This window comes from Cygnus atratus, chromosome 3 (genome assembly GCF_013377495.2).
Source record: "Cygnus atratus isolate AKBS03 ecotype Queensland, Australia chromosome 3, CAtr_DNAZoo_HiC_assembly, whole genome shotgun sequence".
NCBI classification, from domain to species: Eukaryota; Metazoa; Chordata; class Aves; order Anseriformes; family Anatidae; genus Cygnus; species Cygnus atratus.
The window spans coordinates 33,102,640-33,174,728 of NC_066364.1; the positions used below are offsets into that span (position 1 = coordinate 33,102,640).

Sequence of the window (72,089 nt, forward strand, 5' to 3'; positions counted from 1 at the left end):
TAAAAGCAAATAAGCCTGTAAAAAACTGTTCCCATAGCATTTCTTTTCTAGACCCAGGCTGTACTGAAGATAGTTTGCTCCAATTTGTCAAACTGGATGTTGAAGGTCTAGAGGGGAGGATGTATGAGGAGCAGCTGAAGACATTTGAATTGTTCAGCCTGGAGAAGAGGAGGCTGAGGGGAGACCCCATCTCAGTCTACGGCTTCCTCATGAGGGGGAGAAGAGAGGCAGGTGCTGAGCTCTTCTCTCTGGTGACCAGTGATAAGACCTTAGGGAACAGCTTGAAGCTAAACACAGGGAAGGTTCAGACTGGATATTGGGAAAAGGTTCTTCACCTAGAGGGTGGACAAGCACTGGGACAGGCTCCCCAGGCAAGTAGTCACAGCACCGAGCCTGCTGGAGTTCAAGAAACATTTGGACAACGTTCTCAGACATGTGATCTGATTTTTTGTGTGGTTCTTTGGGGACCCAGGAGTTGGACTCGATGATCCTTGCAGGTCCCTTCCAACTTGGATATTCTATGATTCTATGAAATCACGGCTGGTTCTTGAACAGCTTGTTATGAGTCTCCACATGCCCTATTCCCCTTTGCTCCTGCCACTTTTCCAGAACTAAGCCAAACATGCTTGGTTTAGCAAATAGCCTCAGTCTCTTCTCTTGCTTCTCAGACTTGGCATCACTTCCATCCTTCTGGTGGGATTCCCAGTCTCTGTTTTTTTTTTGTTCCCTGAAATTCTACTTAGCCCATTTAGGGTCACGGGCAGCCAGAACTGTCCTCAGGGTCTATGATACTCTGGCAATCACTTTTTTTTTGTTTTTAACTGTTCACTATCCATTGCATTGTCATTTTCTGCTCAGTTTTGCTGTTGCTTGATATTTTTCTTTAAAATTTGCAAGATCTACCTGGGATAACTGTTGTGGTGGGGCTGAGGCTTTCACAGTTACAGAGCCATTGATAAGAGCATGCATATAATAAAGCATTTATAAATGAACAGCTAGAGACTACTGAGCCAATAAGCAAACAGATCTTCACAGCAGGGAACCAATGTGCATTATGGATATGAATGAAAGGAATGAAAATCATGCCAAAGAGTTTTGAGAGGAATCTAGGTCTAGGCAGATCCCCTCATTCCCCCTTTTTTAAAAGCTCGCTGCCGTCCTAGAGTTCAAAGATAACTAGGCTGCACATTTTTTAGTTTGCTAGTAGGAACTTAACCCATCTATAAAACTAGGCTGAATAGCAAACACATATATTCCATACAGATGAAAACATGATCCAAGCAAGTGGAGGCTCTTCAGCCCTGTTCCAATATCTGGAAAGTTTAAACTGCAAGTCTGCAAGAGAAGGACAATTTCAGACATGGAAATATGTAGAAAACAGAGCAAAATACAGCTGGGGTTCATCACAGCTAGAGCATTACAGACTTAACTTGGTAGCCTTCCGAGATGAAATAAGAAATTTATGCGTTGTAAATGCATTGGATCTAATTAGTACTTCAGGAAAATATTTTATATCCTGTCTTAGGTAGATTATCTACTAAGCTGGAGAAAACTGTGATTGTTACAGCACTTATAAAACTTTGGATTAAGTAAATTAAGTCTCACCTATTTTGTTTTAAAAGTCACTTGAGAAAAAATTAAATAAATTTGAGAACTTTTGCATAAATCTTTGTTCATAAGTTCATAATAAAATCACAGCTAGGAGAGGACCAATAATGACCAGATGACTCAGTCTATATTGGTTTCCTATACTTTTGCCTTTCATTCTTCTTAAATGGATTTACTGAAGAAAGGAAGAGAGAAAAAGGTTCCTACTGCTTGTGTCCCCTTGTTTTAAACTGAAGGCATTTGGCACATTGCTTCCTCCATTCCAACTCGGTCAGAAACCTTTATTTAGAGTTAGCAGGTACTCTTTTATGAGTTTGTGAAATTTCTGTGTTCTCCATTAGTCACTCATGCATACCTTCTATATTTCTGCTTATTCTTTGATATTGCATGGAGCTATCATTTAACTTCTCATGCTTTCCCTTCAAGCAAAAATTTTTATTCATAATTTGCCTTCTCTAAATTAATGTCATTACTTTATGTTTGTTCCTTCATCCCATATTTGCCCACTGAAGGCCCTTTCTGTTGAGGAAAACGCAAACTTGTTTTAATGATGAACAACTGTAAAGAATAAACTGATTTGTTATTATTATTATTATTATTGTTACCAAACCTGAAATTGCACATACTTTAGCCATTATATAAAACAAAGAAGAAGACTTTGGGTCTTTTATGTTTAAAAGATAGATAAATATTAAATGTGACTTAAATTATATGAGCAAAGATATACTACACTCATCCAACCAAATAATTATTTCATTTAATATAGGCAAGACACTGGAGACAATAGTGGATTAGGTGATAAACTATGTGCTGGATGGTGGTTATGACTGAATTCTAACTTGATATTGTCATTAGTGACCTTAGTAAATAAAAAAGTTGATTGTAAAATCTTTGTAGATATACTCAGAAAGAGAGAAATTGCAATACATATAGGAGGAACTTAATGGTTTTGAGTATCAAAAGGTGTGATGTAAGAATGATGAAAGCAAATTAATTTCCATAAATGATCAGATTAACTATACCTGGAGGATTTGAAGTAGATAGTGTATCTTCCTCTGCAATGGACTAGAGCAGTTTAACTGGAAGATTATGAACAGCTCTGGTCTCACACATTCAAAGAAAAGCCTAGAAATCAGATATCAGTAGATTGGGTTCTTAAATGATTTAACAGATACAAAGTACAGAGCAAGCAGAGACAAATTTGTGGTCCTTTAACAGATCAAATGAAGGTTCGGAAGAGAAGTGACAGTTTTTATAAAGATTGGTGTAATAATCAGGGTGAACACCAACGACAGGGTAAGGAGAAGGGGAAGAGATTAAATCTATTGGTACACACTAGTCATTAATCATTTTAGGGACACTTCTCAGAAAGCTCTGTTCTGATCCAGAAGAATGAGGTTTTGGAATAACGTCCAGTATGCCGGGGCACAGAATTTAACCTTAAGATGGAGCGTTTTATATTGCTAAACTGACCTTAAGATAAAGCCTAGTATATTGCTAAACAAGAGTTATGACTCACTTGCATGTTATAATTACAGAGTAGTGGATATAACTACCTGGGAGATCTCTTATAGTCCCAAATTTCAAATACCTACATTTATACCAAAACCTCAAGGATTATTCCACAACACAACTGCTTAAACATTCTGTATTGGCACTGCAATTGTTATTTGAAAAAATGTAAGCAAAACAATTATTTTGATGACTTGAATTATAAAATGTTTTCTGAATGAAGTATTTTTTTTTTTAACTCTCTAAAAATATCAGATTCAGTAATAGGTAACCTCTTGATTTTATTGGTTTTAGGCAATATAATTAAGATAGTATTCCAGAAATATGGAAATACTTTGATAATGTTATCTGAAATAAAATCTGTGTGAGCAACGAAAAATTACATTACAATATTCTCACATCATTTCCAGCCCAATTTCCAGTTTGATTTCTCTTCAATTTTTAGCATCAAACAGATTTCCTTTTGTTCCTTTGTCATCAGAGATGCAACTGTGAGAATCCCAGAAGTTGGCTTCTGTCAGTGTGGAGTGTTTTTCAAGTATTATAAGAAGTAGATGCTGTTAGTTTATGAGATAAAAGCTTTTCTACACAACCACAGAAAGGCAATGGCAAGATCAGAAGCTCAAATAATATCCTGCTGAGCTGCTCCCAGGCCCATTACAGAAGTCATCAGGAGGGGTTTGGGAAGGAGACCCAAATTAAGAATTCAGAAGAAGGGACACCCTGTTCAGGCCCCTCCCAGGGCTATCTAAGGAGAACATCAGCCCCGATGTCCCCATGTGACACCTATCCCAAGGAGTCAACACTAGAGCAGCTTTTGAATTGCAAGGTTGCTACTGTATGGTACTAGTCATGGAATATAGGGGAAGAGCATTTAAGGATTACACAGGACTTATTATGGGGTGTTCTGGGAGGAACCAAGGGTGGGGAAAGGGGCGGATTTAGATGATTTGGAGAGGAATTTGTGTGGGAAAACAAAGGAGTATGGGAAAAATATATGAAACTATATGTGAAGATTATGAAAGTATATGAAAATGAAAGTATATGAACTCAGCTTAAAGTAACTATTAATGTCAAAAGTGCTGAAAAGCTTTAAATGCGTTGTGTATATCCATTCTATATAGTTAGACTTTGAGTCTAACAACTGAATCTAACAACTGATTTTAAAGAGACTGCAAAGGTGTGCATTGCTTATGGATGTCCCCATTTTCCATTGACAATTTATAGTTTTGAATTTCATTAAAATCACTTTTGTATTTCTTATGTACCTGCAGATACATTTATGTGTTCTTTCATAATGCAGTGAGTATGCTTCAAAATAATAAAACAATGGAATCTACGAGAATGGAAGAAATCCAGATTATTTTGAAAGAAACTGCGATTCAGACATAAGCTAACTTTTGGGAAAATATGAGTGTAATATATTAGAAGGAGTGAAGATGGGTCAAAAAAGACTGCTCACAGATGTGAAATATGTCAGCACGGGGATGAAAAACTGGAAAAATATTCATGCAGTGAAAGTTATTAGTGAAAACAAAAAGTCAGAGGAATTATGTCCAAGACATTTTAATAAGAAACAATCTTCTGCTCATGATGGTATCCCTTGTTCTGTATGTGATCTTTTTGTCCCAAAAAGTACAGTGAGGAATAATTCCAGATTCTGGAAATGATTGTCTTGAAACCAAGTTCTTGTCTTATACTGACATAAATGTCCACCACATAGAGTACAAAGTTGAAAGCTGGTCAATTTTCTTTAAAAAGTTCATCTGAAAAGATGAAAAATTTGAGATTTCTGGCTTGTGTGTCTCAGCTGTATGTGTTACAGCATTTGTGTTTAAGTTTCCTATTTACCCACTTTCTAAATTTCCTTCAGATCTGTCTTGATCTTACTTCCATTAAGAGGCTTAGAGTTAACAATTTGAGTATATCAACATTTGCTGGAACAGCATGCATATATTGCAAACTTGATGAGAAAATGTCTCGTCTGGTTTATGAGAAGAAAAACAACAACAACAACAAGCCAAAATCATTCCACAGAGTTAATTTACCTTTGTGTGTGATCCAATGAAAATTATGAAAGTTAGCAAGAAAATATTATAACCTCCTCTTTCATCTATAATATTATTTGATTGCTGAGAAAAGCAAAACCTCATCATTTGAAAGAACAATAGCATGTCTTTCTAAGGAAGATCAGGCTAATTTCTGTACTACCTCTTATGGAACATTTAATGAAGCAATTTCAGAAATGTTATAATATCGAATGCTTTTTTTAAGAAAAAAAAGGAAGGAAAAACATGAGAAAAAATACAATGGGATGCTTCTGCTTAAAGATCTTTTTGCAGTGAGTTAATAGTCACTGGAATGTCCTTAACCACTGTTGCAGATTATGGTGATTTTTACATAAAATTGTTGCCACATATCTGCTTGAAACTTCTGATAATTTTAGTAGGATTGGATGAGCTATAAACAATGCACAAGACCAAAAATATTATCTAAGATTTTTATTGTTTTCAGTATTCATCTGTTCATGTCATAGATCTTTACATAAAATATTCAGCATAATTTAACTCTTTATTAAAGGTCAGCTAAGTCTTTCAGGAAGCAGATCCTTCCAGCTCCTTGCTTTTTCTGATTCCAGCTTTTTCTGATTTTTGATTCCAAATATATATATATATATCTATTTGGCTACTGAGCCTTTTAGAGAGCACATGTGCATAACTTTCAGATTCTTTGAAATGATAGAATCATAGAATATCTTGGTTTGGAAGGGACCTCAAAGATCATCTAGTTCCAGCCACCAAGGGGTTGGAATCATAGGCTTAAGATGGCATAACATCTTAACGTCATCAAAAACTCCTTTGCAATAGTTGCATTCAAATAGTTGGGTCTTTACTGACAGCAAACACCATGAAAGTCATGATTAAATTATCAGTGCACGTAATGCTGTAGCTGCCTCTCTAATAAGAAAAATGATAAGTAATGACAAAAAGATACTTTAGAGTGTACATAAAACTCTTTGCATTGTACAGGATCAGAGCAGTAAAATAAGAAAGAGCCTCGCAAAGCTGCAGTGGGCTCTCAGGCTTCACAGAGATGTTGGGAGCAGCCCAAGTGTGGGCAGTGTGAAGTAAGATTACAAATTAGGGAGGAGGCAATGCAGCACACTGCTGAGTTAGAGGCTGTTGGCATGAATGAATGATTGTAGGAAAGGAGAAATATATGAAGGGCCAAAGGGAGAGAGTGAGTGATTTCCATAAGGTTAGTTAGTTGAGAAAAGACTTGGATAATTTAATGTCTGCATGTTGATATTTATCCAAGCTAAACTAAAAGGCGGCACTTTCTGTAGTCAGCCCTTCTCAAGTTCAAATCCCTTTCTGCACTTAGACAGCTCCATGGCAACAAAGTGTGATTTCACAGAAAAAAGAAAAAAAAAAAAAAAAAAAAAGATGATGGCTTCAGGTGAGAATAAGCAGAATTTGTAGTTTTAAGGCAATGGTCTTTGATGATTAATGATGTAGGAAAGTCTAGATTTAAAAACAGCCACTCAGCAACACTTTTCTCAAAGTTAGCATTTCAAATTTTTCAGGAGGTATCTTTCAACAATATTAAATAGAAACTAGATTCTTTGTACAATGCTTTCTTGTTCTTAAAGTTGCTGATTAAAGATAAATCATCTATATTTCCCTACTTTTCCTGAGTGAATATCAGATTTTTCTTTGCACATTTTCTCCTTCTGTAGCTCATTCCATGGAACAGTTGAAACTGAACTACTCACAACTTCATTTTCATAAGAAGGAAAGTAAAAAGGATGATCTTTTCATGCTTATGTTATTTGGCACTCTTTTTTTTTTTTTTTTTTATTTCTTTTGGCTCCTAAAATTACCAAGAAGTAGTATTTTAAATTTTATTTTATTTTTTTCAAAGGACTCATGGGGGGACTTTCAGGTTTATGTTGTCCACTTCTCTGCTTCTTTACCTGTCCCTCACTTTCTCTTCTACTCTGTTTTTCTTTTTTTAGGGGAAGAAGACTTTCTCATGATCTCCTATCTCATACACCAATAGGTATATGTCTTCTTCTCTTTTTCCCAGGCCTAAGAGATGCAGCATCAAGACCACCGGATTTAGAAACTGTTGGCGGCCACTAAAGAGAACTGATTGTACTTATGGATTGCTTCTGATTTGGAAGAGAAAGTGAATGCTTGGATGCTTTACTCCAGTTCATACCTCACCCAGATTTCTGCTTTATGTCCAAATAATGTTTGGGTCCTAGGAAGAGCTGTATAAAACAAAGGTGCCAGTCCAGGTTTTAAGCAGTGAAGTGGCACTTAAAATTAAAGCTTTTGAGTACAGTGTGTGAAATTCTGGCCAAATGGGGGAATCTCTGAAATTGTGACTCTGATTGAAAGATCTTTACATATACCTAGGTATTCACCTCCACTTGCTGCCACACAAAATCTTCGGATGGATATTTTCAGGCACACAACTAGAATAACATCTATTCTCATATTATCCATTCTTTTGCAGCACTGCCTCAGCTACTTTCTCTTTTCCCACCTCGTTTTCACCTTTTAACCTAAATATCTGCTCCCACAGCTCCAATCTCATTTTCTTGTTTCTGTGAGCCATGCAAATAAATCCATCTGACGTGCATAATGTATTGATTGTTTCATGAACGTATTCTTGTAAGCATATCTGAACCTTGTGCTTTACGAATTTGTGAGTCTGTACTGTCTGTACTGTGCCAAAACAACATCATATTGTACATTATGTATAGCAACGAGCATTGATATGTGCGTACTTTTTTTTTCTTTTTTTTTTTTTTTCTTTTCCCTGTAGCAGGTGCACTTGAGGAGAACAGTAAATCTCTGACAGCCCTTAGCCTGGAACACATACACATTTATTTTGCCTACAGAAAACAGCAGTGCAACATCCAAGCCACCAGAAATTGGAGCTGAATATAAATATATTAAATGGCCATGATACTTTCATAATGTAATTTAACCTCTCTGAGGAATTTAAGTATTTTTTCTTTCTGCAATTCTGAGAGAAGATATGTTGTGCATATGAAAGCATTCATTTTCATTTGAGGATAAAGGATGCACTTTTCTTGCTAAAAGGAACATAAAATTTGCCTGTGAGATTATAAAAATAAGAATGAAAAAAAAAAACAAACAACAACAACATTGAAATGTCCTCTAGAAAATTTCAGAGAATTCTGTCTTCAGATTTTAACTGCAATCCCTATAAAAATAATTAGTGTTCTACACTAAACTTCTCATGAGGCTCAAGGATCTGCACTCTTTCTTTATTATTCCTCAATAAAAACTTCAATGTGGAGTGTTTTTTTTTTTGTTTGTTTATTTGTTTTTTAACTTGTTTTGGGCCAACCCTTTTATGGGCAGGGATCCTCTGCCTTCAAAATTTGCAGCATATGCAGGTCTAACATTGTGTGAAATGTGTTCAGAATGCTGGTATAGATGAGTCAGATGACTGATGAAAACAAAATCAAAGTTTTCCATCCCAGTTTCAACTATTACATCCACAATTGGTTCTTCTTTCAGAAATGAAATAATGAAGAATCAGAACAACAAGAGCAAAAAAAAATACCGAAGTGACCCTCTCCCTTGTATCTAGAAGCTCTGTGCTGCCTTTTGCTGGTATTTTTCCCTTTTTTACAGAAGCCAGTAGAAATGAACCATTGAAGTTCAATACAGTGAGAAACTAAAGACTTAACAGTAGATTTGCAGAGTTTTTCATATTTCCACAGTTATCCTCAACCAAACACAGAGGATACATTTATACATAACCTTGCCTTCTGCTTATCTGCTCAAAGTACTTGTTTTCTGTCCACCTTCAAATTCAGGCAAATTTCTGTTTGTTCTACTCTTCAGCACATAGTTAAATGAACTAGTGATATAGTTTTAGACAAGGAGTTTTGTCCTGGACCAGGGTCTTTCAAACTGGGGCTGAGAGCTGGCCCCCAAATCAGAGTTTAGCATATCACAGCTGGAACAGTGATGAAGCACCAGCTAATCAGGATGAAGTAGAAAGAAATATGTTGTCATGAACTTCCTAAAAATCAAGTAAACAAAGGGAAAAACAGAAACATTTAAATATTCTTGAAAGTGAAATTCAAGAACAATAACAGCAATAATCCAGACTGAAACTCTGGCAACTTGAACCTGACTGTGTCGGTTTACTCGGTTCTATTTTCCCAGGCTTTCATTTCCTTTTGTTGTTTGCTTTTGGTTTCCCTCCCACATCAACTCTTTGCTTTGTTCATTTCAGAATAATCCTATTTTTGGTAACACAAATTTGCTTTTAATATAAACCATTTTCAGATAAGGTTGTTGCCTTGTAAAACCATAAATCAAGATTTTTATGCATACAGATTTGAAAATCTCCTGTTACATAATGTAACAAAATGTTACATTACATTTTGTGTTTCTTTTACCACATAAGGAGTAAAAGAACAAATGCATGCAAATATAAGGCGGAAGAAAAACAGAGGCCGAGGGCATAGATATTTTTCCCTTCTGAATGTTCTGTACATTTGCAACTTAGAAATAATAAAATTTGCCACCAATTTCATGGGCAGGGCAGTCTAAATGGTGATTTGTGTAAAACCTGTAGCCTCCCAGGTTCCCTAAAAATCTTGCCTTAAAGTGAGAGCAGTATCTGCATATTGCCTATGCCTGCAATTAAGAATCAGTTCTGTAGTCAATAAAATTCACTATGCACTGACTGGTAAGTTATGCCATATTATTTATAATAGCAGTAGAACTCAAGTCAGGTTTTCTTTTACTCCAGATCTGGAGCTTAGCACAATGGGTCTTAATTTTTCAACCTACAGTTCTATATTAGGCTGGCAATGCATAGCTAACTCAAACTGTCTCTAGAACAGCTTTTGTTTTCTGAATACACTGGTGAAAATCTAGACTAGTTGCAGTAACCGTAGTCGAGTTCCTCATATTATCATCAGAGGGCTGGAACACCTCTCCTATGAAGAAAGGCTGAGAGGGTTGGAGTTGTTCAGCCTGAAGAGAATTCTCCAGGGAAACATTATTGGGCCTTTCAATATATAAAAAGGGCCAGGCCTATAAGAAGGATGGAGAAAGATTTTTTATCAGGACCTGTAGTGACAGGACAAGGGGAAATGGCTGTAAACTGAAAGACAGAAAATTTAGGTTGGACATAAGGAAGAAAATTTTCATATTATAATTCTACATGTAATTCTATGACATATAGAGAATTTGTGTTTTCTGCAGCACAGACATTGGTGTATATCTTATAGTTGATAATATTAAAAGAGTTTAGGGTAAACCCTGAATAACAGAACACTAAATATGCAGAATTTCAGAATTTTACAGCATAAATATGATACTTGTGAATAAAATGGAATTCACAGTATGTTCACCATGAAGCCCAAGAGCACTCTATGCTGTACACATTGATGCTCTCTGAATGTTGTTGTGCTTTGTTCAAGAAAGGTCTGTTTTCAGCTGAGAGGAAATAGAAAGTCACTTATGCTGAATTGCTGTGGTCCTGATGTGATCTAAAGTTTAATACCCTCTCAGACCACATAACTGTTGCTTGTAGGAAGTGAAACTTGTGGTAAAAAAAATGACAAGTTAATGTGTTTTTCTGCTGAAGTCGCAAGTAGAAATGACTTCAATGATCTCATCGTAGTCCCGGGTGGACATTTGTCTCCATCAGAAACAATTCTGGATTGGCTTGTTTTGAAAATTCTGTGAAGACAACAACCAAGGCAGAACAGCAGGCATTTAGTGATTGAGACATTCTTTTGATTAAAATTTGTGACGGCATAGTATAAAACACAATTTTTCCAAAGAAAGACAGAAAGAACTTTTAAAATAAGTTAATCTCATTGTTTCTCTTTGTCACACGTACACATATTTAATTTAAATCCATGTGATACATACTGTCTGCTGGTTTAAATTAATGAAAGTCAGTTAGCATAGAACAATTTAGCTTCACTGAGATCTGTAAAGCTGCACTAAGAGTATACCAGCTGACAGTGTGGGCAACAATATGAGTTGGTCTTAGAAAAAAATGACATCTTTGTAATAAAGACAGTGAAATACATTACCATTAATACCATTTCTCATTAAAGATCCAGTCTTGTGCAACCTGAGCCTGTGGGACTCTTGCCAATATTTTTAGTGGATCTGACATTAAATTTTGTGTGGTAGGTGGTCAGGCAACTCTCCAGCTGAAATCCCTGTGCCTGGCTGTGCAGCATGAGGGGGGTCTGCTGGGTGAGACCTGTGCTTCTACTGTTCTTGCTGCATGGCTTACCAGTCGAGTTTCTGCATCCCCTTTCATTGTTCCCCATAATCCTGTCTGCAATGAAGACAGCAGCCCTGGAAGAAAATGGTTAGATTTTTATTTATTTATTTATTTATTTATTATCAAAAAGATTTTTTGATACAAAAACCTAGTGTTAGGTGTCTTCTCCATATTGTACCAAAGCCAAATTCAAACCTTGGCAGTATGCAATACTTACAACGCTGTAAATTTAGTGGAAGCATGTATATATACACACACTTACTGAGGGCACAGCTTAAAACCCTGGCACTTTTTTTTCCCATCCAACAGAGAAAGTCATGAGAGCAATCAAATGGCTGTCAAAGCAGATGTCATACTGAAACACATCTTCTGTATTCAACTATCAACTGTAAATGTCTCCATTGATCATATTACATTCAAGACTACAATCACAAAGGAAAATGCATCTCTGAATTATTGCTGTTTAATTTTTACCTGGAACAGTTTTCTTATATTAACACAACACCATAGAAATATCCCAAATGGCACACCAACCAGTAAAGTTCCAACATGCATTTACTTCCAGAATGCTACAACTAAGCTATATAAATAATATATTTTTTTCCCTAAACCCTCATACTGTTGGGGATGATAAATGGCATGTGTGCTACACATGCAAATCTTAAATGCCTAATTTAAAATCAAGTAATGGCCTTGTTTCCTTTCGGCAAAGGAAAAGCTCTGGGATAGAGAGGAAAAGGCTTCACATTGCTGCTACTACTATTACTACTGCTGCTGCTGCTGCTACCACTACTACTTCTACTACTGCTACTACTATTAATAGTATTATACACAAGGATATTTCTGCAATAGCAATTATCATGCCCATCTTAAATAGTACTGGCTGTAATGTGACCCAAGTACAGTGAGAAGACCTGTGTGTGAATATAGTGAGGAATTTACTTTTGACAACCATGACGAGACATTGTTAGAAAGTGCTTGTGAACCCAAACCTCATGACAGGCAAAAGGAAAGAACAGGGATAAATGCTAATAGCATATAAGAATATGGATATAAGAATAGGGACTTTCTATTTTTCATTTTAGCTTGTGATCTCAGTTTGTGATCTCAGTTTATATTTAAATCTATATCCTAGTTTGAGTCAATTATAGTATGTAATTTAGAGCTGAAGAGTTACCATATGAGGGGAGACATGAAAGTAGGATTAGACAGTTTGTTAGCTGACATGGCTTGAGTGAAAACATTAGCAGCTAAGGTATAAAACATCAAAATATATAAGCATTAGAATGCTTAGAGATAAATCTGCCTGAGGATTTAGTTAGAGAACTCTTCAAAATAGAACATCTCAAATGTTCAATATCGATCTTGTTTTTATTAAACAATTTGGATTCTATGATAAAAAAGTATCAGTATGTGTTTGCTGGAATGGTACTCTTAAGAATGTGAAATTTATATCCTCTTGTTATTACATGTGATATTTCACATAGTAACTTTAGTCACATTTATGTGACCATGCAGAATATTACCCTAATTAAACCAGAGATACTTAACTGTCTCTTCTTTATATTACTGTTTGTAAAATAAATCAGATTCAGATCTTTGTTAAACCTGCTGCTAATACCTGAGTCTTTGAAGTCAGCTTGAGTTTGACTCAGTAACCCATAGTCAGCCACAGGTAGGGAGGTGACTATGGTGTATTTACAGGTAAAATATGTCAAAGAACCTTCTCCCTGGGTTGAGTTTCCTGGATGTTGAATGCTTTGTGCCCAGATAGATCACACAGCTTCAGGCTAGCCTAGGAGGCATCAAGACATGTTCTACCAAGATAGGCAAGCATGGAAGGATTTTCCAAAAGATCTGGAGAAAGGATTAAAAAATTGCTTGTAAAATTCTGGTAGATGTGAGGAGCATCTTTCAGCAACTCCCATTGCTGAACTGACTGTCTGTGCATGTTCAACAAAAGGAAATTGCCAGGTAGTTCCAAATTTCCAATAACAAAATGTCATCTTTTCTGGCTTCAGATTTGATGAGTGGTTCTTCCATGAACTAAACCCTGGATTGTCTTGTTATAGTTGGTGATGCATTTGTTTGTACATGTTGTTCCTTTTGTTTGTTTGTTTGTTTGTTTCAAGCAGCAAATTGTTACTGTATTTCTTTCCATATGGAGCTGAATTTCAGTGCTGGTGAAATAATCACAATGCAGCCACCATCTAAATCTGCAGCATTCACAGTGCCCCTTGCATACCCTGATTCAGTCAGTTACAATTGCATCCAGCACCTCAATAGTTTGCAATGTGCTTTGGAGCCAGAGGAATAGCAACATATGAATATATGTACTCATCATATCATTTCTAAACTAGTGTGAGGGAATATAAATTCAAATAAAAATATTTTTTTTAGGCTGAACACAAAAGGAATTTAAGCTTGACTAAAAAAGGTAGAGGTTTAATTATATTTTCAGAAATCTAACTCATTCTATTTTAAAGTTCAACCAGTTTAAATATTGCAGTATGAAACCAACCATCAAAAATAGATGAATTGATAATGATTGATTTTCTGTGCTTTTATAGTAACTCACAGACACATGAATCATTGCTCTTTGCTCATGTTACAAGCATACAACTTGGTAATCATTACATACAGGCCTCAGAGGCTGATTAACACTTCCATGGAACTTAATCTCTTCTGCAGAAAGCAAGCTGTTAGAGTCAATTACTTTGAGTCTGTAGAAACTCTATTTTCTTTTTAAAATCTGGGTGTAAAGTTTAAGACTCCTTACTAATATACTAATCTGAACTGCTCAGAAATCTTTCCATTGTTGAGCAGAAGGTGTGACTATAGAACTACACTGTAGTCTATACAACATAGTATTACACTATGGTCACAAAACATCAAAATAGACTTAAAAGAGTACATTATGCTGCTCCTGGAGTGGGGCAGAAATCTTCAAATGACACTTTTTTTTTTTTAATCAAAACCAAAACAAAACAAAACAACAACAACAACAAAAAACTAAGAGAAACCATATTTTTTTGCAGAAATGCATCTGTTATATGACAAAACCAACAACAGTTACAATGGTTGACTTCAGGCCCTAGATGGAATATCTGGTAAAAGAGTCCACCTGAAAATAAACACTGTGTGTAAGACCAAAGAGCCAGGTAGAGGGTTCTTTGCTCATTTAATCAAGTAGGGTGATCTAATCTCCAAAATTTTGCCTCAAACCAGACAGAGCAGAGACCTATCTGGGGCTGCAGATAACCTTACATGAGTCCTCCACCCACTGTGGAGCTCACTATAACCATCTAACAAGTGAACTCTCTGACTCTTTTTGTCTTGTGAAACTTGGCTTCATCCTGATAGGAGAGAAAAAAAATGAAAGGACCTGGAAATTTTTCACCAAATGACATCCTGTTTTCTGAATAGTTGTGGTGCTTCCCTGAATGTCTTAATCACATTTTGGTTTACAGGGAGATCACAAAATCACAGAACTTTTGGCCTGAACAGATCTCAGGAGTTTGTCCTGTCTACTTACTGCCTTAGACAACATCAACTGAGTCTTTGTTGTTTCTGACAGATGTTGGAAATGTTCCTAAACATTTCTGCTGCTTGGAGAGTCCACAGCCTCCACAGGATTTTTCCTCACACTTTTAACCTCCTTTTCCATGTTGTAGCTTAAGAACATTATTTCTTTTCCTGTGACTAGCCAACAAACATATTTAAAAGAATTTAGGTTGTTTCTTTCATGTTAATATTCCTGGCATAAAAAGTAGCCCATCAACTTTTCTCTACCAGCTAAATCCTGGTTTGGGGCATGTATTAGGTCTTGCATTGGAGTAAAGCCATTTCTGATTCGTAACAGACAGATGCACTGTTACACTTTTTCTCTCTTGACTCTGGTGTGCATAACTTTGTCCCAATACCTTTTTAAGCTTCTGTCCTATACTTACCTGAAGGAATTTGCTACCTGTCACCCCAGTCCTAATTTAAAATATTCCTCATTGCATTGGAAGTGTGCAAAGCTGCTCTTACTTGTCTTCTTTTCGGGGAGTCCATCCTCTCTCAGTAGTTCACAGAATATCATCCATGCTTACAAAAAGCAAAGCTCTGCTGCTGTCATTATTACACAGCCATATTTATCCCTGTTTTTTATCCCTGGCTTTTATCCCTGTTTGATCCCTGATTTTCTTTTAATTTATTTATTTATTTATTTATTTATTTATTTTTGTGGGAGGGCTGGTGAGAGTAACCCCTGCCACTGCCAGAATATGGTAGTCACTTATGGTCTGCTTAGGCTCACCCCAGTGTACAAGGAGCACAGATGTGCCTCTTGAAGCTGTCAGTAACATTTTGAACAGCAATACTCGGGGCTAGGAGACAGATGGGTCCCTTCACTGCCACCAGGGGGAAGTCACTAACTACTTTTACATTTTGTTTTCTGCCCGAGAATAAAGGTTGTGAGGCTCCAATTATTTCAGATTTGTGCCTTTTTCTCCTTGGCCTTTGGCATTATATCTCCCTATACTACCCCAGCTGCATATTTATTTCTGGGGATGAGGAAGAGCAGCTTTTCTCCAAAGAGGCGCGCTGCCTGTGGAGTAGCTGCTACTAAGTGGTGTGACTACAGCCGTGCCCAAACCTTTCCTTTTGTGGATAACTTTTACACTTGGCTCTAACTTTAAATGGTGACCTAGAAGGTCTGCAGCATCTCTTTTCAAATGGACTTGACTCATGTTTTTGTCTTCTGCTTGGGGGAAGACAAGGATCAAGAGCTTGGTTCTTACCTTTTATCCACAGACCATATTACAGAGCATTTGGCCAGGAAAATACAAATACTTGTGTGTGTTCACTAAATGCTATTAATGAAACATTGCCACTTCAAAGTTTAAATAGCAAAATTAGGATGTATAAAACAAGTACTAGCTTACATAAATTCATAGTTGTTTTTTTTTTCCTTGTCTTTCTCACATCACATGTCTTCACAGCATTCTTAGACATATCAACAGTATTGATTTATGTCAAAACCAGGAGATTAAGCTAGCTAAATAACACTGACAATGAATTTAAGATATTTGTGAAGACAAACAAGAAAATTTACTTCATAATATTTACAAAGGTCCATCATTTCTTGATCATGACTGTTCAGATAGTTATGAAGTTATCCATGAGAATGTTTCACACATAATTATAACTTGTCTGGCAATTCATCTCAAAAAAATATTTTTACAATTTACTGTTTTTTAAGTGAGCAGTTTTACCTATTCACTCAAAAGGCAGATCAAGGAGTATATGATTGATTAGTCACACTTCACTGTGAATCAAGAAACACAAAGGCTGAAATGAGTTTGCAGCAATCATTTGAAAGCTAAACACAAAATATATGAAGATATTGGCCTACAGTAAAAAAAGTATTTGCTCACACACATACACAGAGATGATTTTTTGGTGTGATGTGGTCATTATTAATAATTAAATTTACTCTTTTGCCGTATTGCATTTTTCCTGTTAATATGGGATTTGAGATTAGTACTTCTAATCTCTTTTGCAGTTTATAAGTTTTCTAATTTTTCATTTTTTCAGTACTGATATAAAATACCAAGTATTTGTAAAATGATCACCTAATAAAAACAAAAGTTTGTGATTCTTAATTGAGACAAAACAGGCATTTGAGGGAAGATATTTCTCTATCGTTATTGATACTTGAGAATAGATAGAACAGGAACATAGGCTTGATTGTTATGGCAGTGTTTTCACAATGGAAGTATATATAGTTTTATTTATTAAAAGGACATAATTTTCAGAATAATACAGAAAGGGTAAAAGGAAGTTCGGAAAACTTTTTTTTTTTTTTTCCATCTTATTCAGAATTCTCTGTTGTCTTGGAGATCTAACCTCATGACAAAAGTTTATGCAAAAGTAGGTAGGGGTTCACCCTTTTCAGCAGTTAGGTTTTGTGGAAAAATAAAAAGACTTGTTATGTCATACAGTACAGCTTCTCTGGGTCTGTTGTTGCATTTATATAAACCACATGCTGGGTTATTCTCAAACACTAAAAGCTGGTATGCAAAATATTAAAGTTCTGAAGGCAAACAGATAGGTTACAGGGACTGTTATTACAGTGTTTATACAGCTAATGTTTCTAAATTAATCTATTTGAAACAAAGCTTTTAGGCATATATATAACTGCACCTACATGAATAACTTAAGGCTATGAAGCCTGTATGCATGCTTACAGTAAATACCTTTTTGAGTATTTTGCTGCTGGAGAACAGTAGCTGATTCATTTCAAGCATTAAAACAGAGTTTTAGGACCGACAGGCTGCCAGTGGTCATGGAGTGCTCAAGCCAAGCTCTTCGGACACATTCCGCAAAGCTTCAGCAAGGAGGCCAGCCACACCACAGCCTGGCAGCCCAGGGTTGCACAACATGCAAACCAATTCCGAATGGTAAAGATGGCCCTTGTTCTCTCTGCATTGACCAGCAGAGTATCAGTGAAACAGAGGCAAGGACACATACAGGAGAGCTTTTTTTGATAGTTCACTCACTTGAACATTGTCTATATTTTTCTAAATATTGTCTATATTTTTCTGCTTGATATCATTACTATTATGTGAGTTGGCTGGATGAATATTTTGCAGTAAACCTTAGGAGTAAGTCCTTTCTCAATGTGAAATATACCAAAGTCTTTAGCATAGTAATTTCTTCTAGAATTACCTCAGTTTCTGATCCAGAGGAAATGAACAATAAGCTTTCTTATGTGACTGCAACACTTCAGGACAAATTCTGGTGTAAGCACAGTAATTAATACTTGTCTTTAATCAATTCTACTTCAGTTATGCCTCTTTTTGAGGGCTGCAAAAATAAATAGGTACTATAGTCAATCTTGATTGTTAGTTTTAATGAGTCACTCATATTGTTTGCATAACAAGTCACATAACTGTTTTTCTGTTTATCAGCATCTTGTCATGTCTTTTCAAAGCAGCAAAGAATATAAATATTTTTTCAGGCAATGCAAGTGGATAATTTCCAGTGACAGTGTGATGTGTGCACAGTGCTCTTGCTTTGCTTTCTGTCAGTGACTTAATCCACGTGTTTTAAATGGGCTGTTATTTGCAATGATTCTGACTACGGGGAATAAATACCAGGAGCAAATATGTTTGGCATCATATCGTTGTGATTTAAACTAAGATTGTCATGACTTTGTTTTATTCTTGTGGTTTCCATCCTTTGAGCTTAACATGATCTGAAATTTCCCTGCCACAAAAACAAACAAACAAACAAACAAACAAAAAAAAAAAACATAAGCTGGAAGGGTAGGTCAAGGCAGGGCAGGACAGGGAAGGTAGCTCAATTTTGTAAGCCAAAAGTCTAGATAACAATTGGAAGATGAAGTACACGATATCATTCCGCCATAAACTATAAGAACTACACGGAGGTCTTTCATAGTTCTTTATTGAATAGTGTAGGAGAGAGCTGAGAGCTGCTGAGATCCTGGTGGAAAGGTCGTTATAACTCCTTGGGCGGGGAAGAATGCAGGAACGATGCAGCCAGCTCTGTGGCTCAGAGAGGCTGGGTGGGGATTGCAGCTTCTGGACATTTCACACAAAAAATGTGTCCAGATAAATGTCCAAACTTCTCCACATTTAGTATTTTGAGCTAAAGCTGCATTGTGGGAGATTCTGGGTCTCCCACAATGGACCTGTGATAGTCTGACCAGGGAAATGGTGTTGGAGTGCTGAGGCTGATGAGGATTAGCAGGAAAATCTGAAGAAGTCTTCAGTTACATAATGGCATCTGAACATGAAACTCTGATCCACAAGACAGAAAACACATGGTTCATGGGAAAGAAAGACCGAATCAAGGTCCTTTGGTGTTGCTTCTGGTCTGTGGAGCAGCAGATGAATGGCAGTGCATCCCTAAGGCTGTCTGGATGCCTGGGAGACCAGCAAGACACAACTGGGCAGGTTCTGCTGGTGGTGCATGGTGGTGACTCTCCACTTGAGAAAGCAAATAGTTGAAGAGGAATACTCCTGGAAGCCCATGCAGACTGTGTGCGCTATCTGCGTGTCTCTTGATAGGGTGGTAGAGGAGAATGAAATGTCTTTAAAGCCCATTCACTGCCAAACTGGAAAAGCTGACTGCACAAAGCAAACTCCAGATGATCCAGAAATGGTCACGCTGGGTATATATTATTTTCTTATGTTTTCCCTGGCATAATCAGATAAAGACAACATAGAACAGGAGCTGTACATTGCTGCGGCTAACCAGCAGCTCAGAAAGCTCTGAACTACTTCCCACAAAAGGCCAGGTCAGGCAGCCTAGTAATGAGAAGAGATATCTTCTTCTGTTCCTTTCCTGTCTCTCTGAGATGAATACCAACTCTCTGGGTCTTAACAATAAACTCGTAAGGCCTTAAAAAACTTCTAGTATTTGTACTGAAAAAGTAATAATACACAAACAGAAAGTTTACTTGATTGAATAAAATCACAGGGGAAAAAAACAACACAGCAAAACAAAACAAAAGAATAAAACAACAACAACAACAAAAAAACAAATATAAGGTATTTTCCTATGTTGAAGGTTAATGACCTTAAAATTCTGCTTCAATATCTGAGTGAAATAAAACTCATTTTATGAGAAGCTGCTAGATCACTTCTAAATTCTTGTTATTAAATTTGACAGCATTATTGCCTTTCAAAATGTTCAACACCTGACCTGTCCTTTACAGCAAAAGACTCGTATATTTATTTTAAGTATTGCATGAAAAATGGAGTGAAATTTATGTTGTGCCCTCCACACATTGTCCTGGAGTTGAAAGGAGAAAACACAATGGAGGAATGCGGTTTATTTAAACTACACATTTATTAATTGAACTTGTCTGGGCATTGTGCAGCAGTAGTTCTCATATTTGGGATCAATATGAAGTTGTTTATTCTCCCTAAAGAATTGCCATTTCCCCTTTCTCTGACTGGGTCCCAGCCCACTGCAGGGTTTCTAACACTTTTCTTTAAACAGGCACAATGCAGCACCCTAGATTGTTCTCTTCCTCCTAATCTCCTTCCAGCTCAAATTTATGAGGAGGTTGAGCCCCTTCTGGAATATGAAACTATACAATATCTATGAAACTTGCATAGCAGCAACTTTCTCATCTCTCCTTCTTTGTCAGTGTTACATGCAGCAGAGAAACCTCTTACTGCTGAGGCACCTCAGCGATACAGACTCCCTGAAAGAAGATCAGAGTAATGTCTTTGATAGGTCCCAAAAAAACATGGCTGTATGTTAAGCTGAAGGCTGAATTCTTTACTTGTGTGTGAAAAGGTTTTAGGATGCTAAACAGCACTGAAGGGCTTTCTCAAAGGCCAACAGAAACCAATGAGGTACCATGCATCCGATGGCTGAAGTTGTGCTGAACCCCTATTGCAAATCCAAAAAAGAGACAGTGCTTAAAGGAGCATTTTTTTAATGATGATAATTATTATTTATCTAGAGAGGCTTCTAACATTTAAGCTTGTGACATTTACATCTCTGTTCCGGTGATGAAGTTCTACTACTAAAATACTTTGAACAAAAATTGCCTCACTTCAGCGTGCAGGGGAGTTTGCAAGGTGGTTATTTTACCGTGAATATGTTCTTATGTGTTTTTTCTGTATCAGAATGTTGCTCTTGTTTCTTACAATCAGATTTTAAATAAGTAAGGCATGACGAAGTAGCCAAAGATTGGTCTCCTAAAAGTCCAATCAGTATGAGATGTTATTTTAAACCGATCGAACTTGTATCTAATATTTCCTGTTTACTATATCTATGAAGAAAACTGCACCTGCATAAATTAAATATAAAAGGAATATGACCTGCATACTACCCCAGTAATGCTCATGTTCCAAGATGCAATTCCAATCAAGGAGCAATGACAGTTGCATTGGCAATGGAATGTTCATCTTTTAAAATACTGTATTGCAATTCCCATAGGCTTGTCAGTGGCTAACTGCACTCATCTGGAATGCTGACACAGAGTCTGCTGTCAGCCATCTTTCCTAATAAGGTAAATCGCACAGCATTTGGTCAATCAAACTAAATTCAGGAATGATCTCCAGCTTAAGTTCCTTTTGCCAAAGGACACTAGCAAACCACAGGTTAAAGTTCACATCCACCCATCCTATATTGATGATCCAAGAAGAAACACAATCAGGATATATTGGTCACCTCTGACAAAAACTATATTATTATTTTAAAATGACACTTCTTTAAAACAGTTGTCTGTATGATATATGAGAAACATCTGAAACAGCTGAGAAATAGTCTCAATGGCATTTAAGAACCTTTTTCCTTTTACTTTTCATTCTTTTTTTCTTTTTTCTTTTTTTTTTTTAATTTCTTAGGTGTAGTAATAAGCAATCTAGTTTGCTATAAGCAATAAGCATTTAGTGTGATTGCTAAAAACAAGAAGGAAAGAGCATTACTTCTGCATAAGGCTTGTTTTTGTAAGTCTGTCTCATTGGTTCTCTGGTATTTCTTGAAATTATTACAAAACACAATGCAAAAAGGTGTATGGTATGTTCTTTTAAAAAAAAATTTACTGGTGGTTTATATTTATGTAAAGAGTATAAGCAGGTGAGAATACGAGAATATGAGCATATGAGAATAAATATGAGAATATTCTATGAGAATATACCAATATACAAAATGCAGCTTTGTGTAGAAACAAAAGGTTCAAATTTGGATCATACGTGGCATATACACGGGTCAGGAGAGGTACAACTTCATTGGGATAAATGCAGATGCATGACAATATGAGCTAGACTTTTCTTTGGCTCCCTTCAGCTTACTCACTGCCTCTCTCTCTAACTATCTACTGCTATAGTGCCATGCAGAATCATCCTACTTATGAATTTTCCATATAAAATCAATGTCAATGTGAAGCTCATTAAAGAGCCATTCAAAATCTCTTAGCCTTCTTCATTTTGAAAGGAAAAGTTTCTCATTGGCTGGTTTTGAATTTTTATAAAACATTACTTTCCCTGCAAGGATTTATAAATGAGGGCCTTTAGCATATCAGGCATCTTTTGTATGGTTTTGTTGTTGTTGTTTTGTTTTTGTCAAAGAGAAATGTTTTCTGCAATGTCCTGACTTGTGAGAGTAGTTTATCTTCTCCAGGAGCTGATGAATGTGTTCAGGTTCAGGTCAGACTGCTCCATTTCTAGCTCCAGCATGGTTTCCGCCAGTATCACCCCAAAACAGAACTACTAAAGGCACTCACATGTAAAACTATACTCTTTGCTCTGTCTCAGCCTTGTCAAATTATATGCTTCCTACTGTGTGATACTGTGGTTGTCTTTGGAATTTTGAAGAATTATAAGTGTGTTTAATAATTCAAGCCAGAAATAGCTGTCTGGGTATTCGGTTAAATAAATCATGCATGATAAAGTACAAAATATTTTTAGTACTTTCTTTACAGCTTTTATTCTGTAAGCTGATGAGTGTCTTCCTGTAATTGGTATACTCAAGAGAACTTTCTGAAAAGACATGGATAACTTCAGAAGAAATCAAAAGAAGTCACGTGAATATGGAAATTAAGCATTTGTAGTACCTCTTTCTAGGATACTGTACCAAGACACTTATGGGATCCAAAACAAGACAAAGTGGTTCCTTTGTGTCATAGAAACACAAGGTTGGAAAGGACCTACAAGATCATCTAGTCCAACCATCCTCCTATCACAAATACTACCCACTATGCTACTAAATCATATCTCGTAGCACCTTGTCCAGGCACTTCTTGAGCACTGCGAGGGACGGTGACTCCACCACACCCCTGGGCAGGCCGTTCCAGCGCCTGACCACTCTTTGAGAGAAAAAGTTTTTCCTGATATCTAATCTAAATCTCCTCAGGTGCAACTTGTGGCCATTTCCTCGAGTCCTATCACTAGTTATCTGAGAGAAGAGGCCAACCCACTCCTCATCACAACCTCCCTTCAGGAAGTCGTAGAGTGATCTAAAGATCTAAATTAGTGTGCATGCATGTCCTCTTTTTGGTCATCAGCCAGTAGGACCTATTCAGTACTGTGTTTCAGCTGGAACTACACCGTTATGTGGTATCAGGGAGTAGACAAGAGGGAAAAGGAGCAAATCCTTAGTACTTTGTTAGCCATCTGTTCAAAACATCATATTTTTCTCCACTTTTGTGGGCTGCACCCGTGAGAAAGGCCCTGGCCCTGTGAATGGATCTCTGCGTGCACTTGGTTTTGCCAACGTAAATTTAAGTAGCTAAATGGAACCAAATCTGCAACTTTCCTCTGAAACAGAATTTCAGTGTTATGTGCAATCTGTTCTAATTGCTCTAGTGTGAAAATAAATCTTATTGCTTCCCCTCCTAGGTCAGATGCCAAGAGCAGACCACTTGGTCAAAGCTGCAGATGCACAGCTTCTTTTCCCACAGGACTGAAATGTTAGGGCAGGTTCTCTTCCTTGATAATAGGAATCTGAGCCTTTTCAAATGCATGTGAGTGTCTCTTGGCTTTATGGACTATAATTAGAAAGATTAAGTAGCAGAAGAACTGAGAGTACCATCTAATATTCAGTTTACATAACTGTAGTATAACCGATGATTTCCTTTGAAATAATATGATACAACTGCCAGCTATGTAAATAGAGATTTGATTCATATTGTTCACTGTTAACGCTGCATAAAACAGATGTGCCAAAAACTGCGACAAATTTAACACTTGGAATATCTTAATAGTTAATCATTAAACTCTGAAGAGAGCAATTCAAGGAAGACATATACACGGATCTCTCAAAAAATCTATAGGAATTTGGCAAATATAAGACGAAATGTGTTTCTTATGATCAGACAACAAAAAATGCATCCTTAACCAACTTTTCCATAAATCCTTCATGTGTATTAATTTTGTTTATTATTGGTCAGAGTACTTCTTTGTTTTAAAAATTGCTAAATACAGAATTGGATATCTCCTTTCCTACCCATTTGTTTACATAGCTTGTGGTTTCCTGTCATAGTCGGGAACTCACTTCAACCTGGGAGGATCTTTCCAGTCCTTATCAATAGGCCAGTTGGGCTGCACTGGTCATTGGTGAATTCCCTGATGGTAGAGAACAGGGGAAACTTTTTGTAATGAATAGATAAGCACTATTAAGTCTTTATTAACTTCGTGATGATGATATGCAGTCATTTGCAGACCAGTGCACAATTGAAACTATACTGTAAGCAGGCAATCACAAGGAAGTTGTGATGTACCATTGTCCCATGTGAATCCTGTATCACAAGATTATAGAATCATAGAATCAGAATCATAGAATGGCCTGGATTGGAAGGGACCTCAAGGATGAACTAATTCCAACCCCCATGCCATAGGCAGGGACACCTCCACTAGATCTGGTTGCTCAGGGCCTCATCTAACCTGGTCTTGAACACCTCCAGGGTTGGGGTATTCACAACCTCTCTGGGCAACCCGTTCCAGTGCCTCACCACCCTCTGAGTTTGTCTATTGTAGTGATTAATTTTTGTTTGTTTATTTTTTTTTAAATTTTTGGTTGTTTTTTGATGGTGTAACTGATATATTCTATCTCTTGGGTGAACTTTATAGTCACAGAAATTTCCATTTTCTCTTTTTCCTTTTTCTCTTTTTCCCTTTTCCCCTATTTTCTTTTCCTTTTGCACAATAAGTACTCCTCACTGGCTTGCCTGAAGCTATTCAAGGCATTCACTCTGTGTTACCTAAACTGCAGACAATGGAGGGAAGAGGCACAAAAAAGGAATATATATATTTCTCTGTGACAGTTTTCAGCACATATTTCCAGTTGTCAGTCTTACCCTCTTTTTCTTGCTTCCTTGGACAAGCCTTTTTGAGAAGTAAGGCATTTGTCAAAGAACAAAAAAGGCAATACTCATACAGTTATATATATCACAAACAACCAGTCCAGACTGTGTGTAAATTAAGTATTATGAAGTGATCTTTCCAAATGTCTGATAATATTTAAAAATTCTTGGAAAAGCCCTGCTGGCAGAAGATTTATCTGCTGGTAAATCAAGCTGAAAAACAGAAGATGATCGGTATGACCTGTTCAGCTGACCTATGCAGTATTCAGTTGATCCCATTTCTTTCTTCAGGAAAATGCTTCCAGTAATTCAAATGTAGGTATAATTTAATACAGAAAACTTGCAGAGAGGTAAAAAACAAGTAAAGGACAAATTGTACCAGGAAAATATGACCAATTTATTTGACGGCATTACAAAACTAATCGGATTGAAAAAATCCATTTGAGAGACTATTACATCAGAAGTGATATGACTCATAGTTTGTTTTTGTTTTGTTTTACTTTCATAGCATTTAGGTCAGAAGGGATCACTGGAACATCCAGGTCATACTTCTGTTTTTCAAGAGACTTTACATTTCACCCAAAGGCTTATGTGTTAAGCCCCTTACATTTTTTTTGTTGTTGTGTGCCTTGTGTCTGGCTGACATGTATTCAGAATTGCGCTCAGTCTTGAACTGAAGAACAAAAAGAGAGTTTTTCCATCATCAGCCTTGGGAGTTGTCCTGGTTTCAGTTAGGACAGAGTTAATTTTTTTCCTAGTAGCTGGTAGGGTGCTATGTTTTGGATTAGGATGAGAAGAGCGTTGATAACATGCTGATGTTTTAATTGTTGCAGAGCAGTGCTTACACTAAGCCAAGGACTTTTCAGCTTCTCACTCTGTCCTGCGAGCAGGAAGGCTAGGGGTGCAGCCGGAGCTGGGAGGGGACAGACCCAGGACAGCTGACCCAAACTGGCCAAAGGGGTATTCCATACCATCTAATGTCATGCTGAACAATATACAGGGGTGGCTAGCGGGCTGTGGGGGGGGGGGGTGGGGGGGGGCAGGAGCGGCTGCCTGGGGATAGGCTGGGCATTGGTCACCAGGTGGTGAGCAATTGCATTGTGCATCACTTGTTTCGTACACATTGTTATTAGTATCATTAGTAGTACTATTATCATTATTATTATTATTTTCCTGTCTTAATAAACTGTCTTTATCTCAATCCAGAGGTTTCATTTTCCCATTTCTCTCACCCATCCCAGAGAGGGAGGGGGGAGGGGAGGGTGAGCGAACGGCTGCGTGGTGCTTAGCTGCCGGCCAGGTTAAACCACAACAGTCCTTTTAGTCCCACACTCCATAGTGGTCCACTTGCCCGGTAGACATACAAGTTCTTCCTTGAAGGATACCTTTCATTCACAGCTGACAGGAGATGCCTCCAGAGGCTGTAAGGTGGTGCTCCATCTCCAATTGCTTTGTCAATGCCTGCATCTCTAGCAAGGGATCCCAGCCGCCTGGCTTCCCTGCCCTCTAATTCCAGACAATTGGCTCCAGTGTCCCAGCACCGGAGCAGCCAGGTGACAAGCTGCTCACCTATACAGCGACCAAAACCTTTTCGCACATCTCATAGCTCACGCTGGTATGGGTTTTGGGTAGTTACTCTTGTTTTTTTGACATCTTCATCTTCATCCTCCTGTTCCTCTGATGGCCCAGCCTTGTCTTCTCTATACTTAGCCTTAGCAGAAGTTTCTCTGCGTTCAAAACGACCTGATTTTCTATACCATCTTTTCACCTTGTCTACAGGGGCAACTTGCACTTCTACAGCTCGTTTCTCTGACCCAGCCACAGGGCCTGCCACACGGGTTGGGATACACACTGGGCCAGCCACAGGGGTTGAAACAACCGCTGGGCCCATCACAGGAGCTGGAACGACCACTGGGCCCATCACAGGAGCTGGAATGACCGCTGGGCCCATCACAGGAGCTGGAATGACCGCTGGGCCCATTATAGGGGTTGGAGCGGCCACAGGAGCTGGAGCGGCTGCGGGAGCTGGAGCGGCCGCAGGGTCCATTGTAGTGTTTGGAGTGGCTGCAGGGGTTGGAGTGGTTGATGGGCCTGTCACAGAACTTGGAGTGGCCACAGGGTCTGTCACTAGGTTTATAGTAGCACTGATTGCAGCTCAATAGGCATAGGCCAGACCCCAGCATGCTGCAGTGATTTATGTCTCTTTGGAATTGCCAGAGTGATGACACCTCTTTTTCAAGCATTCTAACAATTTTTTAGGATTTTGCAGTTGTTCAGGGGTGAATTTCCAAACACTGGAGGTGCCCACTGCTCTAGAAACCTGCCCATATACTCCCACACTCCCTGCCATTCATAGCCATCTCACCTCAGGACATCTCTGGATGGAATTCCTAAGTAGTTGTTTAACCTTAAACAAAATTTGAAGCACATTCAGGAGACATAACAATAAGAACATGCTGGTCTGAACATCCCAAGGATATTCAAAATCTTGAAGAACTATCGTAACTAGCTCGGAGGATAAGAGGGGGGCGAAGGAGAAAGGAAGAGTGAACAAGTAGGAAATAATATCTCCCCGTCCCCTCCACAGATTGACTCCCTGAAAAAAAAAGGCAATAGGTGTAATTGTTGATAGTTTCTGAGATATGGTTTCCAAAGTATAGAGTCGACGACAGTGCTGAGTACAAACACCAGGTTAGTCTCACGACCAGCAATTTCATCATATCATAAGCCAGTGTTACACCGCACAGTAACATAATGATCTTAAACCAGGGCCTGGAAAGGATAAACACCACGACAGGGAGCACATACAGAAAGTAACGTGCTATATAACTCAATTTGCAAAACAGGCATGGCAGACCTGAGATTAAAGCAATCAACATCGTGACTAGCAACTATTAAGCAGGTCTAGTACTTATACCAATTTTAGTTTAACACACTCTGGTCCGATCTGTTGTTATCTCTACACTTTGTGCCCCATGTTGGGTGCCAAAATTGATGACCAATGCCCAGCCTATCCCCGAGCAGCTGCCCCCCCCCCCCCCCCCCCCCAGCTAGCCACCCCTATATATTGTTTAGCATGACATCCTTGGTGTAGCATAAGCACTGGTCTGCAACAATTAAAACATCAGTGTGTTATCAACACTCTTCTCATCCTAATCCAAAACATAGCACCCTACCAGCTACTAGGAGGAAAATTAACTCTGTCCTAGCTGAAACCAGGACAGGAGTTCACCTCAATAGGTTGTCATTTTCACTTAAAAACGAAACAAAACAAAAAAAATCAACTTTACTGATTTTTTGACTTTAACTTTTCTTTGATGACGTGTCATTTTGCCAGGTAGTCTTGCTCTGCTGACTTAAAGAGACTTCATCATCAGGTGTTTTCTTTTCATGAAGAAAATCCTGAAAACAGCACTTCACAGCCTTCCTTTCAATACACTGAAGAGCAGAGCTCTGCAGCTTTCTAACTACGTGTCCTCTTTTTTGAACTTGCAAGTAACTTCTGTGGTTCTTTTGTGTATCTTTTCCCATTTTATTACTTTATTTTTATTTTTTAATGTAAGGTGGACAGGAAGGTAATATTCAATGTTGGTAATGCTACCATAATCTGGCCTTCAGAAAATAGTGAAAATCAACCTCATATTATACATTTAAATTTTGGTAAGGCACTTACTAAAGAGGCTGATACCAGTACTGTTTTATTTAGAAATGATTTAGAAAATCAGAATCAGAATTATTGATCAAACCTGAGACTTCAATTTCTGTTAGGAAAGTCTTGTTTCTACTTTCCAAGGTTTTTGATTTTTCTTTATAAACAATCTTTGATATTGTGCAACTTCTATTTTCACATACTGTTCTGAATCTGAAACCCAGGCTACTTTTCAGTAGGTTTCACAAGCTGTTTGCAAAGCACATGGTAATGGTCCTCCTTCAACATCTGAGTCTGATATTATGGAGCTTTGCAGCTATACAAGGTGTTAACTTGCCTGAAACCTCAATTTAAAACAAGTTGAACATTCAAAAAGGACATAGTCTGAAAGCATTTTGTTGTTCTTTGCTTTTTCCACAATTCCTCTCATATCCGTATCTAATGACAGAATTATGTCCATTTTAATATTGTCCTTCTTTCTGCTAAGCACACAGCCAAGTAATGAAAAGTACTGTCAAAAGGTCTTGAAGTAATTACAGGTAATGCTTTGTTTGAATAATGTGTTTAAACTTTATTAATACTGTTTATTTTCATATTAAACAAAAACAAATCAGTTGTAGATCATTTTTCTTTCATAAAATTTTCTCCTAATTCATGTTGAATATATATAAGATTAAGTTAAATTATTGGTATTTTTATTCCTGAAGACAAAACTACTCCACAAAAAATAATTTATTAATAGTTATTCTCATCCTGCACAATAATAAGTCATAGCTGGGTGAAGTAAGACAACCAACTTATTTTAATGAAAACATTCCTTTAAAATTTCCATTAACTCAACATAGGAGTAAATTTGTATATAAGGTTTGTAATGATGGAAATAAAATATGTTATGAAAATCAGTGATAATAAATGCACAGCAACGTACAAAGAGAAAAAAAAATAACTAAATATATCCTAATTAACGAAACTACTTGCACACACATACACACATGCATATTCAGTGACAAACTGAATTAGAGATTACTGTTCAGGAAAAAAAGATCTGGGAGTTATAATTCATAGTTCTATGAATAGTGAGTAGCAGCCATGGAAGCAGACCAAGTAGTAGGAGTTAGAGAGAAGGGCTCTGAGTAAAAAAGAGAAAATTTCCTTATGTGACTGAGTCCAGAGTGCAGCCCTGTCTTGAACAGAGGGCCCTGTTCTGTTCTCCTCATCTGAGAAACGCTGAAGAAGAACTGAATAATATTCAGAGAAAAGAGACAAGGGTGACAAAGGGTTTTGAAAGCTGCTGTAAAAGGAGTGATTGAATAAAGTACATCTCTTATGCCAGGAAAGAGACAGCTGAGGCAAGGATATGGGAGAGGTCTGTAAAATCTCAGAGGGCACAGAAAGCGTGAACAGAAAACTTTTTCCTTGTTTTTCATAATATGCAAACTAGGAGACACCAAATCAGATTATCAGCTGTCAAGGTGTGAAACAGACAACAGCAAGTATCAAAATGACGGAATTTGTTTCCTCAAGCTAATGTGAATGTCAAAAACCTATCTTTTTTTTTCTTTTTTTCAAAATGAAAGTACAGTGATTTATGGAATAAATCCATCAAAGGCAGGCTAGAGGCCATCTAAACCTAAAAAGGACAATTTAAAGACAATTTAAAGCTATAATTACAGCTCCAGTGAATCATAGATGAATAGAAGTTAGTGTATTTTGGGGAAAATGATCTCCTACCCCTTGATATATGTCTATTACTGTTATAGATGGTGCCAATCAAGATGGACCTTAATACAGCCATTATCATGGAAAGTACAACTATGTGGTATCAAATTTGGAAACAGGAATTTCAAATAAATGACTCAACATTACAACCACATTGAACTATATTCAGAAAGATATAGAGAAAACAATAACATAAATATCTGATTGAATTCAGACTCAATTTAACTGTGAATATTTTCTGAAATACTGAGATAATTTTGTTCTGGAAAGGCACACACTCTTTGGTATTATACTCTCTGAAAACTCTCCAAGTGTTCATTTTCTTTAAGCTTTAAAATTTAATGAAAAGCAACTTTTCTACTGTTTGTGATGAAAACAGGATTTTAAAAGATCATGTTATTGCCAAACTGACTCATGTTCACCCAGTTAGAAACAGTAATGTGTACCCACTTGATCAGTCCTAAATAAATAATTCAACCCAAGGTATGTACATCAAGAGTCATCTATTTAGTGAATTACTACATAATTTTATGAAAAAAACAATAAAACAAAAATATCACTTATATTTAAAGAAAGAAAGACTCTACCGTCCACTTCTGGATACTGAGTGTAAATAAACTCAGATTTCAACACTGAAAGTATTAGAGCCACATATAAGTCCATGATCTGTAATCTCCTCTTGAATTCCGAGTTCAGTTTTGTCAAATAGTATGGTGTAGCAGAAACACGAAAATACAGAACAGGGTTATATTAGGAATTAAAAGAGAAAGAGAAGAACTTCACAAAACAGTAAAAGATGAACATTGTGTAGGAATGACATTTCAGAAAATAGGTAGGTAGACAAATTCATCAGTCTGAATGGTATAGATTATTAGGAATCCCCAAATCAGCAAAACTATGCCAAAAATCTGTAGCCTTGTAGCTCAGTAAATATGGTGTTGCCATGGCCTGTAACAGGCCATGTTTTTGTAAATTTTTGTAAATCTCTTGATTTTTTGTAAATTTTGTACTTTTTGTAAATTTTGTAGATTTTTGTAAATCTCTTGATAGAATATATATATTGCATTCTTAGTTAATTTAATGCTCTTCTTCATTGAAAATATTTTAAAGCAGATTTCTCTTTATTCTTTCTCTAATACTGTGGCTATTTGCCCTACTGGGAAAGATACCCTCCTCCCTTTCCCTTCCCCCTTCTCCTTTTCTCTTTCTCTTTTTCTCCTTTCCCTTTCCCCTTTCCTTTTTCCCCTTTCTCTTTCCCCTTTCCCCTCACCCCTTCCCCCTCCCTTAATAACAGGTGATGTTCCAGCTAAAGACATTATCAAGCTATTTAAGTACTCAAACATTTGTTATTCTCTAATTTTCTTCTGTGTGCATCATCAGTTGTAATCAGCTATTCTGAATTGATATGACTTCATGAAGATCTTGAAATAAGAATTAACTTCTGTCACTTTGACAGTTTTTGTAGAACGGCAGCTGTCTTGTAAGCCTTTTAAATTATATGAATATATACAAGACAGAATAGAAATGACCTATTTTGCGTTATTTGTTTCAGTTTGCTTCTTGTTATTATTATGAGAATAAAACTTAGCAGCAGCATGAGGAGCTTTTGCTTCTTTTTCTATGGTGTAATGAGAGAAATAAGACCCTGGTGAAAGATAAAGATGTTTTAACACTTTTGAAACTAAGAACACTTGTGCCAACATTGCATGAACCCTCAAAATGCATACAAGTTTGGATAATGAAACTACTAAAAGTTAGATCAAAATGGATTGAATCAGTTTTAAAACTTGGCCAAAACAAACTGACTAGTTTCAATGATTTTTACCAAATAATGGACAAAAGGATTCTTGAAAGAGTCCTTGAAACCTAGAACAGAGGGCAAATGTTAGAATTAGGGTCCCACATTCTCCCCCTTAGCCTGTAGGACCTTCCTGTATCAGATGTCTGCCACATTGAGGAAGGGGCTACAAATGGAGGAAACTTTTTTTTTTTTTTTCCTATTTAAGTAGAATATGTTCTCAGAGTTGTAAATGCAGAGAGCAGCAACACAGCTTAATGCTTGCTTGAATTTCTCTGGAAAAAACTTAAGCTGCACTTCTGAAAAACAAACAAAAAAACAAACAAAAACTTACTTGACCTACTGATAGAATTGTGCTAAGGGTGAAAATAGCCATGGGATTGATTTCTGGGCTACACAGTAGACCAACGGCCTCTTCCTACATAACCTCATGTTGTCCCAACAGATCAATCCCTCCTCTGATGCTACTTGGAGTGACAGTATTAAAAAATGCCCTTGATTACATTTTTTTTTAAGAAAAGAAAGAAAAGAAAAAGAAAAAGAAAAAGAAAAAGAAAAAGAAAAAGAAAAAGAAAAAGAAAAAGAAAAAGAAAAAGAAAAAGAAAAAAGAAAAAGAAAAAGAAAAAGAAAAGGAAAAGGAAAAGGAAAAGGAAAGGAAAGGAAAGGAAAGGAAAGGAAAGGAAAGGAAAGGAAAGGAAAGGAAAGGAAAGGAAAGGAAAGGAAAGGAAAGGAAAGGAAAGGAAAGGAAAGGAAAGGAAAGGAAAGGAAAGGAAAGGAAAGGAAAGGAAAGGAAAGGAAAGGAAAAGAAAAGAAAAGAGAAAAGAAAAGAAAAGAAAAGAAAAGAAAAGAAAAGAAAAGAAAAGAAAAGAAAAGAAAAGAAAAGAAAAGAAAAGAAAAGAAAAGAAAAGAAAAGAAAAGAAAAGAGAAAAGAAAAGAAAAGAAAAAGAAAAGAGAAAAAAGAAAAGAAAGAAAAGAAAAGAAAAGAAAAGAAAAGAAAAGAAAAGAAAAAAGAAAAGAAAAGAAAAGAAAAGAAAAGAAAAGAAAAGAAAAGAAAAAAGAAAAGAAAAGAAAAGAAAAGAAAAGAAAAGAAAAGAAAAGAAAAGAAAAGAAAAAAAGAAAAGAAAAAAGAAAAGAGAAAAGAAAAGAGAAGAAAAGAAAAGAAAAGACAAGACAAGAAAAGAAAAGAAAAGAAAAGAAAAGAAAAGAAAAGAAAAAAAGAAAAGAAAAGAAAAGAAAAGAAAAGAAAAGAGAAAAAAGAAAAGAAAAGAAAAAAAGAGAAGAGAAGAGAAGAGAAGAGAAGAGAAGAAAAAGAGAAGAGAAGAGAAGAGAAGAAAAGAAAAGAAAAAAGAAAAGAAAAGAAAAGAAAAGAAAAGAAAAGAAAAGAAAAGAAAAGAAAAGAAAAGAAAAAAGAAAAGAAAAGAAAAGAAAAGAAAAGAAAAGAAAAGAAAAGAAAAGAAAAGAAAAGAAAAGAAAAGAAAAGAAAAGAAAAGAAAAGAAAAGAAGAAAAAGAAAGGAAAGGAAAAGAGGGAAGGGAAGGGAAGGGAAGGGAAGGGAAGGGAAGGGAAGGGAAGGGAAGGGAAGGGAAGGGAAGGGAAGGGAAGGGAAGGGAAGGGAAGGGAAGGGAAGGGAAGGGAAGGGAAGGGAAGGGAAGGGAAGGGAAGGGAAGGGAAGGGAAGGGAAGGGAAGGGAAGGGAAGGGAAGGACTCTGTACAATTTGAGACACTTCAAGGGCAAAAGAAACTGAGAGTTCTTCAGAAACATTTCCTATGTCCCAAACAGTTAAGCCATTTTTGGAAAAAAATTATAGCAGTCTCTCTTCTAGCAACTGACACTACATTTTCAGTGATTTATAAGAGATACAGCAGTAATTTAACATGGTGATGTCAGAAGCTTAAAAATTAATTTTTTTTATCCCCCCCTCTTTTTTTTTTTAATTGTGTATTAGAATTCTAAGAGGCTCCCAGAAGAATCTGCCACCTAAGTAAGTTTAAGGAACAATATTTTACAATTGCTATTTATTCTGTCTGTTCTAAACTGTTTTTGAGGGTAAAGGTTTCCACTGCAGTAGCCAGAGTATGTCTGATTTTTAAGATTAAACTGTTAAAGTCAGTTATCTAAGAGCATTATAATGTCACTATTAAAACTAATCTCACACAGAATGAACAGTGTGGTTGTCCATTATGCAGCACTTGTTCCATAAATGAGGCTAAGAGTGTGCTCACTTAGGCAAGCTTTAAAGTTTCTCAGTAGAATAATGTTGCTATTTTCAAGAACTTCCACATGTTTTTAAAGATTCTGTTATCTTTATCAGTTTTATAAATTTTAGGGGGGAGGGGTGAGTTATGAATATGTACAATGAGCTTAAATAATGAGCTTAATTCATATACTTTGAAGACAAAATATTAATGTTACTATCCAGGAAATGTAATGTAATTGAAATATAGATCTAAAGCTTATTTCTTGTTCTAGCCAGTCTTCCTCCCATATCAATCACAAATTGTAATACCACTCAAGGATACTTAGAATCTGAAATGACAAGAGAAGGGTAGTAAAAACTGTGTTCTATTCACAGCTTATAACTGCTGGACACATTGTGCCTGTACTTTCTAAAAGAATCAGACTTACATACTACCCCACCTGCTACTTATATAGGAAGATGAGATTGTTCTCCATTTAAGGAGAATGTTAAGGATAATAAATGTCCTTAAATCTTTGTCTATACTTTAGATTGTTCTGGGATGCTGTTACTGGTAGTGGTATTGTTTATTTGAGAAAAAAAGGACAATATTTAGATTAGTCAGTAAATGTCAATTAACTTGACTACATACAATTTGTTTGTGAGAAGTTTATTTTGATAATCCCATGTTTCAATAAGATCTCTAGCCACATGGAAATTTCAGCAACAAAAGCTGCACTCACTTTCTAGACTAGGAAGAAGATGTAATTCCCAAGCAATGACTTTTTAACCATCATTTTAATAAAGCTGCATAGTTTACATGCCAATCCCAGGAGCATAAAGGGGAAAATTTTCAATTGTGATAGGTGAGCTAAGCAAATAACTCCTACAGAAAACAGAGGTGTATGTATATTTCATTGTAAACTGAACATCTGCACCTTTTAGTCAATTTCTCTTTTCCTGTCATCTGGAGTTTTAAAGTAATTGCACTTATCTGTGTGGAAGATATGGCTCTCTGCTCCTACTGAATTAAATGATAATAAAGGACTTATGCTTATCACCAGGATGGCTTGAGCAGCATAGAGTCGGGAACGAAGCTTCCTCTCTCATAAATTACCAATATAACAAAGTTTTAAGAAAAGGCAATGCAGTGATAGTCAACCAGAAATTAAGAATTTAACATCAGAAAGAAACATTGGCTAGAATTATCCTTAGTTGAGATTTTTCTAGAAATGCAAGTCTTCAAGGAGTAGCAACTTTCTCACTGAATTTGCTGTCCTCTAGACTTTGCAGAAAGGTCTATCTCACTGGGCACAACAGGTCCATCTTCCACCCTATATGGAAGCCATAAAGGAAAGGAAAGAAAACCCTACATTTTTGCTTTCATGTTTTCAGGGAGAAGGACAAAGCAGTGGCTTTATATAGAGAGATAATCTAACGCACATCTTTAGAAAATAAAAATCTAAGCAAAATAAAAAAAAAATGCTATATATAAGTTATAAACTATTTCTTTAATGGATAAGACTTTAAATAAAAAAAGGCTATGTGCTTTCTTTTCCTCCCACGTCTCAGAATTTATCTGTGAATGTCAACAATATATTAGTGGATTTGGGGTTTAAAAATAACTCACTTCTACCAGCAATCTTTTAGGCAATGCATATGAAAAGCCATTTAACCACTCCAGACTGATATCAAATGTTCTCTATGTCTCAAGTTTAGAACAAATACTTGTTTTCAAACAAGATTACAACTTCTGGAACTAGCAAAGGTATGGTTAGAAATCTCTTGTCTCCACACATTCCCAGTGCGTGAACTCACATACTTTTTTATGCTACTGAAAAACAGTGATGCAGATGAAAGTGTAGTCAGTGTAGAGGTTTTTCTCTAGGTTCACTGCCAGTTTAAGTGGAGCTCTATTTAAAGCTATCAAAACAGTATGAGGCTTTCTAGATTTAAGACCCTCAGTACTTGCAACCAATTATTTAGCTTACATAGCATGTCTAGTTTGATAAATGTAGTCCCAACAGCTCTAGACAATGACATCAGCACAGTGCCTTCCTCTGTTGTTCCTGGCTGGGCTTCAGTAGGCAGAACAGTAGTAAGCTTTAATATATAAAATTCTTAGTGAAAATCACTGAACTTTCACTTTGTAACTGTGTCAGTCCAAAACAAAGAACTTACTCTGCTCAGCCACATGGACCTAGTCTGGATTTAGGTAGTAAAGAACATACACAACTCTTTGAAACACTTTATATTTACATAATAAAAGTGAAAGCTGAGTTTTGTGAAGATTCAGTTGTAGCTTGTTGTACTATTCTCTAGAAACTCTACATCATTGTTTAGATTCTATGTAAAATCAGTCTCATCACATAACTGGACTTACATTTTCTTTATTTGTAATTTTTGAAAACAATTGTCAACAACTTCAGAAGTCCCTTCCTGATAATAATGGAATTAATTTGTTTTATTTATTCCAGACCAAGTGCACTATAATATAATCTCTAAATGTTATCCTGATTTACAAACTGCTTTCTTCTGCTTTCTTTCTGCAACTCCACCAAACTAGGAAACAGGTATATTTGATCCAGATACTTGATTTGATCCTTCTGATGAACCATAGTGAGAATGAAAAAAACTCCACAGTTTTCCATACCTGAATTACAGGTGCTTCAAAGCATGCTTCAAAGACCACTTAAAAGAGTAACAGGCTGTGAATTTATATTCTGCGAACTGGATGCTCTGTGAAGACCTTGATCTTCTCCTCTAGCTTAGCCTACCCCCACAATATTCACTCATAGCTTCTGCTGTTCCTATGGTGTCCTCTTGTTCATCCTTGGGAAGGAGAAGTGTATTTTCCATGTAAGTTTACTGGGAAGCCTATCACACTATGTGGCAGCTTCAGAAGGAGCATTACTCTAGCTCTGATGCCTCTCAGCACCACTGAAGGATGGAGAAACTATCTACTATGCACACCCTCTCTACAAACAACTCCATAAATCAAAATTAAAATGTTATCACAACCACAACTGTGTTAGCTATGAAAGCTAGCTGTGTTAGCTGTGTTAGCTATGAGCCATCTCCTCTGCCTTTTAACCACAGTCATTTAATATTTCCTACTGCCCTCAGGGAAATTGGTGTTCCCTATCCCTACTATCTTCAACACTGAAAAAAATAAACAGGCTGAGGCTGTGGGAGCCCCATGAAGGATGAAATCGAGTCTTAGACAACAGTTAGAAGGGAGGAAGAACATAGAAGACAGAGTCCAGACCACAGCTTGGTTTGCATATCTGTTACAAAGTATGGGTATTAGTGAAGAGAAAGAATGAATTCATCAGAGCTGCAGTAGTGTTTCAAACCAGTACAATCTCAAACCCACTGTGATTTCCGAAGATTTGGTGTTCATAGCAAGCCCTCCATGTTGTGCTAATATACACAGGCCCTCCAGAGACAACATATGTTCTCACTCTGAGGTACAAAGCAGAGTCCAAAACTCACATATGTCAAAGAAACACTCCTGTTGTAGTTATTTTCATCAAAAAGGCAAAAGAGTGAATCTCCTGCCAGAAGTCATGGCAAGAACAAAAAGTACCAGTATACCAGTATTATAAGCACTCATGAAAGGGCAAAAGACGCTGTTACCCACAATATCCCTTGCAGCCAGATCTCTGGATGAGTACTTTGAAAAATACCACTTTTCCATAGTCTAAATAAAACTCTTCTCTCAGACTTATGGAGGGGTAGAGGGAGGTTTGAATTTTGCAGCCAGTATTGTAAACAGGCCATAACCAACATCAAGCTAGGTCTGTTTTCTGTTCATCTGGCAAACTATTTTGTTCGCCACCACTTCTTGCCATAGACTGCTGAAGCTGAAATAGAAAAGGGAGACGTTGTGGCAAATGCTCTCTTAAGTCTTCATAAAAAAGAAGATTTCATAGATGGGCATGTACTTCAGCATACTGTTCACCCTCAGCAATCTGTTTCTAGATTATTTTTAGAAGCAGAAGTCATCAGGATAATTTAAATGTAAGGGCCAAATCCTGATCTCAGCTGCATGAAATAATAGCTACAGATGCATCTGCCCGTACTGTGGGCCTGCTGGTTTTACTACCAAATTGCCAACTACTGAAGTCATTACAGACTGCAATTTACTGTTATAAGGGCAAAATTCACATTCAGTGAAAATTTCTCCAGAGTAAGGATATCTTCACTGTCTGCTTACTTACTGGCCCTCCTCATCATAACGCCTGTATATATTAGAAACCTACAACTGAGCCTTGCAACATCTTAACAATATTATCCCCTATTTGGGGAATAAGGGTACAAAGAAGTTGGATAGCATGCCATTTATAGCATAATGTGTCTGTGGCAGAACTGGTAAATGATCCTGTGTTTACTGTATCCCAATCCCCAACTTTAATGACAAAACTATCCCTTTTCTCCAAAACTGCTTCAGTGCAAATGCCAATTAACCATATAGAGAAGGTAAATAAACTTGTTAACTGCTCAGTTTAATGACCAAAACAAAAAACAAACAAACAAACAAACAAACAAACAAAAACAGTCAGTGTGCTTATTTAAGGCTAAGCTCTCACCTTTGTGATTTAGGGATGGTTACAGTCCCTCCTTTTTCATTCAGTTTTTCCAATTAAACTTACTTTCTTAGCAGGGACTGAAGCAGTCCCCACATGGAAATTTGGTGGTTCTGCTTGATCACCACTTCCTGACAGCTGCAGGTAGCAGCCAGGCACTGGACACAAGATAATTCTCATTCAAGTCAGTGAAATGAATCCCAGCATTCAGAGACAGCCTTGTCAGCCCCAGGGTGAATGACACTCCTGGAGTGCCAAAGATTCGGAAAGACATAATGTTAAATCAGCACTGGGTGGGTAATAGGGAGGATCATTTCAAATTGTATATTCTGGTTTAGATTATGCAGGCATGGAAAGCATGCATAGTCTTCTGGATGTACACATTCCTAAATAACACCACACATTTCTGATATTTCTGCAATGCACACTATCCAAAGAATGCAATGTTTGTCTCTTCAGAATGGATTGGACTTCCTATAAAAAAAAAAACATTTAGCTAAATACAAATCAACTCTCAAGCTGGCTAAGAAGAAAAGTGTCCTAAAATGTACTAGTACGTGTTTTGATTAGGAATAAAGGAACATTTTATTATTACACATATACAGAAAATTCAAAACATATGCTCTGTATGCAGTGTTTTGGGGCAAAGATTCATCAGTAAAACAAACTTAATCTACATTTAGGGACTTTTTGAGATGACTGACCAAAGAAACTTATATAATTTTTATGTTGTGTTCATGGAACAGCTGAATGTGGAAACCTTTCTTTTGTTGGCAAATGGGGATAACTGATTGGTTGACTGACAGAATTAGGCTATGACTACAAAAAAAAAAAATCAAGTAAAAGCCTCATAGATAAATAAAGATTTTAAAATAGTAATTTTCTGAGCATCCACAGATCCACTGAGGAATCACACAGGTTGGGAGAGATGGTGCTTTTAAATTTGATTCATAATTCATGTGATATATACTCCAAATTTTGGGTAGAGAAATCAACCTGCAATACCACACCAAATTTGGTTTTGAAGATTAGACGTCTGAATTCTTACCTGAGATATACAGATTTGGGGAAATCTGTGGCTAGAGACCGAGAATCATTTTTAAGCATTAAGTCTAGTTCATTTACCTGCAACACAAAAGAAAGAAATGAAAATGTTTTTTTTAATTTATTTATTTTTTCTAAGCAAGTAGGGATTGTTAGAAAGTCTTTTAAAGTTCATGTTTTATGTTCTTGAAAACCAATTTTCTAATAATTTTTACAGTTGATAGAGTTTAATCTGGTTTACAGCTGAAAGTTTGGTGAAGAAAAGTCTAAAGGTGTGTTAGTATCTATTATATGTGAAAACATTGGGAATAGCACAGAAATGAGTGCAGTAGTGGAGCCACAGTTTACATATTCACTTCTTCAGCTGTAGTGGAGGCTGGATTAGCCTGAACTGTCTGAGGAGGAGAAATCAGAAAACTATACGGCACTGGTATCGCACCCATTTCCACTGAAGTAATGGGGTGAGAAGTCTGAGTGCTGGCTCTGACAGCTCTGTGGCTGTCTGCAGTTCTCATGTAAAGTCATAGGAAGTTAGGTTTGCTGCTCTGTTCAATTTGTTCCTAATTTCAATACTCCAAGGATAATGCTAAGGTAAAAAATGTATGGTATTCACCTGTCCTCATTTCAGGGATTCATAACAGATTGCCCTTCAAACACAGGGAAGCTACTCTTTGATTTTAACTGAACCTAAAGACATCATTAGCATTGTCACTTAATATAAACAATAGGACATATGAAGTATACAAGACACCTGAAAATAAGTCAGTGAATATTTTAGGCTAAGAATTGTTTACTCTGTTAATAATGAAAAGACAAAAATATAGTGTGAATTGCAGACTGCAATAGGCCCTTACAAATGTTATTAGATTTTGACATCTGATTTTCTACCATTTGCTATAAAACAAAAACATAAGGAAGAATTGTTTAGCTATCTCTCTCTTACACCCAGTACTCACTAGATTTCCTCACCATCTAGCAAAACAAGAAGCTCTAAATTTAAAACGAATGGATAACAGGAAAAGTGATAAAAAGCTCCCACCACATAGGGATGGTAAAATATTCTGTCATAAAACACATTTGCAGGTTGCACCCACTCTACAAGCTGTATAGTGAAGTTGTAAGAAACTTGCACAAATACAATTTTCAAATATTAATCTACATTACAGGAATAGTTTATTGGCTCTGCCAGCTTCTCTATTTCCATTCAGTAACTCTGAGTCTAGGCAGTGAGAAAGGGTTGGTATGTGTGGAGTGCACTGGGATTAACACACCCAACTCAAATTAGCCACTAGGCAGCTCACACCTATGGTTTGGACGGAACATGTGTGATTCATAACTGCTTGTAACATTCCCTACAGAAGCTGGCCACCACCAAGATTTAAAACATTTTCCAGCAGGACTTTTCTGGTCTGATCCAAGAAAGGACAGTACTGTTTGGTGCTGAAAGTTAGGAAATCATCTCTGATATTACAGTTCACAGCTTTATTTGTGTGCCTAGTTTTGCTGAAGTTTTCACATGTAAGGTCTGCCTTTAGACCTCCCAGGTTCCTGAGGCTAGTAGCAGAGTCTGTGGGAGTGAAGCATTACCCAAAGTAGAGAAAGAGAGTCTGGGAACATTAAGCCAACTGTAAAAACACAAGTTTGCAGCAAGATGGGATGTATCCAATAGCACTGAGGAAGATGGACAGGGAAATTGTCTGGATTGTCTCATATTAGATTGCGGTAAAAAGTGAATGTGGTGTGAAACTGGATATTGTATAACCGAGAATGTAAGATTCATTAGGTTTAGATGGGGAGTAGAGATGGAGAGTAGGAGGCTGCATAACATGGTTGCTAAGACCTAAGGCATGCAAGTTGCTTCTGTTCCTCTACAGTGAGAAAGAACTCAGCTTCCCCATTTGGTGCTTTGACCCATAGGTCAAGCAAACTGGAAACACCATTGGCAATGTTTTTCAAGAGAAGTTTCTTTGTCTTGCACCAGGAGAAGATCCTGGGCTCTGTCTCAAGGGAATAACATGAAATCACGAGTAATCATTAAACCTCAAAGGAGGATAGAATCCATACATAAAATCACATTTTGCTTTTACTAACATCTGGCTCTGGATGTCTTCTCAATGAGCATATAAGAACATTGAATCGCTCCCTGGAGTATTCTAATCCAAGCTGTTGTTTTAGAATATAAATTCTCCTCCATGGGTTGTTGCTGCAACATGATGCTGATGCCTATGGTTTGCAGGTGGCCAGAGTAGATGACCAAGCAGTCCTTCATCAATTCAGAGTACATGGTGCATATATTTTATCCCATTACAAGCTTTTTCTCTCAGTAATTTGGCCGTAAATCAATCAAGGTAATTATTTATTTGCTTGCTCTTTAAATAAACTTTAAATATTTGATTGGTGAATATGATCACTAAAATCCCACAGAAAAGCTTTTATTTCAGTTGAATGAGAGAAACGGTTTAATGTGAGGATTGAATAAAAGACTGATAAGAATTTGTCTCTTTGAGAGGAGGGTGGGCCTGCCTAAAATATGCAGGCCAAGGAAATATTAGCCAACAACTATACAACAGAAATACAATAAATCTGTTGTTATCCCCAATAATTGACTAACTTTATGTCTGCTCTCAGTTAATAACAATAATAAGCTAAGTGCATTACTTCAATATGGATGTTGCTGTCAAGATATGTGTTTATGTACAAGTTTATATATAGATACAAGTTTGAGCAAATAATTAGCATTGAAATGTATGTACTGAGGGTGGGTTCATCTTTCTTAACTTAAACATTCAAATCTCCCTTTATGGCCAGAGGAGAAAAACTGGCATATCTAGAAGATGATTACTCCTTTACAACACTTCTTAGGATAGGTCATGTAAATAAATATTTGTACTTTCTTTTTATCTGAGGCTGACATGAAGTGGTAGCATGATAGCTGGCTGATATTAAAGCTTCCTCACACAAGCACATGATGGTAAATCAAAGATTTCCAGCTTTCCAACATGCTACAAATTTGAGCTGTTCTGTTCAAGATGAACAACATGATCTGCCTGTTGGCATTTCAGAAATAAAGTGAGGATGAAATATAATCCAATTGTCAGTGATATCCAGGAAATGTGACAATTTCTGGTATATGGCAAGGTCATGGCGTCCACGCCAGAAGCTGCTGAGAATGCTTAGGGTATTTTTGGCTGCATTAGGCAAACTATTGCCAGTAGGTCAACAGAAGTGATCCTTCCCCTCTATTCAGCCATGGTGGGGCAACACCTGGAGTTGTGTGTCCAGTTCTGGGCTCCCCCATACAAGCAAGACATGGACAGACTGGAAAGAGTCCAACAGAGCATATCCAAGCTGATAAGGGACAGGAGCACCTGCCCTGTGAGGAAATACTGAGGGAGTTTGGACTGTTCAGCCTGGAGAAGAGAGGGGATCTTTTCAATGTCTATCAATACCTGAAGGAATTGTGCAAAGAGGACAGAAACAGGCTCTTTTGAGTGGTGCCCAGTGCCAAAACAAGAGGCAACAGACAGAAGCTGCAGCACAGAGGGAAACACTTCTTTACTGTACAAGTGACAGAGCACTGTCAAAGGTTGCCAAGAAAGGTTGTGGAATCTCCCTATTTGGAGAGCTACAAAAGCCACCTAGACATATTCCTGGGAAAGTAGCTCTAGGTGCCCCTGCTTGAGCAGGGGGTTTGGACCAGATGACCTCCAGAAGCCCCTTTACACTTTAACCATTCTGTAATTCTGTGAAGCCCAAGAGCTCCAAAGCTATTCATCATATTAGGACAAAAAGATGCTTATCTTCACTTTTATAAAAATTTGTGATTTTCAAGTATTTGGGATCAGGTTGGAGACAAGAGAAGTAGATAGGTCAGAACGCTAATGCAGTAAATTCCTGTAGTTGTCACAAAACAAAACACTAACAGAGACAGATGAATGTTACAGATGACCATTCCATCTTTGGCTTTCCCATTTCTACCTTGTGTTCTGGCTGCTCTCTCTGACTCCACTGAAGAATTGTCCAGGGTTGCAGCAGGAGATCAGGCTGATACTATGGGCAGGTATTCAAAAGGACTGGCATAACTCAACCTGTTTTTTATTGCCAACAGAGCTGTGAGAAGGACTGAAAATCATCTTGTTTTCCCATTTACAAATGATGTCTAAGATTTTTAAGCCCTCATTTTCATGGTTCTGAATGTAAATTATAATATTAGAAAGGAATAGTTAATAAAAAGTGGTTTTGAAGGACAAAATTTGGCACTAATCTTTCAGCTTGACCAGTGTGGTCAAGCTACAGTCTTCAGGGTCACTATCTTGTCTTCATCTCTGAAATAAAACAGGAACCTTAGCAACCAAACGAAATCTGAAAGCAGTGCTCACAGTTTACATAGGTGTTTATCAGGTCACATCTGTAAGAATACAAAAATCTTTCAAAATCAAAATCTTTCCAGTAAAAGTGATGTAAGTAGAGGGTTGGGAGAGAAAAGAGAGGTTAATTGACAAGGAGAAAAGAGAAGTGTCTTGTCTGCAATTTGTGGAACACAAGGAGGGAAAATGTACTCTCTCAAAGTTCATGTTTTGCTGTTCAACAGTTATGAATTTTATTCCCCACATTAGCTTTTGGAAGATGTTTTGTACTCTTTTAAGGGCCAGAGTTGGGAGACCAGGGATGGAGTAGTGGATTATGTTTCCTTACTGATTTTGTGGTGGCTTTGTTTCTTCTATCAGTCCTTGGTGTAAGATCATTCTGTTGTAATTATGTTTGCTTAATTTCACTTTCATCATTATAATGATGGTGTTTTTTTTTTTGTTTTGTTTTGTTGTTGTTGTTGTTTTTTTTTTCAGAGCATAAAGTAGCAAAATGCATGCATAAGATCTAGAGAATATTTTGTAGTTTTTAATACTTACACATATGTTGAACTATCCACCTTTTCCATTAAATAATTTTGCCTTTTGAAATCAGCTCAGCATGTCATTCAGTCAAACGAATCAGCATTTGAGATTCAGCAGTAGATCTAAAACCAAAATTGCAAGGAATAACCAAAAAGCTGCAATGGAAAACTTTCAAGCCTAGTATTTATAAAATCTTGCTAACGTGGCAACCCTTGCTGTAAAAAAATCAAGTGACAGTACTTTGATACACTATGTTAAAAATATATCTTTTGAAACACTTCTTTGGGTCCTACATAGATAGCCTAAAACTTGTCTTGACTTTTAAAATGTGTAACAAAATCTTTCCATACTTTATATACTTCAGAAAGCCTTTATTTTTTAATTATTCATACCACTGACAGTGAAACTACAGTGTTTTCAAAGGCTTTTCTAAATTGCAAATCTTAGATCAGAGAAAGACTTCAGGCAAAACCGATCAATGTCAAACTTCATAAGTGAATAGCAAGTCTGATAATAAAAAACCCCTTTGTTACTAAAAAATCCCTATGAACATCGTAAGCCTGTTTACATTTCTCTTTATAATGCAGAAATTAGTGATAAACATATCCAGGTTGTTTTCCTTTTAGTGCCATTGATTGACAAAGAAAAAAAAAAAGTATTTCTCAAGGCAGTGCATAGTTTTAACCTAAATCGGGAGGTCTTAAGGATACTGATTGCACATTCTAAATGGAAAAGCACAAATCAGATGGAAAATATTTTTCTTACGGAGGGTTATATTTCATTCCAATTTTAAGGAAGACTTGGGTGACCTGAAATTTCCAGTGGATGATTTGCTGACTTCGACAGAACAGCTGATGCAAATGTTAATTTTACACCAGAGTTCTGAGAACATTTGATACCTATTATTTTGAAGGCTTTAGTACATGTATGTTGACATCAGATGGTGCTGAGAATATAGGCCTGTTCTCATTTTCCTGGCTACTTTTTTAAAAGCATCTATTTAAATTACTTTTAGAATTTCCATTGATTTCAATGGTACCGGATGAGGCACTTAGGCTGAAGAAAATCAGGAGCGATAAAACAAATACCAGTAAAGTATGAAAAGAATCTGGAGCAAATGGTCGATCACAGCAAGATTTCTCTGTAGAAATCTGGCTACAATAGCACTGTGCATAGATCTGGAAAATAAAATAATGATAAAAAAAACTACTTTCATAGACAAGGGAAGGGAGTGAGTGAGAAGAAAGGCAGAGTCCAGAACTAAGTGATGCATAAATATCCCAGTCTTCTTTTAGTCCTGGGAGATGCTGCAGCACAGGGATAGTTATTTGTGGTTCCATCCCTGCCCATGCAGGAAGGTCAAAGAATCATAGAATTATAGAATGCTAACCCTTTTTTATCAAGTCATTTATTTATCAAGTGCTTAGTCCCTATAAATAGACTGACATGGACAAGAAGGGTAAGACAAATCCTTCTCTCTTCAGTGTCCAGAAGTCTCAGGCAATGGCTGGACAATCATGTTGCAAGGGCTGAGGGTAGCTCCTTCTCTCCGTCTCTGTATGCCAGCTCTCACTTGCTGCAAGCAATCACTCCCACAGCACAGTCAGTGGAAGGAATTGTCTCATCTGCTTCAGCCAGATACAGAATCAAGCACTTTAATTTTAGAGGGCCTTCAGAAGCAGGTTCAACTGAGGAAATTAATTTTTCCCTGACATGGATGAGAAGTGCTCACAGACTGATCTCTGGGTTCGTTTGCTAAGGGACTTTTCTCCAGCTGAGATGTGATTAAAAAAAAAAAACACACTTAAGGTTCAGAACACAGGCACAACAAAAACTACTGTGGCTATATTTTGTGGTGACTTTTGGTTGTAGTTTTATTAGCAACATCAGTCATAGCATCAGCAGGTAATCACTGTGAAACCTAGTATAGAGTAAGAAAAATCTTAGAAATCAGAGCTTTCTCTTAGTGGCATTTCTAGCTAGCTCCCCTTGCAAAACTTATTACTTTGGACATTACACCATTAGGAACTGTAATAGTAAGGACAATATAATCTTTCAGAATATGTAACCCAAAAAGGGCACATAATGTAATAATAATATACTTCCTTCCCTGTTTAGTATACAAACAATCAAATATGTTTATATGTTTATATGTTTAGTATACAAACATACTATCAAATAGTGCTTTCATTAAGATTATTTCTTCAGTCATTAATTGTTTCTAGGCCCATACTAGAGAGAATGTGAGTTGTAACTTGTTATTTATGATTCATGAACTATTATGTGTTCATGGTGTTGTAATATTAATGTTCTTGACAATAAAGATATATAGCATAATAAATCCCTGACATTTAAAATGCTGTGAAGGGATGTCTGGAGTATTAATATTTGCATAAGGAGTCATCAATAGCCTGTTGATTTTTTTACCTTGAAGAGAGTAGACAGGAATAAATAAATATATAAATAAGCAAATGAGCTGCTAGCTAAGACTCATTTTGTATAGCAGTCAATGGGGTGTTGGAGCTCAGAGCTTCCAACAGTTTCATGCCTTGACAGGCTACTTGGTTATGCCTTTGTGGGTAGGTTTTAGCAATAGGCAAACTGTTGCAATTATTTTGCAGTAAAAATGTCCCCAGTCTTGAGGATTTCTCTCTCTCTCTCTCTCTCTCTCTTTTTTTTTCTTCTCATTTCTGTTTTTGTAAATCATGACATTTTTCCGTTCTGTCAATCTATAAAATGTCCATTATAATTTATAAATTGCAGAAAGTTTCTAGTGCACAGCATGTTGAAAACATGGACTATTTCTAGACAGAGTTCATTTTATTTCCAGAAAATCCCAGAATCCAAAATCCTTTGTGATGAGGAACTACTGCTGAAAAGACATAACAACGTGGACTCAAAACATGGGATATTAAGGGATAGAAATTCAGCAGTGCAGCCCCTAATAAGGAATCAAAGTTTCTTAGGTATTCCTTGAGGGCTGCAGGAAGGGAGTGCTTTTAATGCACCCAGTGGTCTGCATGGGACCCAGAGACTTACACTAACATGATGTTACCACATTTTCGAAGCTCACAATAGCATATCCATTAAATAGGAAGATTTTCTTCTCAAGCGAAAGACTGGAAGCTTGTAAAACTATTGAATTTGATGTGCAATGAAATGGCTTCTCCAATCTTTTAAAAAGTAAAAATAAAAATATATCATGTAGCAGGAAGTACCAAATACTAATTTTTAGTGCCCTTTTAAGTTTCACTGTCTATCTTTAAAAGTTCACATCAGTGGAAAACGTGAATGACTGTGTTATTAACATCAGAGTATGCCTAATTCATAATTACCTACTTTGTGTACAGCAACAATTTACAAGCCCTCTATTCATAAGCAATTTGAAAAGAACTTTCAGATGGGATATTTGGTAAATTTCAATTAGACTAGAAATGCCTTGGAGGGCCAGTTACGTATTGTGGTATTTAGGCAGACATCAAAGATTTAGTTGTTTAGACAAGGAAAACGAAGGTCATCTGACTATTCAGAGTATTCAGGAACAGTTCTGCTTATTTCAACGTAGAATTTTACTGTAAATAGATGTAGCAGTTACAATAAATGTTTCTTGTTTTGATAATCCAAACTTGTACATCAATTGTGTCCACAACTTGCAAACTGAAAATATTAATTTTTCTTCTCCTTTTTATTTAATTTTTTTAAAGGATGTTACTGCATAGATAGAGTAATAGTGAAGAAAATGTTGCTGTTGTTTTTTTTGTTGTAGTTTTCATGAACACGAATTCAGAAGTACCACTGGAGTTCAGAGTAAGTTCAGATACTTTAAACCTTGGAAAGTGAGTAGTCTTAGAATTTTTCCAGACCATTTGATAGTGATCTGAATATGTGGATGAGTTACATGTTTGCAACTCTCCATCTTTGCAATGATTTTTCCAGTTCACTGCTGTTTCTTCTAAACTAACCCTGGCCTTTGCCAGAAGATGCAGCAGACTGAGTAGGCTTTATCACTAAATAAACTATTAAACTGTTTAAAATTTTGAAAACCTGACTAAAACATTAATCAAGTACTAATCAGTGAGGTGTTAATCAGTAATACACAAAATTGCATTGAAAAATGAACATTTCCATTGTAATGTTTCCTGGGATAAAAATAGGTTTTGCATTTATTACAGGTCATGGGCTTTCATCCTTTCATCACTAACTTGGCTGTAAAGTGACAGATTGATCATCACTACTTCTCTAGAGTCTCTGATCCCAAATCCTTGAAAATCAAGGGACAACCTGAACGTTGAAGTAATCAAGCTTTAGTCTTTCACAGACAGTTGTTCTCTCCTTGTAATTGCATATTACACACCTCGGTGTGTGACTGCTTTTGTAAGGAAGGTGTTCTTTAATATCTTTAATATTTAATATTTAATATCTTTAATGTTTAATAATTTCAGCTGCATCTTTCTAAAAATATGAATGTACAAAGGGACTAATAAAGTAAGTCAGATCCCTTTGCAGGACAAGGGCAGGGAGCTGTAAACAACACAATCTATGATATGTAGGCATTTCACCACCATATAAATGCTGAGGGAATGTATTTCCTGGATCTTGATAACCAGTATATTTACCCATGCATACTTTTTGGTGTGATGTGAGTAGAAGATTGTTTTGGTGTGATGAAAAGTAGGCCTTGGTTATCCTTGGCTCTACTTCTGCACATACAACCAAGATCAGAGTGGACACATGTAAGAGTTCCACAAGGTGTAAATCTTTACACTTTTCCCTCTTTTTCTTTTTCTTTTCCCTGGATGGATTCCTGAGGGAACTGGCCACTAACTCAGCAAACCATTCCTCGGTGTCCCATGGGATCCTGTCTGCACACTGCTGTGCAGCCACTGAAGAGCTGGGAAACAGTTTCTGTTTTTCTGAATCTGCTTAATTCTCTTTGTAAAGAGATAAGACATCTGGGTCATGATGAGAGTTGACACTGTCTAAAGAGAGTTAATGCTTATTTTATTTTATTTTATTTTATTTTATTTTATTTATTTTATTTTTTAAATACTTATCTAGTTATAATTTCAGGTAGAGTAAGCAACTTCCAGCGTCATCAACCACTTCTATATCTCACCATGGTGAAAAGCAAAACTTGTCACGCAGCCAACTTCTCAGGTTGCGAAACCTTTACTTAGGTCATTTGTAATAGGCTGTTGAAACATAACTGTCATCAGCACTTCACTGTAATTACTTTAGCTCCTCTCTGTATATGGTTTCTTGGAATGAATACAGTTCTTTATGGGAGGCTTAATAGAGCAACTCTTATCATCTTTTCAGGTAAATAAATAAATAAATAAATCATGTTGTATCTTACCTAACACTAGGCTTTACAGTAGCTCTGCCTATTCTTTCCTTTCCAGCTTGCACAGTCATAACATTTTAAATTTTTTTCCCTGAATCTCAGGGAGAATAAAAGAAGAAAAACTAAAAAGTACACGCCTGTATAACACCCTAGGTCATGAATTGTACTTTAATTTGGGATAGCACTTGGAAATGGAAAAGTTGCAAACAGAGTATTCTGAAGTTTTATGTTTGCTTCCATCTGATTCTAGTCACTGAACATGTTTTGAATCCTGGAGACCAATGATATTGTTCTTCTCAGCTGAAAAAACTTACTCTTCTTCAAAACCAGAGTACAAGAGATGTTAATCCTGCTTCTGCCTAGTTCTGCTGTCTGACTCTGCCCATGTTAGCCCTCCTACCTCTGTCTTGCAGAGCAAGAGAAATCAATAGGATCCTCCCTTAATTTGATCTAGTTTGCTTTAGAATTTAGAGTGAGAATTGCCTCGTTTTTCCTGGCAGTTTGATAGGTAGAACTTCTGTAGAAGGGAGGACATAGCAGTCTGGCCTCTTCTTATCCTCAGAAATGCTGAGAGACAGTGATTGTAGGTGGAAACACAGGAGGGTCTGATCAGGACACGAGAAAAAAAGAATTCACTGTGAGTATATTTAAGCAGGTTGCCCAGCAAATTTGTGATGTCTCTACCACTGGAGCTTCTCAAAGCCTTACTGCACAAATCCCATAAGTAACTCAGTCCAACATCGTTGTTGGCCCAGCTTTGAGGAAGAGGTTTGACTAGGTGGTCTGGGAGATGCCTTCCAGGCATAGCAAATTGTAGTCACACTTTATATCTCCCAGCAGGAGATAGACTCCACCAGGCCAGTACCCTGAACAAAGCCAGAGTGTGTGCAGTGAGGCATGCAGTGTAGCCAAGTATGTGCACAGAAGGCCAAAAAAGGGAAACTTTGGGGTGGACTGTTTCTGCTTTTCTTCTTGGGTGAAACCAGAAGTAGTCCTAGGAATTGTGAATCCAACCCTACTCTCCACAGGGTGAGTGGTCTTTCTGCTGTGACAGTCAGATTCACCCGACAACCCTTCATAGTCTTCAGTTTCTGTCCTGCAGTGGATTAACTTTAAAAGGCAAGGAGGGATTTTTAAAAGAAACCTGCTAATATGGTAGTTGGGCCAACTTTTGAGATAGAATTTAATCTCTTTCCCTTTTGTACTTTTGCAAAAGAGCAGATGGTTAGTGCTGTTTCCATTAATGATCACTTGTTATCATGTGAAAGCAAAGTTAAGCATGTAAGGAATTTATGGGTCAAGTCTATAAACACTGAGTTATTCTAATTGAAGACATGATCAAGTGGGCCAGGAAAGTGCCATCAGACCAGTTAGAGACAGGGAGGGTCCCACAAAAGGCAACCCTTCAGCAAACTGATGGTGTTCTAAAACATTTGGTAGCACAGAATCAAAAAGTGCTAAGCACTAAAATGCTTTTAGTGGATATTTTCCACTTCACATACCTTGTGATTTGTATATTTGTATTTGTATTTGAAATAGTCTGGAGTAGAAAATTAACATACCTGTACAGAACTTGTCATGTATTTCTGGTCAAAATAAGGAATTAAAAATATTCATAAAGCAAAATAGTTTTGAGATACAGGAGAAGCATGCAAATGAAAAACATGACAATACAAAACAATGGGGATAAAACAAATCCATTCACCATCCGGACCAGAGAGCCTTCCCCTAATATGTCAGTTGATCCATGGTCCATTCCACCCAACACATTCATTAAAAGAACAAAATTATTCCTTATTCTTTGTTTACAAATGCTCTTCAGACTTCAGGTTTTCTTTCACATTCTTCAGGAAACATTGGTTGTTCATTTTTATTAACGTTAAACAGATGTCCTCAAAGATACCTGTAGCCCAGTTTGGTCTATTCCAGTTAATTCTTTAATGTCTGGCTAGATATGGGGATTTAGTACGGGATATGGGTTGCTTTCTAGCAAGCAGTTTAGATATGGCTGCCCTGTTTTGGCAGGTAAGAAAGTTCTGCTGTATCAAAGGGAGACAGGTTATGCCAGCAGGCCTTGGGGAATATAGTGGTCCCTAAAATGTGTTATTTACTTGTCCATGTGTACTGTAGGATTTGAGACACTAAGCAGGGTTTGGTTCCTGGGTCACCATATGGCTCATCAGCAGGGATCTGGAAACCCTGAGAAAGCCAGCTGTGACTTTTAGTGTTTCCCTGATTTCAAATGTAGAACTGGATCCCAAGCCAGGTCCTTGGTACTCAGATTCTGGGTAGCTGAGCTACCCAAACTATGCAAAATTTAGGTTCTGTGAGCTTTTTTCTAACTGTCTAGTGAAGCTGATATTCATGAAGCTGCTTTAGGATGGTCTTCAAATTTCACTGAAGACTAGAGACTCTAGCAGGATGTCGGTATTTTTATTTATTTATACATACTGTGGGTGTCAGACCTAATTTCTGTGAACGGATCTTGGGTTGGTTTTCAACCAGCTTGAATGCTTATGAATTGTTATTAGCCACATATGTGTCAAGCAGCACCAATTTTCCTCTTCAACTGGAAGAGCTGTCATTATAGACCAGCTGATAAGTATATTTATTTGCTTAAAATTCACATGAAGCAGACGTTTCAAACTAATGATTTTAAATGTGCTGTTTCCATGAATACTTTTTCCAGAATATGTGTTTGTTAAGATCAGATGTTAAACAATGAAAAGAATACAGAGGAGTTCAGTTCCATATAGTTCAGGAACCTGTACTTCTCCATAATTCTTCTTTCTCCTTGGCTGATCCAGTGAGAGCTCCCCCTTCATAAATACAACCATTTCCCAGAAAAGGAATGAGAAAGGGGGAAAATGCAGCCAAAATGAACTCAGATTTGTTTTATTAAGTATTTCTGGAAAATATTTTGTGGTATTTGCTCAGCCCTATTAAATCATCCAATCCATTTTATTGATACTGAAGGCTATCCATATAATCATTATAGTTGCAATGACTTCAACTGAGCTACTCTCAGTTGTAGCTGCTGAGGATCAAGGTTAGGGAATTAATGCACTGGCAAGTTTATTATCAGATGCTCTCTGTGATGCTGTTTTAGAAGTTCATAACTCAATTAAAAGATTTGTGTGTCAATAATCAGTCTTTGTCTAATGTGATGTTCTCATTGACTTGGTGTACCTATTCTGTTGTATTCTTCTCTTTTGAATTCACTCCTTCCTGACACCTACATATTTTTCATGTACTTCTCTCTGAACTGTTTTCCTATATATTCCCATATATTACCTACATTTTCCTTATATAAACACATTTTTACTGTGAGGGTCAGAGCACTGGAACGGATTGCCCAGAGTCTCCATCTCTGGAGATAGTCAAAACTTGTCTGGATGCAATCCAGTGTGATGTGCTCTAGGTCACCCTGCTTGAGAGGGGGGTTGGACTAGATGATGTCCAGAGGTCCTTTCCAACCTCAACCATTCTGTGATTCTGTGATATCCTTCTTGATCAGAAATGAAAACACCAGAGGTAAAGAGGGGAAGAGTGCATTCACACTTCCAAAATACTCTCCACTCAAGGGAGCATATTTTGGAAGGGATTGCAACACTGATACTTTTATTTCTAGACTGGTTAACAGAAAGTGGTGGGAACATTAAATAACTGGGAACAGTGTAGCAAACACAAGATCCCTGGATAGGTCACAATTTTACAGAAATAAGTAGATTACAGCTCCTGATGTTGTTCGCTGCATCCACAACCCAGACAAGTTTTGATTGACCAGCTATAAGAGATGCCCATTCCTACAGTCAGTGTCACAACTAATACTCAGATTTCTGTGCATATTAGATCTGAAACTCATCAAGATAAATGGAGATGTTTCAGGGACTTCAGTGGAATTTAAATCAGACCCCAAGCTGGTCCTGGATATACCCATTTGTTAACATTAAAAGGAAAGACAAAGGTAAATATTTAACTAGTTTTAAATTGTGATTTTCTACGTTACATAGAGATGAGCTACTGTCACAAACAACCTCATAATCTTCTAAGTTTGAGCTAGTGCCATAACAAGATTTAAGACTAGAATAAAGATGATGTTCTTTCAGCTAGTCCTGGATAGGCATAACCACTGAAGAAAATGAGGAAATTTTTATGGGACAAACAGAGAAATGGTGTATGCCAGACTGCTACATATACCCAAGCATACAAAAGAACAAAAGGTGGCCATAATTTTATCTCCCATTTTTATGATATTATTTTAGCAAGTGTGAAAACAGATCTCACCGGGAACATGATTAATGCTGACATGTTCAACACAGATGTATAAACAGATATCTTTACTGCCAGGGACAGATTTTTTTCCTGTAAGGTAATTAGGAATCCAGACCTATTTTGACTAAAGAAAGTGTAAAATATATCTTAGCAGAAGAAAAACTCTACTTGAGTAATAAATGATCTACCTACCCCCGTGTAGCCCCTTTTCAGTCTATTGATTATCTGGGCTAAAGACTCCATGTGATAAAGGTGGGTGAAGGAAAGACAAAAAAGTCTGACTTTGGGAAACTCTTTCACTCTTTTGGATGCTAGATATTTGAGAATTGTTCTTCCTCTGATCTTGGGTTTACATATTTTTCATGAGTGCCTAGAAATAACAACAGAGACATTTTATGTTGACATTGCCTTTTTGGTAGGCTTCTCTTAAAATATGTGGTACTAATAGCCAGAGATGCCGCATGTCAGATTTTTTGCTCCTTAGCAAACAAGAACTTGGTGCTTTTAGCAGAAAAAAAAAAAAAAAGGAAAAAAAAAAGCTATTGTATTTTCAAGCCAACTCATTTTCTAGCCAGCTGCACTTCTTTACTGTTATAATTTTTGTCCAATGCACCCTTAAGAGTAAAGTTAAGTTAGTAAACTTCTCTATGATGAGCAAACTGTTTTGTTAGATTGTACACTTCCTGAAGAAATGTGTATGCTTAAAGCCTAAAGATAGTACAACTAGGAGACTCTCTCTTTCATTTGTAATGATGTGTATGATATTATGTAATCTGTAATATAAGTCAATGCATTAAAAATAATAAAGATGGTGTGTTTATGTAGATATAAGTGCTACAAACCCACATAAATTAAAATATATAAGCATACAACATTTCAAAACGACACTCAAAATCAGGGTAGGATCAGACACTTTACTAGCAACTGGGAGAATAACAATGTAATAGTTAGAGGGCTTGATGTTCATTGTGGAAAAAAACTTCCTTGTTCAATCCTTTACCATCCCCAACCAAATCAGAATACTCAATAGGACAAATAGATCCAGCAGTATTTCTGGCAAGTCATTTAACGGTTCTGCACTGGGGTTTCCCCACCAACTGAATGAAAAAAAAAGATTTCTGTGTAAATATTTTGTGATCAATGCAGTTGATAAATGCAATCTTCAGAAATATGTGGTATCAATGTTTAATTAAAAACAAAAACAACAAAACAAAACAAAAACAAACAAACAAACAAACAAAAACCTGTAAGATAATGTTACCACTGTCTTCTCATGTTAATATTCAGCACCGCTGGTACATGAAATTGAAAGGCAAATTCTCCAGTCATAACTCCCACTAGGAAGAAATTCATCATGTGAATATAGCATATCTCAGCAGCTAGTAAAAATGAAGAAAAAGCTTTACTAGCTTTAAAGCTAGTAAAACAAAGAAATCACTATATCACTACATAAACCTCACAAGTCAGAGTCACAGTGTGGCGAGGACATAGACTAAAGTGTAGGGAAGTTAAAGATTACTTGAGTAATAACAATATGGGTGAGATCTTATAAGGTCATGATAGTATAACTATCAAATTTTATCTTCTGAGACAGGAGCAGGTTTGAATTCATCTGTTTATATCAACTAGCTTCACAAAATATTTTCATGTCATAAATCTGAAAAGGTCTATGCAATTTCATTATCTTCAGGTCAATGTATACATAACCTTTCTCTCTGATTTTCCTACTACGTATCAGATTTTTTATTTTTTTTTCTTCAGAAATTGTGATAAAGATATAAAAATCTTGAGGAAATACAGGGTTACTGAGCTAAAATAGGACGAAGTGTCAGCAGAATTCAAATCCACTGAAATTTGAGATTACTCTGAGATTTTAAAATGTCACATTAATTTGCTTTGCCATTTTTGTTTGTCTTTGCTTTTCTGGGCTTTGGCCAGGTCCTGAAGCAGAACGAACATTTGTGGACAGAGCTTATGTTTATGAAATATTTAATAGGGTGGAATGAAGTGTATTATAATTATACAACTTGTCAAGTGAACACTTTCAGAGTGTGCTGTGCTTGATTACTATTTCAAATCTTACAATTTGGACCATATGTAAACTAATAACATGGATTTCAATCAACATTAATCTACACTTACTGCACAGACTATTTCTAATTATTTTTCATAGAATCATAGAATATCCTGAGTTGGAAGGGACCCACAAGGAGTCTAGCTCCTGTCTCCACACAGGACCACCCAAAAATCAAACCATATTTCTGAAAGCATTGTCCAAACGCTCCTTGAGATGTGTTGAAATGCTAAAGGATACCACCACGCCCTTCAGAGACATTCACAAAATACAAGAAATTATTTCCAAAAAAAACCCATCTACCTTGCCACAAAAAAAAAAAAAAGACACTACTACCAAAGCTCTGCTTTCAATATGTTAGTATGAAGAAGAGTTTTTTTTTTGGAAGAGAAGGGGAGTCACTAAGCACACAGACAGGTCCTTTGTAGAGAGAAATGTATGCTCCATGTCTATACATAACATATGGCATTCAAAAGCTAGGAGAAAAAAACAAACAAACAAACAAAAAACTCTAAAAATATTGTTGAGCAATTGTGTGCTGAGAGTGTCATAAGTTATATTTAGGCCCATGACTGGAGACACACATAATAGACCAGTCCCCTGACCACTGATGAAGACATCCTCTGAAAGACAGACTTTTCTCTCCAGTTGCTCTTTTTTATCCTTCTGCAAGGATGGACTGCTCTTAAGCAGATCTTTAGAGTATTCCTGCAGTGTTTGTTTTTTTTTCAAGCAGAATTTGGTAGAGAAAACTAATTCTTAGATCTGATTGAGCATCTTTGTTTGTAGCCATGCTCCCCATAAGTCTTCTTGGGTGATTCTGCATCTGTATAAGGGTTTCCCTCTTTATTTTATTTCCCTTCATTCTTTGATTTCATCCTCTCCATACTCAATACCTGAAGAAATAAAGATTAAGCAAAACGACATAATTTTAAGATGTCATTGGTGGGTTTTGCAGTCAGGAGATAGGAATTTGATGCCATCACAGGAACTGTGATTCTCTGCTGTGTATCTTGACCTAAATCCATGTGGGTGTTGTGGTGTTCTGAATAGATTATTATACAGCTTTGTTTTAGCAGCAATTTAAAATTTATTAATATTTTTATGGTAAATCACAAGATTACATTTTCTAATTCTTAACAGCACTTAGTCATCAGCCAGTTTAACAAAATGGTTCAAAGAAATTTACTACAATAGAAACAGGGACTTAATTAAAGATTCAAGAACAGTGTGGTTCACACTGTGAACTGTGTGGCAAAGTGTGAGACTGTTTGCCAGGCTAAAAAAAAAATCTGTTAGAATTCTTATTAAAGTATTTATGTTTTGCTTCTTGCTTTTTCAGGTAAAAAATAATTGCATTGCATGGCATGACTATAGATGTAGTACACAATATAGAAAAATAAGCCTTTCCAAAATTCTTAACAAGGTCTTTTATTGGGCTATTGATAGTACTAACTTTACATGGAAACTGCTGACTTAGCAGTCACAAAATACATTCACACATTACTTGCTCAAAATGAGCTAGGTGTCCAGAATTCTTTCTGTTTTTCTTATGCGTGTCCAAATTCTGGCCTCAGCCTCATAAAACAAACAAAAACAATATTGAAAACAGGAATGAAAATGGGATAGTTGAATTAGCAGAATCAGAGTGTCAGAACTTTATGTATCATGAAGCAGAGAAACAAAAAGTTAAATGCAAAATGGAAACAAAAGAGGGTGGGAAGAAATTCTGCTCATTTAATGAGGAAGTGCGTATTTTCCTGAAAGGCACTGAATGAGATTTTTGACCAGATGACTTGCTTTTGCCCTCTGGAGATTCCTCTGCAACGGAATTTCATGACATTTTAATTGTATGCATTCTTTTCTAAAAATTCAAAACATTTTTCTTTAAAATTTCAAACATTAAAACAAAACTATTATCGCAGTCCTTAAGACTTGATTCCAAGAGGCGTGAGGCCTCTAGCATAAAAATGCGATACTAAAATACTGAAGTAATATTATGACTATTGTTTATAACTGTTTAGATTACTGAAGTCTTTTGTTCTAGAAACATGATTGTTATAACATGATGGTTACATGATGGTTAAATAAAGAGTGCCAGGAAACATTCCCAGGCACTGACATTGGATTGTCTCTATGGCTAAGTTGTTAGGTCCATGGTGCATTTTTGGACTTTGCTACCTGACACACTCTCTGACAGCTCTTGGTGAGGCTCAGGGACTAGACGGACAAAGGATTATTCCCGTGTTGTTCATGTCCGGCTACATAATTTCTCATAAGCAGTTTTGGACATGGGTTGTTGAATGCCAGCTGGGCTCAGTGCCAAAAGAGCAATCTCAAGCACCTTTAATTTACTGCTGTTGACATAGTCATTGTGTATATCCAATACTTTTGACTACATGACGTAGTCCAAACCTAACTGTTACCACAGGGATGACAGGAAGAGGCACTTGCACAGATTTGCTTTCTGTTTCCTTCCAGGTTGTTCTAAGAAGGTAAGCCATATTGAGAAATTGAGCCCCTACTCACACCAAGCTGGAATTTCACAGCTTTCCCACTTCTGTACTGAAGAGGATTAAAATTTGACTAAAATTTCTTATTTGTGGTAACCAGTCAGTACTATGCTATGCTATTGAGCCAGCAGCCTCCTTTAAATAAAGACTTATGCTAAGAAATGGGCAAGACATTCAAACATTATATACAACAGTCTACACATTTGTAGACAATCAGCCAATTTTGTGTTCACCAGCAAACCTCATTAAAAAAACTTATCAGATCTTCCACTATTTAGAGTTACAGTAGCAGAAGAGGTGCTGTATGTCTTCATTTTGCTAGTCCAAGAGCACTGGGACCCAACGCGGTCTCTGGTTTGTCCTCCATAGAATAGTTCCTCCAGTGTGCTGTTCCATGCATAAAGAAAACATGGCTTTTTTTTCTAGATCTCATACTTCTGAGTACCCTTACCATGCACATTAGATACTTTACATGCAAGGGTAGGTGTTTGGGACTTCATTTTGGCAGTTGCCTAGCCAAGACAGAATTGCTTTATTTGGGCAGCCTTCATGGATTGCTATTATGAGCCCTGTGTCTATGGGAGAAGGCTTTGAGACCTTCTCTCTTGCTGCCTGCAGAAAACACATTTTGGGTATGGATGCATATTTATCATGCAATACTCTGTATGTCACAGCCATAAAGATGTATACTACACTCAGTTCTAATATCTCTGCAAGCACAACTGGTCATAAGAAAAATCAGAATATACTGAAATAACAGCATTAATGCTTCCATACAGTACTTCATAAATGTTTCACAATGGCAATGACTGGAAACTTTTATATTATTTTCAGCACTTAGTTGCCCAGAGAAAGTGGTGAAAACTCCATTATTCAGCAATTTAAAATGAAGATGAGTAAAATGCTAGGAGATTTAGTGTATAGAACATTTTATCTTTGAGAGGAGGATGAACTACATGACCTTCTCCATTTCAAATATTTGCAATTTTTTGACACAAGTGTCAGGAGTACAAAGTCTTTAGTAGGATGTCAAAATAGCATTTTAAAAGATTCATTATGATTTAGGGAAACCTAAGAAGAAAAGGATTCAGAAATGAGTTTTGGAAAGCATATCAAAAAGAAAACAATGGTTTGTAGCAAAAAAGAAAAACAATATATCTTAAAGAAAGCCTTAGGATGCTTTTGTTGCCCTTAAATGTATTTACTCCTGCTAAGGACTGTATTCTTTTTATGTGAGTTTTGAGGACATAGTTGAGATGGATGATTTCTCGGATGTTTGATTGCTTATAATGCATTCTAGCTTAAAAGAAACTATTTTCATGTTTTATGTGCAGGTTTTGTTTTGAGAAAAACAAATAAACAAACAAACAACAAAAACAGCAACAAAGTACCTAATTGTACATCTAAAAAGAATCGAACTTGTGGTAGAAAATAATTTATACTTCAAGATAACATCTTTGCCCAGAAAAGTACAAACTGAAAAAAACAGAAGCGCTGAAAACTCTGTTCCTACCAACCCATTAAAACAAACAATCATCTCACAGAAATTATTTCTACATGTGAATAAAGTGCATTTCTTTAATGAATATCATGAAATATTTTTAGGACTCCCATTAAAGCAGAGTGTATAGCAAACTGTGAAGTCAGTGAAAGGCAAGTTATTTCATTACTTCAACAAACCTTGGAATAAAGGCCATCTAGTTAGACTACTGGTTCTCATACAGTATCTTGAATGCATCATATTTACACCTTCAGGCACTACTGCTGTTTTAGTCTACAGTCAGAGGAAAAAAAGCAAAGTTCAGGCAAGTTACAGAAAAGCAACAGATGACCTATTAACTTCAAAGCATTTCAGATATATAGGAGTTACACATGCTGAGAAGATATACCTGATCCTAACTACTAGCACAAACATATTTAAATATCATCTTTTTACTAGTATGTTCCTATATCCTCTTTATCGTGCATCATTATGACTTTCTATCCATCAGACCTCATGCACTGTATCATTTTACTGGAACTGGACATAAAGCAGTTATCAGCACCGCTGCCTTAGAAGAAAACGAAACAAACATGTTAAAGTCCATTCAGATTATCGTAAAAAGAGCTTTCTGTAGCTAAGAAATGAGGGAGGGGAGAGAAGGAGGGTGGCTGGGAAACATATGACATAGCTGAAAGAAAAGCAATCTTTTGCATTTACATGTCAGATTACATATTGCAGGAGCACATATCAGAAAGAAAAGTCCTGACAAAGAATAATGCCATCTGTCAGTAGGTCCCTGAAATACCTTGACTTGTCTAGTGACAATGACATTAACTCTGAATGTGAAAGATTATCGTTGCTAAAGCTCTTGCCTCTATTTCAATGACATACTATGTGAGTATATCCGGCTGCTTCTCTGCTCCTCCAGAGAATGCTTGCACAGCTGAAAAAAATGGATGAGGCTGCACAAGGAGGAAAAAAGAAAAAAAAATTACAACTTCCTTTTTATATATTTTTCTGTGTAAATGTGAGTGCAGCTCACTACAGTTGCAGTAAAACTACTTGTTATATAACTTCTTAATGCAACACAAAGGAATGAACTGTGTCACTCAAAGGCAGGTGGAATGTGACATACAGGCCATACAAGGATTTAGTAGCAATTTTGGAAATTATGAAAGAATGCCATCTGAGATAAATTAGACTGTCACCAAACCAAATAGGTAATAAAAACTGATTCTGGTTAGGATTATAAAGATGAAATATGTGTACATATAGTCATTCACAAGAAATATGTTAATTTAGACATAGCATTGGAGAATGGAATTGAAAGGCTAAAACCTTGACTGGAAAACACAATGCAAGGATATGTAAAAGGAGAGTGTCTGCTCCTTTAAGGTTGTCTGGTCAAGGACCTTTTCCAATGCAACAAAGAGATAATAAGAAAGGGAGGAAATGACAGGAACCAAAACCTGGTCAGTTGTGCTAATTAATAAGGAAAGAGATGGTTTGTGGGAATGTTGATTCAAACAAGGTTGTCCAAATGAGGATTTCTAGATCAGGATTATAAGAAGCAAAGAAGGGGGAACAATACGCAAAAATGCAGACACAGACCTGACAAAGCAAAAATGGAGACAATGATAAGAAACAAACCTTCCAGTCACACTGGTTGATGGGCTATCAAACTACAAGTGATGCTTCCAGGAAGATCAGCATGGACTTTGCAGCTAAGACTGTGAACCAGGAGGGTCCCCAGACTCAGAGGGTGCAGAAACAGCAGAGCTCTGCAAATCTGTGGGAGTGTGCAAGAGGAACAAAGAGGGGGGATAGGTAGAAAAGGGTATAAAAGGCCTGGTCCTGTATATAATTGGGCCTGTCAGTATGCTTGTCTGGCTGAGCCTTGTGCCTGATGACTGCTGGTCACTGTCCTATCTTCTTACATATTTTCTTAACTCTCTCTCTGTGTATTCACTTTCTCCTGTGTGCATGTGTGCTGCAAGGATTATGTGCCAGCTACTGACAAGACCTGTGTGCGTGCAAGTGAAAATGGTGCCAGCTACTGGAGTCAGGCCAGGGGTGTACGCCTGTAGACTGTGGTGCCAGCTACTGGATCGAGTGGGGTCTTCCACTCCTACACACTGGGGTGGGAGTGCTGCATGCTCCCAAAAAAGCTTCTGAGGGGGAATGGTGTGCCTGTGGCCCTGTATGTGCATGTGTGTGTAATTTGAAAGGATAAAATACCAGCTACTGGAGTGGGGGCAGTGTGAGTGAATTTAGTGCTAGCTACTGGTGTCAGGCTGGGAGTGTAGTCTGCCATAGAATGTGGTGCCAGCTACTGGGGTGAGTGGGAGTCTTACCATCAGTAGTTGAGAGGGCCATAGCTATCTGGGTCAAAGAACTCCTAGGGACTTTGTGCCCAGAGTGCCAGCTCATAGGGGACCAGCAGGCGTGGACTGGGTGCAGCTACTGGAGTCAGATGGGGGTGTAGGCCCCACAGACTGTGGCACCAGCTACTGGAGCAAGTGAGAGTCCTCACTGGACCTAGGGAGGCCTCCACACACTTTGAGCCCGGAATGGCAGCTGCTTGGGGAAAGGTGTGAGTGAACTGGTTGCCAGCTACCAGAGACAGACTGGGGGTGTAGGCCCATGGGCTGTGGTGCCAGGTGCTGGAGCCAGTGGGAGTGTGTGGTGTCCCCTGCTCCCAGCCATTGGGGCAGGAGCCCCAGGATGTGTGGTCCCAAACCAGTTACTGGGGAAGGGGAATGAGTGAGGCAAGTGTGTGGGGTTTACTGTTGGCAGCTGGAGCAGGACTGTCACTCACAGCCCGTGTGTCTGGTACCGCCTGCTGGGGAGGCCGAATATCTGTATCTTCCCCAACCAGGTGTGTGTGGAGCGTGTGTGTGAGGCTATCAGGTGGGCGGGGGGTCTGTGCTGGTACACTCAGGGGTTGAGCCTGCAAAACAGAAAGAGGCATCTGTGCCCACTCGCAGTCTGGGCAGAGACCATCAGTACCCAGGCATCTGGCTGGGCACGAGCAGCTGGGCAGAAGCAGTCCTGGGCTGGAGTGGCTGGAGGAGACAGCCACGATCTTCACCTCACTTAACAGACAATAACATCAGACATAAATTTCTTCTTAGTACTGCAAGATTATGGGAAAGGACCAATAACACAAGTTATGTCAACTGCTGCTGTTTTGATTAAATCAATGAAGACTAAATATTTCTGACGTTAGTGAGTGATGCCAGAAGAACTGAGGTTTTGCTAACAAACAAACAAAGCAGAAGAGAGAAGTAAATCTGAATAAGTAAACACACCAATAAATGTGAGCTGGACTCCTGAATGTTGGCCTCATTTCCAAACAAGAAACATACCACTAGTTAAATATTAGGTTTGTTTTTTGATGCACACTGCAGTACACTTCTGAATACTTTTCCAGATCATATCCTGGTTAAGAACATGCCATGATCATCTCTGATCCACTCACCTTAAATTCCTTATCACAGAAACTATGGTGTGGAGAAGAAAGAAGGAGAAGAGCCTCTTATAGACCAGCATCTTTGTCTATCACAGAAGCAGGATGTGGTTAGGACACTTACCTGAACCCAAACTTCCTCAATGGGAATATTTCTTGGGATTATAGACACAGGCATCTTACATTACAAATAAAAGGATAAAGAGTCTGATCATAGTCTGAACTGCCCTTTACCATCTACCCTGTCTGAATCCATAAGAGTTCAATGCAAAGACCCATAATATTTAAAGGTTTTAAACCTAGCAACAGCAGCTACTTTTGCAAGTCAAATTGACTTTTTTGTTTGTTTGTTTGTTTTTATTATTCTCTCAAATTCATTGTTAGATTTAAAGCAAAATTCCTAATGAATCCCAGGGCTCCTAGAATAGGATATACCTGCAGTTTAAAACTAAAAACATATTATTGAAAACCCCCAAAAGAGTCTTGAACAGCTGTGATGCTAGGGTAGAGAGAATAAGTTTCTGTTAAGTATGAAGCTCTGTTCATATCACAGAGGAGACTGGCTTGCTCAGCATATTTGGCTTCGCTGCTTGTTTCAACAAATTAATGAAAGAGCTGACTTCATGACTGTGGTTCTTTTAATTTGGCCACTAGAGATGTGCTGAAGTTCTGATGCAAACTGGTTACAAAGGCTACCAGTTTGTTAAAGCTGTTCCTGTAATCTCATGGGTCAGGCTGAAAATAAAAAAAATCACTGAGGCTGTGCCTACTGCCTCTGAGTTGGGAAGCAAGGCCAGCACTAAATTAAGACCCCTTTCTGGTTTGCTCCTTGGCCCCTTCAGGACTGAAGGACTTTTTATTAGACTGTTTTTGCAATAGGAAGAAGTTAGGAACTGATCCAACTAAATCTTTAAGTACAAGCTTTATTTCTAACACCTGAGTGTTCTTGGAAGTGATACTCACATGCATAAAGATAAGCATCTTCTTAAGGATTTTTGTGAGTTGAGGTCTCAGGACCTACCCAGACTGTCTGTGTTGAGTTTTAACTTACCTCTAGGAATATTTCTTTCCACAGATGAGGATCCAGGTTGTGATACCCTGGAGAGGGGGTAGCCTGAATTCTCCTTTTCACTGCTTCTATTGAACTAATCACTGTATTTGAGTTGAGACTCCATAATAAATTTTGCTTCCATTTTCCATGACCCAGAGTGGACTGGTCCAGTTGCTATATACTACTTTGCCACATCCACATGAGTTGTTAGACTGTAGACCATCCCATTGCCAAATATGCCATACATGTGTCTATGTCCCAGCTTATATTGGTGCACAGAGTTGTTCCTCCCCAGGTGCAGGACTTTGAGATTCGTTTTGTTAAATTTCATGAGGTTCCTGTCAGCCCATTTCTCCAGCTTATCCAGGATCTTCTGGATGGCAGCATGACCCTTTAGTATACCAGCCAGTTCTCCCAGTTTTGCGTCACCTGCAAACTTGCTGAGGGTGCCCTCTGCCCCATTTTCCAGATCATTAATGAAGGTGTTAAATAGGACTGGACCCAGTATTGACCCATGGCATACACTGCTAGTTACTAGCCTCCAAGTGGACTTTGCACGATTGATCACCACCCTTGGGGCCTGACCATTCAATGAGCTTTCAACTCATCTCACTGTCTGCCCATCAAGTGCATACTTGAACAGTATCTTATGGGGGATAGTGTCAAAAACCTTACTGAAGTCCAGGCAGACAATACCCATGGCTCTCCCATCATGTACCAGGCCAGTAATTTCATAATAGAAGTTAATCATGTTGGTCAAGCATGACTTCTCCTTGGTGAATCCATGCTGACTAGTCCTTATGATTTTGTTTTTCATGTCCTGCCACATATGAATATGCACCTGCTATCGCTTATGGTTTTTTTCCATCTTTCCTTACAAAATATTTCCTATCATCTAGAAAATGTCTTTTTAATTTTTTGTCTTGAAAAATATGTCCAAAAATAATGCTCTAATACACATGAATTAAATTACAGTTTATGAGTCTGTCTCTGACGTGACTTCCAATGGTCTTTTAAAGTTGTTATCTCACTACCCTTTGCTAAAATAATTATCTCCTTCTTTCCCATAGACTGAAACTAAACTCATTCACCTCCGTGTGCCAAACATTTCTTTTCAAAATTCTTTCTGACTTTGGAAATCTCTGTATGTTTGGTACCCTTTAGATGTACAACCACATATAGACAATCTGTAGCTGTTGGGGGCCACATAACCCAGCAGCCTATGTCCTGCCACTGCTGCCATTTCTAGCTCTGTCCAAGAGCTGTTGCAGGCTCCCAGAACGTTGCCTTCCTCTGGGGGGAATGTTGTCCGCTGCTGATTTCTGCCATGTGTTATACAAGAGTGAAAAAACTTACTATCACCAACTTTTCATTTGTTCTCACTTCAGGAAAGATCTGTGAGATAACATAGACAGTTCACTGAGAGGCAGGGTTCAGAAATGTTCCTTTCTAAAAGTTCAGCAAGAACTGAGATTCTCCAAAGTGTCTTCTCTTGCAACAGTAGGTCCTGGGCAAAACAACTGTTAGAGAAAATTTGGAAGATCAAGCAATGAAAAACATCATTGGTTCTCATCTGAATCCAAAGGCATGAAGGATTTAGTTATCAACTGTGCTTTACTGATTGGCATTTCTATAAATTTGTTAATGTTTTTAAAAGTCTCTTGACCAGCTCATTAGGAGAGTTGATGGGATCATAATCTACCAGTGTAAAATGAAAAGCTGTAAAAGCATTTGCAAAAATATTTTAATTATGTGTCATATCTTCCATCTCTTCCTTTTCAGGTTAGCTTGTGCCTGTTTTTGTTGGCAATCCAATAGTGTAAATCACATCTCGTGAAGTGGATTATTCCACCACTCTGAAACCCCAAACTGTTGAAACATCCAAACAGATTAATTCTAGCAGCCAAGAGCAAAGTGTCGTCATTTTTTTCAAGGCAGAAACACACATCATCTACGTTACCCAAGACCTATTTCCTTCACCCGGGTAATTCTTCCCTGTGAGAACTGTAAATGTTATAACAGCACAAATCACAATAGGGTGTTGTAGGTGCTCCTCAGACCATTTCTGTGTCAGAGCATACCCCAGCCTCTCCACTGAAGCAGCACTTCCTGTGCCAAATGGGCTGGGAGCCCACGCTGAGATCTTACATCAGTCTGGCTGCTGCACAGCCCCAGACCAAACAGTCCAAGTCTACATTGTCTGCCAGATCTATTTACACATTAAAGTGCAATGCTTGTCTATCTGTTTCATCATACAGCTGTGGAGTCTTTGGGGTACACCAAAAAAAAGATCACTGCTGAAGTAAGCTTGTGACGCTCTCAGCAACACCAGTAACATACTGGGGTCAAAAACCGTATGAAAACAGCTTAATGTGTTTTCTTCTTTTTCTTTTGACTTTTAATTACAGATGTGTAGGCTTCCTGTGCTTCTCTTTTTTGTGTGCTTGCTGTTTGTTTACAGGGGGCAGAAGAAGCCATGACTCCCAGGATCAGAAGATAACCAGCAGTCTGGGGAGTAGGCAGGGATGGGAAAATGGAGGCCCAGGGATGAGAGTAAGTGTCTCCCACGGGGCACCACCCTAATGCAGTAAGGCATTTTGCTGGGTATGGTAGTGACCTGTCAGGATATTTTAACAGTACACAGCAATTACATTCAGTCTTGGTCTTTACTGCTTCACACACAAATTTGACTAAGAAATTTGACTTAAATATGGGATCCCCTTAATGTCTGAAGGGATTCAGACTTGGGGTTTTGGAAAAGCCTAAGTGGAAGATTCAGATCCAGCTTTGAATTCCTGCATGCCCAGTCTTTGGATGCAGTAACATCTTTTTTTCAGTTCAAGCAAGATATATGGTAATTGTGGATACTCCACTCTGAGGCACATTTGGGAAGGAACCTTTCAATGTGAATAAAGAACCCTGTTTTTCCATTTCAGTATTGAAGATGGAACAAGGCTATTTATTATCTTCTTTATTACACATTGATTTTATAAATTTTTGAAAGCAATGGGAATATATATGCATTTTGGAGAAAGTCTTCCAGAAAAGAATTTTTTGGAACATGGCTAAATGATGTGAGAAGTTTTTACAGAGGCCAAGAGGCCCTTCTTTTTTGTTCATGTGAATGTTCAGTAGTAGAAACATTCCCTGTTAAGCTAAATGAACTTTCAGTAAACTAAGGAAACAGCACAAGCAAGAGAATGAAAATCTTGCAGGCATCTGAAATCTACAGAGGTACACAAAGTGTTTATTTTATTTGTAAAAAGCACACCCTTTGGCTGAGAAATGTCTATAAGCATCTGTGTGTGTAAAGCATCTGAATGAACTGAGCAAAAGCAAATTCTGTATTTTTGAGACTGCTTTTGCTGAACACTGTAAACATGAGATGGTTCTGTAGTAGTTCCTTTTTGATTGGAAAAGGCACCACAAGATGGCACTTTCTGAAGAGAATATCTAATATTTAAGTGAACAAAGAATCATCATTTTATAAAGGTCTGTTATTGAACATATGGTGGATATGAATGGAATATGCAACAGAGACCATGTAATAACATGGGAAAGCATAATGTAATCTTTGGCATTTAGAGATATGCAGTCCATGACTGCAAAACATTTATAAACATGTTTAGCTTTGTGACTAATCCAGTGAATATACTGACATGTATACATTACATACTTGTAACCAAAGTCAGATCTTAAAATCCATTTTTGGCCTCTACTTAGCAGATCTGGGCATAAGCTACTGAGCCACCACAAACTATACTGAAGACAATGATAGCTGCGAAATACAAATATATCCCGGTTCCTTTAAATGGGAGATTAAAATTGTAGTTTAGTGAATGACTATGGATTAAAATTTTAAAAATGTGAAAATTCTGAGGATACATTATATCTTGACTGGTTAGGATGTTTAAATGAGAACCAAGATTTTCCAAGCTGCAGAAAATTTTCTCTCTGAATAACGTATCTCTTGATATGCGCATGCACACACACACATACACCTCATATTTTGTATGCACACAGTGTTAGTATGTACACAAATACACACTTCACCTTCAAAGGCATTTCTTTTTCCACCTTTTTATCTTTGAATGACTGTTAGTAGTATTCCTAAATCAAGTTCTGTTTTAAAAATACTATGACTTTTATTTTAAAGTAGTAAAAGTAAACTAATCACCTTCCCTAGCAAAATGTCTTACCAAGAGAATTATATGTGCTAGATGTGCCTTAATTCATTACAATTTAAATTCACTAACCTCAGCATTTGATGATGTCTGATCCATAAGAATTTACTTCATTTCATGTATTCTGGTTGAAAATATCTACTTTGTTGTTGTTGTTGTTGTTTTTAGTTCTTATATACAGACTGAATACAAAATATCCAGTCTGTTTTCCTTCACATAACGTGTATGTACTGGCTTTCTTCAGGGAAAGCAGAGGGAAAGTCTCCTGCCTCCATGTAACAGAACAGAGAGGGTTTTGGCAGAAGGGATCTGGGGGAGGCAGTGGCCAATAGGTCAAAACTGCATGACATTCATTTGCATGGGAAGCTCTGCTGGGGTGAAAGTAACGACATCTATATTTCCCAAATGCTGCTGGCCACAGGGTGCTGAGCCCTCTGACGCCTCTCCAGCAAAACAGGTTTGAATAACCACCTTATCTTTAGGCCCCTGAGATGGAGGATTGGGGTGTCAAAGCAAATATAATGTTACATTGCTCCAGTTTTAAACACTGTCCAGGGGAGCAGGAATGAGTGAGAATGAAGTGTGGCCTGTGCAAGCTGATTTTCAAGCCAAAGGGAGATTTTTAAGAAATGTAGCTGTCAATAGACTGGTTCAGTGTCTTTGGTTATGGATTCCTTTTTTGGCTTTAGAGCTCCCTGTGTCTTCTCATAAGTATGAACAGGATAGCTGGTTTCCTGTTGGCATTGACGTCTTCTTTTTCTATTTGGAAAACATTTTACTGTGTTACTGATGGAGCAAAAGTCGGCATGTTTTTTTCAGATATTTACCAGTATGGTTGTTGGCTTGTCTGATGCCAGCAATGATGGTAATATATCTGTCTCCAGAGAAGGAACGGTTTGTTCATTTAGATTTCCTATTTTTACTGTGTGCTCCCACAGAAATAAAACAAATGGTTTGCAATGCTACATCTTAAATAATTGACTTCTGGCGATCTGCTGCAAAAAACAATAAAATGCACCTGAGTGCCTCAGTGTAAACTGATTAAAAGACCTTTTAATTAGGTCATTGAATCAAAGTACAGCAGAGATGTGGTTAAAATTGCTTGCTATTCTTTCCAGTTCCATGTGTAGACTTCTAGCGCAGAGCATTTCAGAATAATAACCCTCTACGTAATTTATGTTAAATTTAGACACTACAGAACATCCTTTACATATTATAAAAGGTTTGAAACACTTTGATATCAGAAGCTGAAAATTGCTTGCTTGAAATTGTTTAAGTAAATATCCCAGTTCTTAGCATATCCACTTGCTATTAGATCCTGTCGTAAAATCCAATTGCTTCACAGAACATTTTGCTGACAAATACTCTCTTTTAATATTATGGTAAGAATAGAGCAATAACAGCTCAACTGAAAGCAGATTTTCTGAAAATTAGATATTAAACTACATTGCCACTATCTGCAGTATGAGTCTTTTTCCCATATACTATAGTTGTACATCTCTGTAAGACTATACAGATAAATAAGATAAATCAATATTGTGACTTTTAAAATATATTTTTAGATCAAAATGTCAAACATGAGATTTAAATGTTGTTCATTTGCCAAACAATTGAAACGACAGCTGGCAAATTCTTCCATATGATTAACAGAAGTCTTATTTACACATACAGAATTTATGATTCCTGATAATGTCATAAAATGATATGTTTGCATATGTGTCAAACATAATAGACAAAAATGCTGTATACCTCAGCAGGCATTAACAGCATTAACAGAGGCAGAGATAAACAGGGAAATAGATGAAGGCAAGAGCCACAACATTGCAAAACAAAACATGGAAGAAAGTAGTATAATCTGAGGTTCCTATCAGTCACACTGACCACTTCACAAACTTCTAAGTTATTGCAGCCCGTAAAAATGGATTGATTCACTTTCTAGGTAAGTCAGTGATATGTGAGTTCACTAAACACAATGCCCTTATGATAGCCATTAATCTTTGTGGAAAAAAATACTGCATGTGCTCTGGAATGCACTGCATCCATTCTCCTCTGAAACCTCATCTTTGTTCCTAGTAATTACCATCTGTTTCTAATTTCTAACATTCTGTGTCAGTGGCAAAGACTATTCAAGCTTCTGTACACAATATGAGCTAAGATAGTTAATATATTTTCATATAGTAAGGCCATATTGCAAGCAATAAATAAAATTCAGCTTGTAAAGAAGAATATAATGCACTTCTGCTGGTGCCAGTTTAAACAAAATTAGGAACTGGAGACCATTTACAGATCTTGCTTTGAGCAGCCCATACATTCTGCTTGCATGTATGCCAAGATTACAAAAAGTCCTCACAGAACTGAACTTTGTTGTAAGAAAAAAACAAAAACAAAAACAAACAACAACAACAACAAAGAAACATATTTTTTTTTTATCAGCACAATTTTCCAACACATGCAATTAGTTAATGTAAATAACATCCTAGAGTAAAGGAGTCAAGTTATATTTCACTTTCTGATCTTTGGTATTAGAACAAAATTGGGCGCTCTAGGAACCTCTGTTCTAACATAAAT

At 37.2% G+C, this 72,089-nt stretch overlaps 1 long non-coding RNA gene across 1 annotated transcript; it reads right to left on the reverse strand.

Moving 5' to 3' along the window:
• Positions 1-10,471: 10,471 nt before the first annotated feature.
• LOC118246135 (uncharacterized) lies at positions 10,472-39,491 on the reverse strand. Its single transcript, XR_004778083.2, has 3 exons — positions 39,196-39,491; positions 11,440-11,504; positions 10,472-10,868 (listed from the first exon to the last, which is right to left on the reverse strand). It is a non-coding gene; the product is annotated as an uncharacterized LOC118246135 (long non-coding RNA).
• Between the last annotated feature and the right edge of the window lie 32,598 nt (positions 39,492-72,089).